This window comes from Numenius arquata, chromosome Z (genome assembly GCF_964106895.1).
Source record: "Numenius arquata chromosome Z, bNumArq3.hap1.1, whole genome shotgun sequence".
NCBI classification, from domain to species: domain Eukaryota; kingdom Metazoa; phylum Chordata; class Aves; order Charadriiformes; family Scolopacidae; genus Numenius; species Numenius arquata.
Window position 1 is genome coordinate 10,858,515 of NC_133616.1, and position 68,486 is coordinate 10,927,000.

The 68,486-nt window shown below is 56.7% G+C and overlaps 3 protein-coding genes across 3 annotated transcripts; 1 reads left to right on the top strand and 2 right to left on the bottom strand.

Annotated features, from left to right (window-relative positions):
• Positions 1–320: 320 nt before the first annotated feature.
• IL11RA (interleukin 11 receptor subunit alpha) lies at positions 321–24,588 on the top strand. The gene is made up of 13 exons (XM_074166593.1): positions 321–531; positions 18,904–19,003; positions 19,727–19,787; positions 19,906–20,072; positions 20,253–20,367; positions 21,211–21,243; positions 21,651–21,814; positions 21,928–22,091; positions 22,202–22,343; positions 22,807–22,902; positions 23,107–23,206; positions 23,885–23,967; positions 24,073–24,588. Exons 2-13 carry the CDS (start codon positions 18,904–18,906, stop codon positions 24,087–24,089), a joined length of 1,242 nt encoding a protein of 413 aa, XP_074022694.1. The 5' UTR covers positions 321–531; the 3' UTR covers positions 24,090–24,588.
• A 23,190-nt stretch (positions 24,589–47,778) lies between these two features.
• CCL19 (C-C motif chemokine ligand 19) lies at positions 47,779–50,632 on the bottom strand. Its single transcript, XM_074166734.1, has 4 exons — positions 50,493–50,632; positions 49,369–49,492; positions 48,912–49,008; positions 47,779–48,638 (listed from the first exon to the last, which is right to left on the bottom strand). The coding sequence occupies exons 1-4, from the start codon at positions 50,548–50,550 to the stop codon at positions 48,618–48,620; spliced, it is 300 nt and encodes a 99-aa protein (XP_074022835.1). The 5' UTR covers positions 50,551–50,632; the 3' UTR covers positions 47,779–48,617.
• Positions 50,633–58,585: 7,953 nt separating this feature from the next.
• Positions 58,586–59,570, bottom strand: CCL21 (C-C motif chemokine ligand 21). Its single transcript, XM_074166755.1, has 3 exons — positions 59,504–59,570; positions 58,878–58,998; positions 58,586–58,757 (listed from the first exon to the last, which is right to left on the bottom strand). The coding sequence occupies exons 1-3, from the start codon at positions 59,568–59,570 to the stop codon at positions 58,586–58,588; spliced, it is 360 nt and encodes a 119-aa protein (XP_074022856.1).
• Between the last annotated feature and the right edge of the window lie 8,916 nt (positions 59,571–68,486).

A 68,486-nucleotide genomic window follows, 5' to 3' on the forward strand; every position in this document is an offset into this window, starting at 1 on the left:
ACCATTACCCCTCTTCCTATTGCTACACTCCCTGATAAAGAGACCTTCCCCACCTCTCCTTAGACTCCTATGCGGGAGGTGATGCCCCGTGAGGACACCGGGGACAGCTGTCACCCCCGGGGTGTGGTGTGGGGGGTGTCCATACGCCCCCGGGGGGTCACCGTGCACCGGGGAGACCCCCGGGGAGAAAAGGGATGGCAAGACCCGGGGTGGGGAGGGGGTGGGTGGGACACGGACCGGGGCACACTCTGCACCTAGGAGGGGATGTCGCAGCCCGGGGATCCGTAGCGGGTTCCCGAGGGGGGAGCGGCTGGCAGACAGGAAGCGTCCCGGGGCGGCGGCGGTAAGATTGGCAGCACCCTGCTCCAATGGAGCCCCGACGGCTCCGCACCGCCCGCCCTTACCGGCCCCAGCCAGCCCGGAGCGGGCGCCCCGCCGCCGGCCCCGCTCCCCATCCCGGCTCCGCTCCCCCGGCTCCGGCCCCGCTCCGCCGAGCGACATGGACACATAGCCCTGTCGCCACGCAGGAAGGTAGGAAATCCCTCTGTGTGTGTGTGTGTCCCATGTTCCCCCCCCCACACCCCGCTCCGCCATCGTCCCCAGCCCGAGGGGAACGGCTTCGCCGCCGCCCCGACGCCGCGGTGAGGGGCGCAGGGCTGCGGGCTCGCTGTTTTGCTGCTCGTACGGGGAAAGTTGTGTAGTGTCGTGTGTGTGTCTGTACCCTCAGGGACTTGCCCTCCCCAGCTTCCCCCCCGCCCAGCACCCCGTCCCCCGGGAACTCCGAGCATCTCCGGGCAAGGCAGCAGAGGGGGAACAGCACCGGGGGTACCGATGTTGGGTTCCCGGGATGGGATCTGCCTCCCACCCGGAATTTTGAGCCTCCCCCCGGCATCCCCCTGTCTTTGGGGAGAGTTTTCTGGAGACAGGCTTGGAACAACACCAAGCAAAGCGCTTCCCTGGCAGGGCCCCCTCTTTCTCCTGGGGGGTCCAGGGAGGGAAAAGCTGCTCCCAATTATGAGAGGCGCTTTCCCATGCGCAGGCACTGGCAGGGCTCGCTGCCTGCCTTGTCCCTCCCTGCCCTGGGATGCTGTCTCAATCACGACTTCTCCATCCTCTGCCAGCTCCTATGGGTGCCCAGCCCTGGGCTGTGCCTGCTGCCACCCCCTCAGGCTGGCTGTCACCCCCCCAAGTCCCCACCTCCCAGCTCTGGGCTGGTGAAGGGTGTCAAAGGGGCCATGGGACTGAGCTTGGCTCAGACATTGCTGTCAGCAAACCAAGACCCCACTGTGATGGGCCCTGGGGGTGCCTTGGAAATCCTGTTTTCATTTTGCCTGGTCTCCATGGGGAGAAACCCAGAGCTGCAGCAACTCACGGATGTGTTGCTGTGCCCAAACTGGTGTTGGACCGACTGGCATTGGTAGCATAGCCAGTACCAAGTTGCCCAGGGCTGGCTGAACGCCTCGGGTTCTGGGAGGTGACCGCTCCTTGCAGGCTACAGCCACGTCTGGCTGCGTTTGCAGGAGGAGGTGGGGTGTTTGCTCTCTGCCTGTTTATAGGAGGGCAGGTCACAGAGTGGTTACACACAGGGCTGCACAGAGCCCACGGCATCCCAGCCTGGCACGAGGTAGAGGAACTTCACGGGGTGCTGGGAGCTGGCAGAGGACCTTCCTGGGGCAGGGGCAGGGACAGGATGTGGCCACAATGTCCTCCCAGCACTCACACGCCCCCTGCTTCACAAATCTCGCCTCTTTTGGGGAGTGAAAGGGGCCATACCTCCTCTCCAGAGAGCTGTGAAATGACCTTGGCAGCCAAAGTGGGACTGGAGTTGGGGGATGGGGGCTGAGTGGTGACAGTGGGGTTGTGCACTGGGCTGGGCATCACCAGCGGTGGGTGAACAGGGGATGTGGGGTGCAGTAAGGTGGTGGGGAGGGGTTCATTGGGGTTGCAGCTGAAGGCAAAGGCTGCCTGCAGGAAGCCGGGAGAAGAGCAGCTCCAGTTTTGTCCTGCCTCCTGCTTCATGAACTTCACTTTTTTGGGAACCTCATAGGGAGGGGAAAACTTGACTTGATTATATCTGATAAGCCACTTTTTCCCCGTACCAGAGAGCTGTCCCGGCGGCGGGGTTGGACGGGGAGGGGGGAGGAGGATGCTTGGCTGAGTGCGGGCCCTGTTTGTGAAGGATGAATGAATGACTCACGGCGCGCCGAGTCTCCCCGCTGTCTTCATCGTGGCAGCAGCGGCGGTTCCCTTTTGCAGCTGCTGGGTTTATCAGAAGCTGTCATGCTGGGTGGGCTCCCCGGGCAGCCCACGTCTGCATCCCCCAGACTGCAGGTACCCTTCTCCCCCAGCTTGCCTGGAGCATCCTGAGTAGGGAAACCCCCACGGATGGTGACGGTGACGCAGCACCCTCACCTGCCATGAACGAGCAGAGCACTCAGTTCAGATCCTCTCTTTCCGCTCCGCTCCTGTTCAAAGGCAACTCCAGACTCTTCCTGCTCACGCAGGGCTCAACCTCCCTCCAGTTTCCTGCCGAGTGCGTTCCTGGAGAGCTTATTCCCCCGTGGGTTCGTGCCAACATTGTGCTTTTAGTTCAAGACCTCTTCTCTCTCTCCGGTGTTTACCCTGCTGTATTTATAGCTTCCTCATTAGGTTAAACAAGCTGAAGGATTCTTGCCTCCTCTTCTCCCGCGGGTTTGGCTCTGGAGAAAAACCCCTTGCGAGATGCTTCCTGCAGGAGGGGGCAGGTGCTGGCTTGCGGCTCTGCTTTTCTCCCTTCATAAAATTTCAGCATCTCTCCCAACTCATTTCCCCTCTTCGTGTTCAGGCATGGGAGAGGGTGGCTGTGCCCCTCCTGAAGGTGTAGCCAAGGATGGAGTTTGGATGGGACAGGAGCTCTTCCCTACAGGCAATGTGCCAGAGCCTTGCTGGCATTTGGGATACCAATACAAAGCCAGCATCAGGAATTAGCCCTGGGATGTCTAGGGTGACTCGCTGGGATGTTTAGAGAGCTTTTGGTTTTTCTAAGTGTTCCTGTGGTTACAACAGCATCGCATGTGTGAAAATCACCAGATCTCTCCAGCCGGGCTTGTAGTGACCTTGCGACCTGCGTTCCTACCAGCAAATCTCTCTGCACTTACCGGTGATGAGTTTTCTCCTCCCATTTAGGCTGGGAAGGTGGGGAAGGGTGTAGATGCCTTGCAGTTGTGGTTGAGTCGTCTTCTCCAGCAGCCAGATTCCCATGGACCATTTCCATGGAAAAAGGAAAATTCCTCTGGAAATTAGAAGCAGGTTTGCGGTGTCAGGGATCAGTGTGTTAATAGGAATTATCTCTTGAGTCTGGCTGCTTCCCAGGTCTCTGAGTCACTCTGGCACAGGGGTGGGACAGGGGGGGCTTTGGGCTCTTTTGGATGATCACAGCACCCGCAGCCCCTGGAGCGTGTGCCGGGATCTCTGGTACAGGCAGAAGGCTGGGCTGGAAGGTGCAACTCATCCTTCTCTCCAGTGGCATGAGTCTGGGACATGGGAAAAAAAAATGGCAAACATCTCCTCCACCTATGGTGTTTGGGATGGGGGAGGTCCAGGGGAAAGGAAACAAGAAGCCCAAGTGATTGTCAAGACCTGACTCACCTCCATCCTAGCGGGATCATGCACTGTGGTTGCATCTGACCAGCAGAGCCTGGGCTTGCTCCAGCAGGGATCGGTCCTTGCTGCAAAAGCTCACGAGGGATTTTGGAAGAGTCTGGCTTGCCGAGGTGACATCCGCCACTGCCCTGCTTGTACACGTTTCCTGAATATGTTTTTGGAAGCAATGGATGGGCTGAAGGGAGCTCTGATGAGACCTGGTGTTGGATGTGGTGCTCGCTCATGCAGGTGGTGATGGCCTGGGGACCTGACCTGGGGATCACAAGTAGGACCCTGCATCCACCAGGAAAGGGGAGAATGCTGAAAGCATTTTGGAAATCAACCCTGGGCAGCCCAGAGGCCGTTCAGCTTTGGTCCCCTCCTCTGAATACAGAGACAGCCGAAATAGAAACAGCCTAATAAAAATGACTACAGACCCACAGAGATTGCCTTATAGGGAGAGGTGGAAAAGTTTAGGGCTCCTTCATCTAATGAAATCCTGATGGTGGAAAGGAGGTAATTTGGGCATCTTCTGGTTTATCCCACCTCCTAAAGTGAAAACAAGAGACACCAAGCCTTGTTGAAAAGACAATGCTGGAGATGCATGGAGAGGAAGAGGGGATGGGAGAAGCTGCCAGGTTTGGGGGAGCATCATCTCTGTAGGAACTTGGGGAGGGTCTTCTGCAGAAAGGGTCTGCCCCCGAGTCCCGTTGCACCTTGGGGAGCTCTGAACAGGCCTCGGGGCTGCCTCCTGCCATCCTGCTGCCAGCCCTAAGGGGTGTGGATGTCCCCGCAGAAGAGCATGTGGGAAGCAATGGGGTGGGCACAGCGTCCCCGGAGCACGTTCCCGTGGGCTCATGCCCATCCAGCTGTTTCCTTCGCTTTCCTGTGCTTTCACCAGCCCCTTCCTTTGGGACCGAAAACCCCATGTGGCTTCATCCTGGCCAGACCGATAGCCGCAGCTGGAGCCAGGGAATTTGGCGGCCCCTCTTTGATGAAGGTCAGCATGGGCATCAGTGCCTCTTGAATTCAATAGCACCGTGAAAGGCGCGATTCAGCCCTCGCCTTCCTGCAAAAGCAGCTAGGAAAAAACAATGCAGGGTGTCCATCATGGGCCGGCCCAGCGCCGTGCCAGTGTTGTGACAGAGCTCCCAACAGCTGTGCTGCAACAGCCCCGCAAAGGTCCCCGGGGATGGCTCGGCTACGGTGGCCCAGCTTGGCTTTGCGAAAGCCGCAGTCACGCAGGGTGCCTGGGCCAGCCAGCTGGCATCTCCCCAGCCTTTCTTGCAGGGCCAGGGCCAGCCCCTGGGGAGGTCTGCAGGAGCCTTTCCTTTGCTTTCCACGAGTTTTGCCCGAGGCCTCAGGGCTTAGGAGGAGCTGGTGGACCCAACCAGCTATTGCTCCATCCATGTCTTGCAAGGGCCAACACGCAACCCCGGGGGGTTCCTTGGTTCTTCAGCTGCTTTTAATTTTTTTAGCTCCTGCAAGACTCCCAGGGGGCTGTTTTGTAGCCCCCCTGGGGCTGCTCCACCCCATCCTGGCTTTGAGTTTTGCAGCTTTACACCTGGAGCAGGCTGTGCCCAGGGAAGCATCCCTTTTCCCTGGCCTCCCCAATCCCATGCCCAGCTCTGTTTCCCCTTTCCAGCCGGGGCTCTGCCCACAGTCCTTGCACTACAGCACCCAGAAAAACGGCTCAGTGCCGTGGGGTCTTTGACTGCTATGTTCCCCCTTCCCACACTGCCAGGGGTAAGTGGTGCACACAGGGAGCAGGATGCAGCCCCCCCCCCAGTGCCTGTGACTCCAGAGGGGCCGGTCTCTTGGAGCATCCTGTTGACACAGACCTTGGTCTGCTGCACATTCCCATCCCTCTTCCCTGAGAGCCAGGTGGTTTGCCCCGGAGATGCCTTGGAGGACTCTGCTCGGCTGACAAGGTGTTGAGGTTTGGACTCATGGTGGTCCAGGAGGAGGATGCTGAGATGCCCAGGCTCAGATGGAGGGAGCAGCAGCGGTGCTTGTGCTGTGCCTGGGATGGGTGAAGGACATAAGTGAAGCAAGGTTCATGGGGAAGGTCATCTTGGTTGTCACCCCCAGGGTACAGCGGGAAGAGTGAGATGAGTGCTGGGGCTGCGTGTCCTGCTGTGTCCCCAGGCAATGTCCCCATGAGATATGTCCCCAGCAGGGTGATTAATGGTGAGCAGGTCTGGCCATGCATGGAGGATTTTCTTCCTGCAATGCCTGGAAAAGTCCCCGAGAGCTTTTATTCACTTATTTTCCCCATCTACCAAGGATGGAGGGACCTTGCAGCAGCATTTGACCCTCCTGGGGCACACAGGGGACCTCAGCGGTGCTGCCAGCAACGTGGCTGCTGCATCTCCATCAGCAGCGGCATTTCAGGGATGGCAGCAAACGCCTCTCCACCATCCCTCACCGCAACCAGAGGAGGGTGGAGCAGAGCTGGACGCAGCATTTGTGGCCAGTTCTGTGAATTTCCAATTACCAGCTCGCCTTGCCACTGCACGAGAGGTTCCTGCACCTAATTTTTGGTGAAACGATCCATTTTTCTCAGTAATTTAATAGCGTGGGCAGGCTGCTTGCTGATGGAGAGCCAGCAGCCGGCACCGAGGAGCCTGTGTGCTGGGCTGCCGGCCGTAACCACCTTCCCTGGGCGACGCAGGAATGCTGACCTAATAGAAAAGACATTTAAAGAGGAGTTTTGGAGAGTGGCTCAGCTCGGATTGGGCTCACACGCACGGCTGACTGCTGCAGCGCGGTCCCTCCGTGCCCCAGCGGGTCCCAGGGACCAGCGCGGGCAGAGGGAACACAGTGGGAGCTGGGCACCAGGGCACGAGCCCTCCTGGCTGTCAGTCGGCACGGCAAATGCTTTATTTTCTAGAAAAATAGCTGCTTCGGAGAGGCTGTCGCAAGTTGTGAGCCGAGGCTGGGTTCAGCGCCCGGCTGTGGCTCTTCCCAAGGCTGGAAAAGCCACGGCTTTTCACTCTGACATTTTCCAAATGAGATGTTTTGATTTTATTTTTTTTTTTTTTAATTTTATTTTATTCCCCACCCCAAGGTAACGTTTGGGAGCCAAATTTAGCTCGATTTAACTCCAACAATTTTAAAAAAGTAAAACCACTGAAAACTAAACAAGGCCTATCATTTAGAACAAAATGTTTTGGTTTTCATTTTCCTTTTGGCACGAAAAACACAAACTTTTTTTTTTTTTTTTTTCCATTTTCCTCTTGACCCACAAACAAATTGATTATATTTTTTTTTTTATTCCTCCTGGTTATATTCCAAGACTCTGTTGTGTGCCGAGGCCAGGGGACAGACGAGCCCTGATGCTGTTCCCGGTGGGACGGGGGTCCTGGGCGCGGGTGCTTCTCTGTGAAGGCTGGAGGGATTTTGCAAAGGCGAGTGGGAGCCACTCTCCCCGCTGCCAGCACTGACTCAGACGGGAGCTTCTTGTGGAAAAGGGAGGCCCCCAGGCATGGGATTAGGGATTTGGGTCTGTCCCGGCTCTCCTAGGGCAATGTGAGCCCCGGGGCTGAGCCCCGGGCTGGGCATGACTGTGCCATGGGTGCTGTGCCCTGCTGCCGGGTATCCCCTCTGGGAAGGGAGAGCTCTGGCATTGCCTTCTCCCCTTGTTTATTCAGGTTTAAAATTAATCTGACCTTCCCCAGCTCAGGCTTGTGCAAATATGGCGTGTCCCTGAGAGGGGAGCTGCCGCCAGCCCCTGTCTGTCCCTGGCTTGTGCCATGCTGTCCCCACTGGATAAGGTTCCCACCAGGACTGGGATGCCGGGCAATGGTGGGGCGCCTGCTCTCACTGTTGGTGTGCCAGCTCCCTCCCAGCAAAGGCACCTCTGGCCGTAAATCGGGGCACAGTTAATCCTCCAGAGCAAGCTGCCAGGAGGCTGGGTGCCCAGATCCGGCATCTCTGGGCAGGAGCCCACGTGCCGGAGCCAGCCATCATTCCCCCAGCGTAGACCCCCTCCGTTGCCTTCCCTCCCAGCCCTGCCTCCTCCATCCATTGCCAAATCTCAGCTCCCCACTCTGCCCCAGCCTCACCGGGCTGCCGGGAGGGAATGATGGGGAGCAGCGCTTGGGGCCAGCCCTGGTTGCAGAAGCGAGCACCCGAACTCATCCGCACCACCTGATTTTGTTTAATTCCCCTCTCAGTGCCTCGCTGCGTGCCGCAGCCGTGCTTTTTATAGCCCCCAGCTGCAGCCTCGGCGTGCTCCCGGCCAGCTCCCCGCCGTGGCCCCGCTCGCTCGGTGCCAGCAGCCCTGGCCGGGGCGGGGGACGGACGCCGTCCCCCGGGGTCCCCACAGTGGTTCAGGCAAGAGGAGAGGGCGGGCTGCGGAGGAAGGCAGATAATTAAACCCTAACCCAGAGCCACGCTCCCGTGCCGGTGGAGGCGTTTAAAGAGCTGCATTAGTCACCCGTCCGTCGCAGCCGGCGCGTGCCGCCTGCCAGGTTGGAGCCAAGACGTGGTGGCCTGTCCCTCAGCGTCCCCTCCGGTGCTGTCCAGGGGGTTTTCCAGCCTGCCAGAGCCACCAGCACCTTCTGTGAGCCGGTTTGCTCTGCCATGGAGGGGTGTCAGCAGTCCCCCCCCAGGCTCTGGCAGGGTTGCAGTGCTATGAGAGGGGTTAGAGGGAGGTTAGAGGTTCCTGCCCGCTCCCCGGCAGCGTTTTTACGAGTGCCTGGGGCTTGCTGCCACGTTTCCATGTCCCGCAGCCGTTTCCACGGCTGGGATGCTGCTGCTACAGGGTCTGGAGTGAGGAGGAGGAGGAGGAGAAGGGATGTGCGGCTCTGTCGCAGGCTGCGTGCCTGGAGCATCCCTCTGTCAGGATGCGGGGTTTGTAGGATGGGGGCGGCTGGGCAGCGGGCAGGGAGCGAGAATCTTCGCTGGGAAGCAGCCCTGGCTGGGGAGGGGGGGACGGGACAGACACGCCGGGGGGAACACGACCCATGCTTTCTCCAGACGTGATTTCACCACCGTGGGGAGGGAGCACAGCCAAGGGACAGGCGCTGCTCACCCCAGCGGCACCCGGCTCACTTGCCGGGGTGTTAGTCATTTGGGCTGTGGCTGGGGATGGCGTGTGCCAGGGGTCCCCACACGCCAAGGGGACCGGGGACTCGGTGAGCCTACGCTTTTGGGATGCTGCCAGGGAAAAAGGCAGAGGGGTGGAGGGAGGGATGGATGGGGGGGCTTCAGGGCTCACAGCCCACCGTCCACCTCCTCACTGCTCTGGGGAGGGGACAGAGGGCAGCGGTGAAGCCAGATGTGCACTGGCCATCTGCGGCCAAGCAACTGGGGCCAGGTCAGAGCCACCTTTGCTGGGCTGATGCCTGCGGCTTCTCCCCAACCTGCTGGTGTGACTTTTTGGAGCTGGGCATGGCAGCACAGAGGCAGAGGAGATGCTGCAGGGAGGCAAAATCCAGCGTTGGGGATGGATTTGAGGAGTGGGCTTCTGCAGAGGTTTGCGGGTCCCTGGGGATGGGGGAGGACCCTGAGGTGCCAGGGAGACACCTGGAAACTCACCACATCCCCTTGCTCTGCACAAGCGCTGGGGGTTTGGGTGCCAGGGGCTAATTTTAAACCCCAGCCGAAACATTGTCCGGCTTGTTCTGACTCCGTGGGGGAGGCAGGGAGAGGCCAGGCGGTGAAATACCGGTGGTGCTGCCCTGTGGCTGCCACCAAGCAGCTGGGGCCGGGCAGCCTTCCCTGGGGAAGGCAGGGAGCTGCGGGGGCGTGGAGGAAGGGATGTGCAGGGGAGAGTTTTCCAGAAGCGCCAGCTGTAATTTTAACCCAGTGCAGGGGGCTGCAGGGGAAGGGGGTTGGCTTCCCAAATCTGCTCCCCCCCAAGGGTGTTGGGCTTCACCCCCTGAGGGTTGGGGTCTCGCTGGCAGCACCCCAGTCCTTGGGTGAGCCAGGGGTGGCCAGGGGGGCTGCGGGAAGGGGGAGCTGCTCGTGCTGCCGGCCAGGTGCCGAGCATGCCGGGAGAGGGGAAAGCCTCGGAGACTCGTTCCGAAACAAGGCTGCCCTTTTATTCTCCTTTACGACTGCATTTTAATATCCACAAACACCCCTCCCTCCCCAGGATGCTGCCAGCAGAGCCTGTATCGCCTGCGCTTGGCCTGCCGAGAAACCCCGGCCAAACCCTGGGCCCCAGCGCCGGGGAGAGGATTATTTTTCCCCCCTCGTTTTTTTTTAATATGTTTTCTATAGCTGTAATTAGACGGGCTTGAGCCCAGGCCAAGGCAAACACACCTGGGGGAGCCTCGCCTTACAGACCCCATCTGCTGTGTCGGGGGCTCTGCTCCCCACACAGCCGCTGCCTGGCCTCTTTATAGGGGAGGGGGCTGCTGGATGGTCGTGGGGGGGGTAGGACCGCTCCCACGCCAAGCCACCAAGCAGCCTCCGTGGAGGAGGAGAGCCCAGCGAGGCGGCGCGGGGAAATGGTGCAGAAGCAGCGGGGACACCCGGCGGAGTCCCGTCCCACGGCAAGACCCCCATCCAGCGTGGAGCTGAGGTATCTCCCCCCCGACACCACCAGTGCTGCTGTGGTGGCACGGGACTCTGCGCCCACCAGGTCAGGATGCTGCAAGGAGGGGGGATGCAGTGGGTACCACTAAGGTTTTGCCCTCCTGGGGTGACAGCATGGGTGCATCAAGGGGTCGCAGCCCCCAAAATCTCTTTGTACCTGGAGAGGGAGGACATGGGGGCTCCTCAGGGAGGCCAGGTGTGTGTCGGGCTGCGGGACCACCTACCCGGTGACACCCATCCAGGGACTATTCTAGAAAGCGAGCAGGGGACATTAACATGCCAGGCCAGTACAATGGTCTGCATTGACAGCCAAGTCCACACTGGGCTGAGCTTCGTGTGCTTCTTCCCGCGATTGCTGGCTTTCTTGTGGGGCTTTTCGGCTGGGCTTTTATCCCTCTGGTTGTTTCAGAAACCACCCTGCAGCCCCCATTGTCAGTGGTGTGAGCAGTGCCAACATCCCCACACTGGGGTCTGGTGGGTCCCACATCACATCTGTGCCTAAAATGGAGCCAAGGGAGCTCTTGAGGGTCTCTGCTTGCCCATGTTGGAGTCCCACCTCTTCTGGGACTGGGGTGCACAACCTGACTGTGTGATGTGGGCCAGGGAGGAGAAGCACTTTTGGGTGGCACACATTGTCATCTCCTATCCTGGAGGATATTTCCTCCTCCCCCCTCCCAGGGATATGCAGGGGACAGCACTGTGCCCCCTGCTCCATCCCCAGGAATGGATGGAGCACACCATCCCCTCCTGCCCAGTCTGCCCAAGCAGGGAATGGGTATCACTGCTGAAAACTGCCCTCCTGGTGCCCAGGGTGCCACTGACTGCTCAGAGGAGGTGCTCCAGCAGCTGCTTCACCTCCACACCCCTGGATGGTGGAGCAGAGATGCCTCCAAAGGCAAATACCAGCTGCTTTGGGATGCACCCCCCACCCATGCACCCAAGCCTTTTGCATCAGCATCGCCATCTCAGAGCAATAATCACTATGGCAGCAGCTTAAAATATGAAAGCAGGATCTGGCCTCAGCAGGACCTTCTGGCTCCCTTCAGGTGATGGGCTTGGCTGGGGGGGTTGCACAGGCTGGGACGTGCCTCTGTCTCCCTCCGGCACATGCGCCAGGCTGGAGGATTTCCCTATGCATGGGGGTGGATTTTGGGGCACGGCAGCTGCTGGTCCTCGGTGCCTCCGGCCAGAGCCAGGGCTACGCAGAGGGCAGCTCGAGCGTTTCGTGAAGGATTTCAGAGCTGCCTTGGCCTCCAGTCAGAGCAGGCTGCAACGGGAACATTTCGAAATTCTTTTGGACGAGGAAAATTCCACGGGCAGCCCCCCTCCGGAGAAAGTTTGGGATGGCTGAAATGTTTGGAGTGAGAGGTTGCTTGCTTTTGTTTACTCTGAACTATAACACTGGTAGGGATTGGGGTGGGGGCGGGGGGAAGCCAAAAGGAAAAAAAGAGACAATAGGAGCCTGTAAACAAAGTTGGCCCCAAGCGGGGCCGGGGCATCTCTCCAGCATCGTGGAAGGAGATGTGTCAGCACACTCACCGCGTTGCCCTGCTTTCCCCCAACCCCGACTCGGATACGATCGCACTTAATCTTTCCAGAGAACTTGGGTGTTTTTTTACCCCCAGCAGAAAATGAGACAGTGGGTGTTTTTCCAGCCTTCTCAACTCGGGCAGGGCACAGCTTCCGTCCCCTGGCCCAGTGCTACAGCCCCCAGACCCAGCAGGGCGGTGGGCTTCTGCCCCAGCTTTTCCCCACTTCTTGCCATTTCTCCACCTCTCCTTTTGGCACAAGGCAGGGGACACAGGTACTGCTGCAGCGAGGTGTATCCCCAGCCTCTATCCCTGCCACGTGCCTCGCAGCCTGCTGCATCCCCTGGACTGTCTCCCCATAGCAAAGGAGGCAGGGTTTCCTCCAAGCTCGGAGAAGACAAGCCATGGGTATCCCCCCAGTTTCCAAAGCCTGGCACCACCATCCCCACATCACACATTGCCGGGGGTCTACAACTGCCATCACCCCCCCCGCCACGCAAGGATGCTGCCGGTGGGGTGCAGAGGGTTAACGGGCCAACCTTTGGTGGTGGCTTTTTTTGGCTGCCCAGGTGGCTCTTAAGGATACCTAAAACCCCTCTCCGGCCTAAAAGGGATTTTGTTTTGCAAAAGGAGCGACAGCAAATTGGTAGCTGGAGGAACGTTGGTGCTGCAGTACGGTGAGCTGTTTGTTTTGGCTCTGCTGCCCCGCAGCGTTTTGGCTGACCCGGGCGCCTTCGTGCCTCGGGATGGAGCCGAGCCCAATGGCTCCCAGGCACAGGAGCACGGAGAGGGATGGGGGGAGCACCGGGCAGGGGGATGCTGTGGGGCCCCTCTCCTGCCTGGGGTTCATCGGGAGCATCAGGAGGAGCTGGGCGTGTGTGAGGCACTCACTTATATGTATGTGCCCTACATATATGGATGCATGTGCATTTCTGTCAGCTCCAGGGTCAGCTTATGGAGGGCTGAGGGGTATAGATGGATGCTGCTGGGGGGATGACATGCTGGAGTGCAGGCTGGTACCTGGCTGCCCCCATCATTCTGGGAGCTGCAGGTTCACCAAAACCTCTGTTGGTCTGGGTTGAGCCCGGGAGCAGAAAAATGTCCCAAATCCGAAAATGTTCCCGGGACAGGAAAAGCCTTTCCCACCCTGCTCTAATCACAGGGTGGCCCAGCTGCCTGCCAGCGTGTCCCACCCGTGTCCTCAGATCCAGCACCATGCCTGTCCCTGTCCCACGGCCCTGTGCAGAGGACAGTGGACAGAGGACAGCCCCCTCACAACCCCATCCCTCCATCCTAAAAATAATATCCCAGCTATAAAGAAACCCACCGGTGCTGTAGCACCGGTGGGTTTCTTTACAGACAGGGGGTTATTTTTAGGAATTTCTCCAGCACGTGACTTAGCGGGGGAGAGCATGGGGATGGGGAAGGAGAGGGGGGGACCCCTTCTCTCCCCTCTCCAAATGCAACACTGCCAGCTGGCATGACGCTGGGACTGCTGGCTGCTAACAGAGCCCTCGCTGTTTTGGCCCTTGCCGAAGCCTCCGGTTACAGCTGGGAGCCAGAGACTTCTCCTTCCCGCAGGATGGAGCAGGGGAGGGTGGAAATCGGGGCACTGGGGTGGGAGTTTCCCAGCTGGGGTAAGAGAAGAGCCTGACCTCCACGAAGCCGCCAGCATGCTGAGGTGTGTGGTGACCCCCCAGCCTCCCAGCACTGGGTCCTGCTAGCAGCTGCCAGCCCCACGGAGGAGAGAGGTGACCCTCAGGTTATGGGGAGGATTTGGGCTGGACTTTGGACAGCGGTGGGGCTGTGGTCAGCTGGGCATCATCAGTGGGTGTCATGGGGGTTGGATGGATAGCATGGTACCCAGCTATGAACGGGTTCCCAGGGCAGCACGCGGGTTAACCCTGTGTTTGGGCTGAGCTGGGTTTAACCCCGCTTCAGGGCTGCGTTGGGTTTATCCCCACATTTGGACTGTGTAGCCCCATGTTTGGGCTGTGCTGGGTCTAACACCGCATTTCGGCTGAGCTGGGTTTAACCCCGCTCCTGGGCTGAGCTGGATTTAACCGCACATTTGGACTCCACTGGATTTAACCCCACGTTTGGACTGCGCTGTATTAAATCCCACCCCTGGGCTAAATAGGGTTTAATACCACCCTTGGTCAGAGCAGGATTTAATCCTGCTCCTGTGCTGTGTGGGGTAAAATCCCATGTTTGGGCTGCCCTGGGTTAAGCCCCACGCTGGGACCGTACTGGGTTTAGCCCCACGTTCAGGCTATGAACGGGGCTTATTGGATTGCACTGGCCTCGCAGGGAAAAGCTGCAACTGGTTTTACTGGTTTAACTGGAGTAATTCCAGTGTGCTGGGGTTATACTGGGTGCAGTTGTGCATGTGTCCGTGCTAGCTAAGCTCAGCTTGGTGTGATGCCCCCCCCCCAGCAGGCATGGGGGCCTGTGGGGTCTCAGCACCCCACTAAAGCAGTGCAGAGGAAAGCAGCCCTTTTTGAGGTCCCCAGGGCACCCGAGGGGCTGGGGACAGCAAGCAGACCTTTCCCCTTGGCCTTGGGGACCACCACCACGGCAGTGCCCAGGGTGGGTGAGGAGTTGCCCCCAGGTGTCGCCAGTGATGCTGGGGGCTGTGCATGGTCCCGGTGGTCCTGGAGGTGGTGGGGGACAGGATTCTTTCCCTGCCAGCACCCATTATTGGGCTTTCTCCAGTCACCCAGTGGCTGGGAGGGTGCCAGTGGTATTTAGGGGACAGGCGTGACTGGTTACAGGGGACCATCCCAGCAGCAGGGTCGAGGCTCCCCCCCCACCCCAAAGGTGCATGTTGATGCAGTGATGGTGGAGGTCACCGTTGCTGCCGGGGTAGGATGCTGCTGGGTTTCTGGGCAGATCAGCAGGCATGTGGATGGGCTCAGACCATGCCGCAGCTGCTTGGAGCAGGGCACGGCACTTCTGCAGGGCTGCCGGGAGGAGGGGGGGTCAGCAGGGGGCTGCCCTCCCAGCCCCACAGGACAGCAAGAAGAGGGAAATTCCTGCTGCTTTGAAACATCGCCACCCTTGGCCACGGGCTGGGTTTCCCACGGTGGGCATTGGCAGAGAGGAGGGTCTGGGTGTGGGGCCAGGGATGCTCCCCAAGCTGAGGGGCAGGAGCGCAGCGTGATACCACCTCCAGGGTGTTAGAGCCGGCCAGCATCGGGCATCACCCATTGCAGAGCAACTTTTTGCAGGTGGGTGTCTCTGGCAGGGCCGAGTGTATGTGGGCAGAGCTGCCAAGTGCCCTTGGGTAATTTGCCACATCTCCGTTGCAGTGATGCTGCCCTGAACCACCCCAGGGAGATGTTAGGAGGCACCCCAGCTTTCTGTGCTCAGTGGGGAGCATCCCATGTCTCCCCGCTGCCATCTTCAGCCCTGTGGCACGGCATTGTCTGCTTGTGTCCCCACCACCACCCCCCTGGATCTGCGTGTGGCTCATTCTCTTTGAAGAGCAACTTCAAATGAAGTAAAGCAAAAAAAAAAAAAAAGAAAAAAAAAAAAAAAAAAAAACCCCAACCCGCTGTCTTTCAAAGCGACGAACACAATGGAAAGTTGTCCTCCCCTAGGAATCTGCGTCGGGCTTTGCCAGGCCACGACGGGGCATGGCACAGAGCGGCTATGCTGGGGGACTGTCGCACCCTGTGTGGGCATCAGTGCCGGTGCACATGACTCTGAGTTTGGGGGATGTTATTGGCTCGCGGCATTTTGCTTTGGATGCAGGATGGGGCTCAAGGCAGGATTTCTCCCCGCAGCTCCCCAGAAATTTTTGGATGAGCTCAAATGATACCCAGTGGGTCGGTGCAGGATGGAGAGGGGCACCTTGCGTTTCTGGCTCATATCCACGGGTGTCATGCACAGTCCGGTCACCCTGTCTGTGCCGGTGACGAGAGCATCCTGTGCTGAGGGAGCAGAGCCTGGCACCGCTGCCCTCCCTGCCGGGGCCAAGCCACGGCCCCAGGCTGGGCTGGGTCCCTCTGCCCCGGCCGTGGCCACAGGAGGTCACCCAGCCCTGGGCGGGTGGCAGACGCCTCTCGGGCCGGGATTAACATGCCGGGAGGAAGAAAAGCTCTGATTGTTCCCTCTGTCCCGGCTCGGGTCCAGGACCACTGTCCCGGGACTCTCTGTCCCCGGGATGTGTCACCGCCGGTGCCAGCATAGAGGGATGCTTTCTCCACATGTGTGCCCATCCATGGGGGCACTGAGGAAGGTGGCCTGGCAGCACACGTGTGTGTGCATTCATTTGCATGCCTCTTTTCCCCTCGGCGAGGGAATTTGGTTGCCAAAAGTAAGGGGATCCTTTCTGGGCAGGCTGTTTTGCAGCTCTGCCTGGCTCGGAGCTCCTGGCTCACTGCCACCCCACTGCACCCAGGGCGGGTGAGGGCTCCGGGTCTTCCCCTGCTCTGCGGCTCCTTCCCCTTTTGTTTGTGGCCTTCGGGCAGGCAAGGAAGGGCTTGCCCTGCTTCTTCTCTCTGCGGTGATGCTCGGTTGTGGCTAGGTTTTGGCAATGCTCAGGAGGGTCATTTACTAAGGCATTGTGTGTTGCCTGGGGGGAGCTCGGTGCTGCCTTCTCCCATGCTGTGCTGGCAGGGTTGGGCAGCTGCCCAAAAGAGCTCGTCTGAGGATGGGGAGCTCATGGGGTGATGGGGTGAACATGGGGAGTGCTGGTGAGGCCCTGGAACAAAGGATGCAGGGTGATCCTTAGGGTGAGCGGTGGGGGACCACTAGGGGGGTCACCATGGAGGTAAGGTGTTGAGATGCAGCTGGGGACAGGGTCTGCAGAGATGGCCTCTGCCACCATGTACGGGTCTGGGGTGCCTCTGGCTCTGTTGGCAATGCCACCCACAGCCAGGCTGGCCAGTCAGGTCTGGCGTGGTTCCCTGGGGATGTTAGCATGCTGTGCCCCCACCTCTTCCCTTGTACATGCAGGGAAAGATGCCTTTCAGCATTGGGGCTGTAGGGTCATTTTTCCAGGCAGGTCTTGAAGCAGTCAGTGGCCCTGAGACCTGGCAAACTCATGTCAGCAGTGAGCCAGTACCCAGAGCATATCCCCCTACCACAGAGGGGCATGGTGGGCGATGGGTGCAGCCACTCTGCCTTCACCCTCCGCAGAGTTTGCAAAAAAACCCAGGGTGGTCAGGAGAAGAAATGATTTTATTTTAAAACTATTTCTCTCTCCACACTAACACACACTCTCCCTTCTCTCTGTGCCCCCCCCCCCCCCAACCCTAGCACCACCCCTTAACTCTGGCCCACGTGGTGTTTGGAGCTATTTTTGATTGCTGCTTTTAAGTGTATTTTAAGTCTGTCTTTTTTTTTTTTTTTTTTTTTTTTCCATCACCAAAATATTTCACTTTCAAGCCAAATGTTCCCAGTTAGTTACCAGCATAGTTTTGGCAGAGACCTTTTAACTGATCTTGGGAATGTTTCTACGGGTGGTTTGGTAGGAAAAGCTTATGACAGTCTCATGAAATTATTTACATTCAGGGCTTGCATTTGAGGCTGCCTGGCGTGTTCAGGACAGGGCTGATGTGGGGTACCACACGCCTTTCCCATGCACTTGCTGGGTTGCAGCACATCACCTTGTAGCTCTTGTTTCCTTCGCCACACGGTTTGGTCAGTGGCCATGGGCACCTGCCCGCAGGAGAAGAACTGGCAGCTGCTCCAGGGTACCTTTCCAGGGCTGGAGCATCCCTCCCCTGAGCATCCTCCTTCGACTCTCGAACCCAGGAGACTCAGGGGGATGTGGATTTTTGCCCATAAGCTGCAGCCTGGGCTTGGGGCTGGCAGGGAGCTCACTACCTCCCGTGCCCTCAGCCCCTGCGTGCCTGCAGCTGGGAACAGAGCCCAACAACATGGGTGTGAATAAACAGGCCTGCCCATTTGTGAGGGGTGGGCATGGGGGGATCTTCCAAGGAGAAATGATTCAGCCGTCTGCGCCTGCTGGGGGCAGGCAGGGCTGGCTGATAAGGACAGTGTGAGACTGCTGATACGTATGGCATAATGCTGGCCAGGAGGGATGCCCTGGGGTGATGCTGGATGGCACAGACAGGGTGATGCTGGCTGGGATGGACAGGGTGGCGCTGGCTGGGATGGACAGGGTGACACTGGCCGATATGTGCAGGATGATGCAGGCTGGAATGGATGCTTTAGGGTGATGCTGGATGGCACAGACAGGGTGATGCTGGCTGGGATAGACAGAGTGACACTGGCTGATACATTCAGAACAATGTGGACTGGGGTGGACGCCTCAGGGCAATGCTGGCTGGGATGGATAGGGTGATGCTGGCTGGGATGGATAGGGTGATGCTGGCTGGTACAGACAGGGTGATGTTGGCTGAGATGGACAGGGCAATGCTGGCTGGCACAGACAGGGTGGTGCTGGCTGAGATGTACAGGGAGATGCTAACTGGCACAGACAGGGGTGAAGAGACCTGGGTCTATGGCTGGAGTTGCCCCATGGAGAGCTGGGTGCACATCCCTTCCTCAGCATTCCCCTCACTGGTGGTCTCTGAGTGGGAAGAAGGGATTTCAGTGTCATTCTCCTTGGCCCCAGAGACCCCAAACGGCCCAGAAATGCACAGACCAGCCTGCAGTGGGTGCAGAGTTGGGCATCCAACTCTGGGTGAGATGTGGGACCCCCAGCCAGCCCCACTCTTGGTGCAGTCTGAGCTCTCACAGACCTGCTGCCCTCTCTGTGTGAGCCTGTTCAGATATAATTGCGGTCTCTTGCCACATAAAAGCAGGCCAGGATTTCTCCTCAGTCCCTTCCTGCTCCAGCTGCACCAGTGCAGGTCTCTGGACCACCCCAGGGCTGGGAACCAGCCAGGGCTCCCGGCAGAGGACTTAATGGCAAAGAGCCCTTCATCCGACCAACCCACGCAGCCCCATGCTTCTGGTCACTGTTTGTCCTTTATGTCTCCTTTCCAAGGGAGCATGGGGACTCCCTCAGCAGCTGGGGACTGGCTGTGACAGTGGCACAGACCCTGCCAGCTGTCCCCACTGGGGTCCCAAGCCGTACAGCCCCCATGCTGTTCCTGGCAAGATGGGGCGAGACGAGACGGAGATGCAGGGTGTGTGGTCTTGTGGGGATGCTCTGGGCTGTGGGTCACACCGGCTGCCCCATTGCAGGGGATTAACACCCTCTCCCTCCCTGCTCTCCCTTCTCCAGATGCGCAGTCCCATCCCAGGTCTGGGCAGGGTGATGGTGTTCCTCGCAGCAGCCCTGGCGTCAGCCTCCCTGGCCATCCCCAAGGGCTGGGGAGATGAAGGTGAGCCCCCCTGCCGCTCCCCACCGAGTCCCTTGCACAGCCCCCGCATCCCAGGCACGGGGACCCTGTGGGCACCACTGCACTCCCCCCCAGGCAGGCACAGACCTACCAGAATCAGGGCGTACACAAAACGCAGCCCCACAGGGATGGGTGTTGGTGTTCTGATTTTTCGGCAGCTTAACACGTTAATGATATAACTGCCACTATTTTTCCATAAATAATGTTGTTGTCCCTGCCAGTGTATGTTGCTGTGTGATCAGAGATGCAAGGGGAAGGGATTCATGTGATTGTCCATGAATCACATTAAGACTGGCTTTCCATGGTCTGTTTAAATCTGGGCCATGTTACAGAAGGCTGAGCACCATTAACATAATACATATTCTGTAACTGTAATAGGCAACTCAGACTCTTTTCCATAAGTCTATATGTTAAAATCATGCAATATTTTCTTACCTTTTTAATGTAACATGAAACAGACCAGTTGGAGAAAAAAAAAATACTGAGTCTTTTGGAAGCAGCCCACCCCTGCAGCTGCCCAGCCCCAACTGGAACCACTCCTTCCCAGTCTGTTGTGGTGGTACCTGCATGAAGCAAGACCCCACAGCCACCGCCCAGCTCCCCGGTGAGGGGGTACAGCCCCAGGCTGCCCACCTTGACCCCCAGCCCTGGCCTGGGGTGGTGTGGGATGCTAACACCCGTCTGGGGATGTGTGTCTCCCTCCAGGTATGGAGTACGGACAGGTGGGGACAGACGTGACCCTGTCATGCTCCGGTGCTCGCCCTGGGTAAGTTTTTTCTGTGCACACCGGGGGATTTGTCTGAGGGGATGATTTGCAGGGTAGACCTGGGGTGACACCGCAGTCCCTGTCCCCTAACGCAGCCTGCCGGGTCTCTCCTCCCCAGCTCCATGGTGCAATGGAAGCGGGTGGGTGCTGCGGAGCTGCCAGAGGGCTCGGCCATCCGTCAGGGAGCTCTGGTGCTGCCACATGCCAGCTTGGCCGCCACGGGGACCTACAGCTGCCACGGCGAGGACGGTGGCCTCCTGCACACCATGTCCCTACGGATGGGATGTGAGTAGTGTGTCCATGGGCTGGGGTACGAGTGTGTGCAGCACCACTGGGATGGACCAGCAGTGCCCTGGCACTGAGTTGCCAAGAGGAGACTTTGCGGTCATGCAGGGGTCCCTGCCTGCCAGCTGGGCTGCGGGATGGGGGACCCCTCACTGACTGTCACTTGCCCTCGGACCCCAGACCTGCCAGGGGTCCCCTTTGTGTCCTGCAGAGCATCTGACTACGAGAACTTCTCCTGCTCTTGGACCTCCAGCGTGGAGACCTTCCTCCCCACTAGATACATCACCACCTACAGGTGATGTACCCCTACAGGGCACGGGCTGGGGAGTTTACAGGGTGAACCCTGGGTCCTGGCTAAGGAAAACTACCAAATCCTGCTGGCCATCTCACCAATGGCCTGGGTTCACCTACTACCCCAAGGACCAGGCTGCACCCCAAATCAGGTCATGTTTTGGGGTGAGCAGTGCACCAAGCATTAGCTTGCTCAGAGGGTGGCCCCCAGCAGCGTTGGGGGACCAGCACAGGCAGACTCCCTCCCTGGCAACGGCTCTGCCAGCACCAGAGGGGCTATAAAAGAGAAGCAGGTCATCTGCAAGCCGCTGAGCGCTTTGGCGTGCTTCAGGATGAAAGGAGCCCCGGCAGCATCGCTGCTTTTAATTATCACGGCAGGCCAAATTAGCAGGCTGCTTTGAAGTCAGCTGGAGCTCATAAAGCACAGCCCTGCTGAAAGCTGCAGGAGCAGGGGGCTTGGTGGGGAGGGGGCTGGGGGAAGCAGGGAGCTTTGTGGGCTGTAGGGTAAGCATGAAGCCTGCTGCTGGGGAGCTTTTATCCATGTCCCTGCACCTTTGCTGCTGCTGCACAGTGTACAAGGGGGTCTTCTGGTGGAGACCCACCTGGGGAGCCCCCTGTCTTGTTCCCCTGAGACCCCCATCTTCTGCTGCCATGCTGCTCACCAGTGGGGCTGAGAATGGCATTAGGTCCATCCTCTGTGCCATGTCACCCCTCTGCATCAATGTGGGAGTGGGGGGATGCTCTGAAGTGCAGAGACCCCTGTCCCTCCTCTGGGTCATGGTGAGGTTGGCTTCATGCTGTGCCCCTTCATTCTTACCTCCTGCTTTTCTGTCTCTCTCCATGGCAGGAAGAAATCACTGACGGGTGAAGAGAAGCGGAGGTAGGACTGGCTCCCACCCCGGTCCTGCTCCCTGGGCTCTGGCCACCATCCCAAATGCTCTGCCACTGTCCTCAGCGCGGTGCCCAAAGTGAAGGCTGGGTGTTGCCATAGGGGAACCAGCTCCCTAAGCCTGGGGCCCTGGGAGAAGGGATTGCCCCAGGAGAGGGACCTTCCCAGGAGGAATGTGAGGATGGGATGTGGGTCACTTCAGGCATTCTCAGAGGGACATGCTGGGCTCTGGAGGGGTGAGGGCAGCTGCCAGACCCTGTCTGAGTGATAATAGGTGCTGCCCCCTCCACCAGACTTTTGGCACAGGGGTCTCCCCGCATGCCAGCACCTCAGTAGCACCGGGAAACTGTGCATGGTGGGTTGGGGGATATGTCACCACCCTGCCTCCTTGTCTGCAGGAACAAGAACGGGCACGTGGGGCTGTGCCTGCAGGATCCATCCCACCCCGGCACCTGCACCGTCCACGGGTCAGAGTTCTGGAGCTCCTACCGCCTGAACATCACCGAGGTAAACCCCCTGGGCTCCAGCTTCCGCCTCCTCGACGTCACCATGCAGGCCATCAGTGAGTCCCCATCTGTCCGTCTGTCCATCCATCCCCTGGGCATCCGGCCCTGGGTGGCAGTGGGGAGCCCAATACCCTGGTGTGACAAGGGCTCCCTGTCCTCTCCCACACAGTTAAGCCAGACCCTCCAGAGGGCTTGGTGGTGGAGCCCGTCCCCTTGGCCCCACGGCGGCTCCATGTGAGCTGGAAGTACCCGTCCTCCTGGCCCAAGGAACCCCACTTCCAGCTCAGGTTTCGGCTTCAGTATCGGCCCATCATCCACCGCTCCTGGTCCGTGGTAAGTGGTGGGCAAGCGAAGGCAAAGCCCAGAGTGGGGTGGGCACAGGGCCAGGGAGGGCAGTGAGGGGTGCCCCTGCCTGCCCCACAGCTCCCCTCTGCCCGGTGCAGGTGGAGACGGTGAACCTGTCCGAGGTAATCACAGATGCCTTTGCCGGGCTGGAGCATGTGGTCCAAGTCAGCGCCAAGGATTTCCTGGATGCAGGGAACTGGAGCGAGTGGAGTGCCGAGGCCCGGGCGACACCAGTCAGAGGTGGGATGGGGACAGGCTGCAGCCCCCAGCAGCCCTACTGGGTTGCACCATCCCTCCCCAAAGCCCCTGCAGCACCCTGGGCTGCCCCTCTGCAGCCCTTTCCCCACAGTGCCCGTTCCCCTAAATGTCAACCAGAGTCAGTCCCAGCTCTTGGGATCCCTTAAAGCTGACCCGAAAAGCTGGTCCTGTGCACCATCCAAAAACTGGCCCCACGGTGGGAGGCAGAGCTGCAAGGGGGCAGGGCATCTCCCAGCCCTACGGCAGGCTGCAGCCCTGCTGCTGCCTTTTGGGCATTGCCCCCCATAGCCTTGGGGCAGAGCGGGGCTCTCAGAGCACCACTGGCACCCCAGAGTCATCCACGGGCTCATGGGACACTTTGAGCAGAAGAGGTTCCTCTCTGTGGGTCCTTGAGGTGCTGCCCATGCTTTTGGGTGACTGTTTCCTATCCGCACTGTCCTTCCAGACCTGGCCACCACAACGAGTGAAGAAACCACTACCGATGCCAGCCTGGAGAGCCTGGCTGAGGAGCCCTCCCAGGCTTCCAACCCTGAGCCCATCAGTGAGTAGAGCTGGGGGTGACGGACAGGAGTGGGGACTGCCTGCAGGCAGCTGCCAGCCTGGGCACATGTGTGGCCGAGAGTAATGGGAATGGGTATCTTCCTCCATGCCCCTGTGTGGCTGGGGAATCCAGGAGCTTGCAATAGGGTCCCCCGGGTGCCAGAGCCTGTGGCATCCCTCGGCCATGACAGTCTCTCTGTCCCAGACCGCAGTGACCCCCTGGAGAAGATGGCTGTCCTGGTGTCCCTCGGGATCTTTGCCTTCTTCGTCCTGGCTGCTGTTCTCATTATCACCATCCTCATCTGGTAGGTTGGGTTTTGAGAGGGAGGGGTCTATGTGATTGCTGTCCCCATCCTACTCTGGCCCCCGAACCCTCAGCATGGAGTGCCCTGTCCCCGCAGCCCTGCCCTGGGGTCCCTGCCCAAACAGACTTGATGCTGGACCCATAAGGTGGTTTATGCTGCCCTTTCCCCCCTGCCACATCAGTGCCTTTTCCCAGCACATCCCACCAGCTGAGATACTGCCCAGCCTGCCTGGGGTCTTCCTGATGAGCCCACATCCTTGGGACCTTTCTCTGTATCCCCCAAAGATGCTGCTGCTACTAACATCCCCCCAGAGGCTCCTGCCTTGCTGGGGTCTCTTATGCTCCAGAGTCAGTGTGGACACCCCTCCATATGCCTTTGGCCCCTGGGCGTCCTGCCGCTGGCACTGCCTGCTGGTCCTGTCCCCAGGCCCCCTCTCATCCTGCCAGGGCTGGGCTCTCCCTGCCATGCTGTGGCTCTGCTGTCGGTCCCTGTCCCCATCCCAGCCCTGTTCTATCTCAGCCGGTTCCTGCTGTATCCCTGGAGCTGACCCGCTGGAGTGGCTGGGCTCAGCCAGCCACAGCTGGATGAGGATGCAGAGTGGGATCACCTGGGATGAGGGCAGTCCTGCTGCCCAGGGGGGCTGCTGGGGGTCCTCAGCCACTGCTGCTCTGTTGCCAGGCTCCGGGTGAGGAAACACGGCAAGGAGAAGACCAAACCCCACAACTTCTTGGTTGCTGCCACCCACTTGAAGGCACTGCCAAGTGAGTCAGGGTACAGGGGGGCTATTGGGGGGAATGGAGGGGAGGGACTGAGGTGGCAGGGGGCAGGTCAGTGCCCCCCCCTGACCCCCATCACTCTTTTGGCAGAGGCCCAGATCCTGTAGTGGCCGATCCCAGCTCCCTGCACCTGCTTGTCCACGCGTGGGACTTGATGTCACTGTTTGAGACCCAAGGACCCCACACCTCCCACGTCACCCCACAGCCGTGGACATTGCCGGAGCTCCCAGCACTCTGGGGGTGCAGGATGGACCCTAAGAAGAGAGACTCTGCTCCCAGGAGCTTTGGGATGCCCGTGCCTGCCAGGAGCCAACTGGAGGCACCTCCGACTCGGCGACGGGCCAGCCCCACCGCCGAGAGCTGCTGAACACATTTGGGGATAAGACACTGAGCCAGCCCCACTTCACTGCCTAGTGTTGAGGGGGACCATGGGTGCAGGCTCCCAGGGGTGCCGGGCATCAATGAGCAGAGGATGCTGAGCCCTGCCCGTCACCCCTCACCAGCAGGCAGAAGGGACACCCCCCGTCCCTCTGCCCCTCTCCACCGTGCTGTGGCTGGATGGAGCAGTGATGCCAATAAAGGGGGTAGCGTTGGCACTGCCCAGGCAAAACACCCCCCTTGCAGATGGTGCTGGGCCAGGGAAGAGGTGAGTGGCACTGGGTGAGGTGCCAGCTTGGAGATGGTCCTCTCAGGAGGTGGACGGGCAGCAGGGCTAGACCCCAAACAGGTCAGCCCCCTCCCCAGGCACCTGGAGGGGCTGAGAGAGACCCTCACCTGGGCCAGCCCTTGCTGAGTGCCAGAAGAGGATGCAGGCAGCTGCCTGGGACATCTCCTCTGCCCTCACCAGCCCAGCAGCAGGAACAGGACCCTCTGCACAGCCCCCCTCGCTCAGCATGTGGCCCCCCTCCCCGCGCCTCAACCTGGCCCCTCTAATGGCTTCCATCTGTTGGCACCTCCCGACCCTGGTGTTCAGCGCCAGAGCCCGATGAGATCCAGATGGGGCTGGGTGGAAAGTCAGGCAGCAGTGGCGCAGGGAGCAGAGCCAGCACGGGGTAGGCCCCTGCACCCACCCCCACTGGGGAGATGTGTCACTCCTGGCTGGGCACCAGGGCTGCCCTTGAACCCGGGATGCAGAGGGAGGCTGGAGGATGCGGACATCCTGAAAGGGTCCTTGTGGGGACTGGGTTGGAGAGGACCAGAGCATGGGTGTGCCTTTTCCAGTGGCTTGTGTGCCCATGGAGCCCTGTGCCCTTGCTGGGTGCCCCTGCAAGCCCACCCTGGGGGCTTGCCCATGCCAGTGCTTGGCTTTGTGGGGTGTCCCAGCCCCTCACTGCCCCTGGTGAGCACACTCACCCTGGATGGGGGACATGGGGCTCAGCCCTCCATCTGCAGTGTGCTACTGGGTTTGCACCCTCCTTGGGCAGGAGCAGGGCTCTCCAATGGAACAAGTAAAGCAGCTCACCAAGCTGGGGAGGTGTAAGGGGCCAGATCCTGCCTGGGCTTCTGGACCAAACAGCCACATCCCCTCTCCCAGGTCCATCCCAGAACTTGCCAGCTACAGCTGTGCCACACTGCCATCGCCTGCTGGACTCTAGTCCCTAGCATCTGACCCAGCCAGCACCCTTTCTGATGTGTCACGGTCACCCTTGTCTCCCCTCGGTCCCCAGGATGGCACGGGTAGTGCTTTCCGCTTGGAAACCCACTCTTACCACCACCAGATCCCACTCCCCTGCCAACATGGAGGGGATCAGGGCTGTGGTTGTCCATAGAATGCTGTTGAACACGGGTGATGGCCACCCCATAGCTGTAGCTCTGGCATTTGCAAACTGAGCTCAGTGGTTTCCCGGCACCTGGTGCTGGTTAGAGGCTGACGCCGGCTCGAGACACAGGAGCACAAAGGCCAAAAAATGGGAGAGAGTGTGAGACAGCAGCTCTGGCCCCCATATCCTGCCTGCTTATAAACTCCAGAAAGTCCAGGCATGCTCCAAATTAGAAGGGGATTGCTGCTGGCTGGAGGGTGCAGGGACCACTGGAGCCTTGTACATCCAGAAGAGAATGTGTGCCTGTGTTGTGGGGGCTAGCTTAGGTGGATAAATGAGAAACGGCAGGCAGAGGGGACCCATAGCTGTGCTGTCCCCATGTGCCAAGCCCTGTGTCCCCTTCCTTAACTAGGACCTGCCTGACCAGGGGTGGGGACACCCAGTTCTGGTGACCAGGGCAGCTTGAGGGCAGGTCCTCATCTGGTACCTCATCACCGCATCCTGCTGCCCTTGGCTCTGGAGGGTGACTCCTTTCCTCTCTGATGGAATCTTTAGAGACAGGATCTGCCACCCATTTGGCAGCTGGAGGTACCAAAAGCAGGCGAGACGGATGCACGCCACCACAAAGTCCTGCCTACCGGCACTGCCGCCCCATGGCTCAGCTCCCTGCCCCAGCAGCCTGTAAACGTGACAAAAGGACACCCCAAGGAAGCAGTGCTTGGGGAGGTAAAGATGATTGGTGCTGGGTGATGCACTCCCAGCTGCCCGGGGGGAGGATGCCTTGGTGCTGGAAATGGGCAAACAGGGCTTTCCACTGGACCGGTGGAGATGCAAGGGGAGGGCTGGGGTGAGCAGCAATCTGGGATAAAGGACAGGGCTCCAGATGCCAAAGTCAACTTTGCCTTCAAGCCGTGAAGAAGAAAAACAGGAAGGGACCATGAGAGCAGTCCCAGTGCCGGCACCTCCCTGTCCCACTGCGGGGCCAGGGCACTTCCTCCAAGGGCTCGGGCTCTTCTCGGGTTCTTTGGTGGCTGGCGCAGCCGCTGAGCAAGCAGGAGGCTGCCTGCTGCAGGCTGGAGCCCTGCCTGGACCCACCCTGCCCGGATAGGCAGAAGCATTTCCAAACTTGCCTCGCTGTTGTATCCCACCCTCCCCAGGGCGGATGCTGTGCCAAGATGGCTGCGGAGCTGGTACAGGCCAGGCCTGGGGATGCTGAGGCTGTGCCAGGTCGAAGAAGCCTGTGGGCTGCATCCACGAGGAGCAGGGATGGGTCCAGCTCCCTGGCGTGAGAAAGGGACCAGCCCAAGCCCAGCAGGAGGAAAGTGCAAGAGAGCATGGCCTGGGTCCTGCTGGAGGCCCAAAAATTTCCAGCAGGCAACACTACACGCCTGGGGAGGTTCCCAGCACAGAGGTGCAGAAAGGTCCATGTCTGTCTCCATCCAATGCAGGGTGACCCCATCCAGACCATCTCTTGGGCAGGGGCTGGGGTCCGCCAGCCATCTGGCAGGGTGCTTTCTCCTTTGGGAAAGCAATAGCCTGGCCAAAAGCCTCTGCAGCAGGGCCCTGGCTGTGGATGGTTGCGCAGTGGTGGCTGGGCTGCTTGGTTGCCACCATCCCTGCCAAAGATCTGGGCTGGCCCTCAGGCCAGCTAGCCTCCTCCTCTCCCTGCCTCTCTGCCAGGATCAGCCTGCGTTCCACAGGGGAGGAGGCGGGTTGCACAGGACTCTGAAGCAAAACAGTCTCAACTTACCTCTCATGGCTGCTCCTGCTTCCTTCTCCACCTTGTCGTGAGCCAAGAAAAGAAGTAAAAGCAGCTCCAGCAGATCATGGAAGCCACAGGGGCATGAAACATATATACGTCATGAGGTGAGAGAGAAAGGGAGGGGTATATGCACAGTCAGTGGTTCAGCAGGGAGAGAAGGATGGATGGATTGAAGGAAGGAGCTGTGCAGACATATAGATGGGTGGCTGGATCAGTTGGCAGAGGGAGGAAGGGATGGATATATGGGTAGATGCATGGATGGGTGGATGGATAGGCAGCTTGGACACCCAAATACAGGAGTTGTATTCAGGGGCTGACTTGTGAAGATGTCTGGGAGGCCAAGTGTGTAAGGCTGGTAAAGGGAGACCCAGGGGCAGAGCAAGGGCAGTGTTTGGGAAGGTCCCAGGTGTGACCCATGCACACAGCTGACATGAGGAGACAGAGCCCCAACTGTTACCAGTGCAGGTCCCGAGAGCGTCAGGGGAGCATGTGGGACACCTACAGAGGAATTGCATCGTCCTCAGTAGCCGCTTCTGTCTCATGCTGTATGGGTACTGGGAATGGAGGAGCAGCACAGCCCCAGGGACACAGTGAATCCAAACACAAATAGTTTAAAAACTCAGTGCCGACCATTCACTTGGGCCATAACTTTCATCTCACCTGCACGTGGGATACCTCTGCCTGGGGTTTTGCTAGAGGGTCCAAGTGCACAGCCTGCTGGAGACCCTGAGATCATCTATACCCCCTCTTCTTCATCTGCCTCCCTTTCTAGCTGCAAGCTCATTGCTGATCATCCATTCTCTCCTGAAAAACAGAAAGGGCAACATAACCTGCCAAGACAGATGTGCTGGCACCCAAACAGATGTGGACAGGGTAGAGGCCTGAGACATCTGTTCTTGCTGCCCCACTGTAGGCTTCTCCCTGCAGGAATGGGTTGTTTCTGTCTTTTCTTGCTGGGGCTGGCCCCTTCCCTGCCTCCAGGAAGCTGTTGGTCTTTCACGGCCAGGAAACACCAAGCACCTGGCCACAGAGGTGCTGGGAGGCTCAAGCCAGCAGCTTCGCTGTACCAAAACACTGCTGCTCATGATGCTCTCAGGACATGGCTGCTCCCTTCTCAGAGCAGCAGCAGCTCTCTGAATGAGCTCGCCAAGCCCAGGACTCTCCTGCCAGCTTCTTTTGCACTGAAAACAGTCCTGTTGTCCAAGCAAGATCTCCCAATGTTTTGTTGCCTGCCATGAAGTGTGGTGGCGCTGGGGGACACATGCAGCCTGCCTATTCCATGTGCACACACCTCCTCTGCTGTGCAGCGTGAGGACCATATCTTCTCGAAGCTGCCGTGTCACTTGCTCCGAGGAGATGGTGGCAGAAACTCCATCTTTCTCCAGCTGCCTCCAGAGCTGCAGGGCCTGAAACAGAGCAGGACACACTTTGGGAGCTGCCCTGTGGAGGGATAGGGACCCTCCATGACTTCTCCTCCCACTGGCTGCACCTTGTGGTCCCCTGCCTCCACCGCCATATCAGCTGGTTTGTCTGCAGGGGCAGACCAAACAAGAAGAGGCTGTGAACAGCATGGCCCAGCCTTTTGCAGGAGCTCCTCAACCAGCTGGGGGACTCCAGTGCTCCCTGGGTTGTCAGGGCTGCACAGAGCAGGCGCTGGGCAGACAGACATCCCTGTACAGCTGGATCTTTCTCTGCATCCTGAAAGCGATGGGCCAGAGTTAAATGTGACTCTGGGAGTCTCGTGTGGCTTTGCAGGGTTACAACACATGGGGCCCTCCCAGCACACAAACAACCCTCAGCCTTTGCTCCACACTGGGAGATCTGCCAGATGTGGCAGCAGCTGAGCTCCACGTACATACTGAGCGCTGGCATAGTCACCTCTGTGCTGATGGATCTGGAGGTGGTGAGGTGCTGAAAGTGCCAGGTCTGTGTCTACATCCGAGATTTCTTGGAGGATGCTGACTGATCCCCAGGAGGATCTTCTGACCTGGAAGGCATCGATCCCCAGGGGAATGCTGACCTGGAAAGCACCAATCACCAGAGGCATGCTGACCTGGAAGGCACCAACACTCAGGAAGAGGCTGACCTGGAAGGCACTGATACTGGGGAGGATGCTGACCTGGAGGCACTGATGTTGGGGAGGATTCAGACCTGGAAGGGTGCTGATTGCCAGGAGAATGCTGGGGATGCCAATCTAGAAGGCACTGATCCCCAAGAGGATGGTGATCTGGAATATAGGAATTCCCAGGAGGATGCCAGCCTGAGGGGCACCAGTCCCCAGGGGCATGCTGACCCAGAAGGCACTATTTACTCAGAGCATCGTGCTTTCTCTCCTACTCTAGAGCACTTCTTTCAGCTCCCCACATATGCTGGGCACCAGCTCAGCCAGGGACCACTCCAAGGGCTTGCGCTGGGGATCCACACTCAGACAGGCATCCATGGCTGGCTGCAAAGAGCCCAGTGAGCTGCCTGCAGGAAGATGAGCCAGCACCACCTCTCCCAGTTTCCCTCCTCCTCAGAGCTCCCTGCTGGGGCCGGGAGCTACTGCCCAGCTATGGGCTAGGAAGAACATGGCCCCCAGCTCCTGCCTAAACAACCTCAAGCCCCATCCTTCTGCAGGGAAGAGCGATGTCCAGACCCTGTTTTCCCACTAGATGGCAAACATTGCCTTCAAAACAGCCTTTTGGGGAATTACTTTGTCTTCCCTGTGAGAGGAGGCTAAGAAAACCCTCAGGGCAAAACCCCGGAGGCAAAGGCCTGATGCTGCTCAGGAATGGGGCTGGGGGAGGCAGGGACCCCTGGTTACTCCTCATCTTATTTTCTCTGACATTTTTTAAATTGTCTTCCTTTCTCACCTGCCTGGTTTCTCCCTGGTCCTTGAAGACCCGTCCCTTACCCTGTGCTGGTTGGGTTGAGTGCCCCGGACATGCAGGAGAGGGATCTACTTGCCATGGGTATCACCTTGAACTTCCACAGCCACAAAGTGAAACCTGGAAGCTTTTGCTGGGAATTAATTAACACTGTGTTTTGCAAGCCAAATGTGTGCTCATTCCTCCTTGCAAGTCCCCAGGTCCACAGGCAAGCCATTATTATGCTGGGTATAAATAAAGGAGGCAGGGATGAAGGCTTGTGCAGGTGGATGTGCACACTTGTCTAAGATCTTCTGACAGCTCAGATGCATTTCCAGGCTTGTGTACATTTGTTTGAATCCAGCCGCAGATTTTTTCATGGTCTCTGCGTTAACCTTGTGCAGAATTTTTCTGAGCACTTGCTGCTGGCCCTGGCACTGCTGCAATATCGCTGTGTGATTAAACACGATGTGTCATAGCTGATGAAGGAGCTAACTGTGGATGGTAAATGTTTAATACGGACAAATCAAGCCAATGAGCCAATGTCAAGAGAAAAGTGTGTCATCTCAGCTGTGTCTGTCCTGTGTGGAGGAGAGGGTCTGTGGAAGGGCACAGCCCCAGCTGCTACAGGATCAGTGGATCCCAGCACCAGCCAAGGGTAAGGACACTGAATGCAGATCTTCCTGCAGACCACCCAGACCACCATGTAGGTACCTTTACCAGAGGGAAGAAGACAGCCTCTTAAAAGGCAGGTTTTGTTTCTAAAGCAAAGACTTCTGGGTGGATAGAGGGGATGGTGCAGAGCTGCAGAATGAGAAGTAGTAAATCATCCCGCTCAAAGCGCTCCTTGGAGTCCCTGAACAGGAATCATGGCCATTCGACAGCATGCCACCTGCTTTTGTGGCACACCTGGGGCTCCAGAGCTCAGCAGTGCTTGGACAGGAGCACTAGGGAACCACAATGGCCAGGTTCCCAATGGCAGCCCCCCTAAGCTAGCAGCAGCAGCAGCTCTATTTCCTCCCCAAAGTGCTTGGGAGCTCTGTTCCTGGCAGCTTCCTCTGCCCTTGCTGCCTCCTTCGTTTCCTGCCCGGGGACTTTGTTTAGTTTCATTTACTCTTGGGTGAGAAGGGTCCTTCAGGCATCCTGGCCACTTCCTTCAGGAAGAGATTATTGCCTCTTCCTCCCTGAGGGCTGGGAAGTCCCTCTCAGGACTATTTGTAATCAAAGAGAAAGATGTGAAAAATGAAAGGAAGAGGGTGACCAGGGAACAGAAACTGAAGGAGCTGTTGGTTGGAGCTGGTCTGCAGCATGTGGCTCAGGGCAGCAAGCCACTGACCCATCATGACAACCACTGAACCACGAGAGCAGGTATAAAGCCCTTCTGGCTCTCTCCAGCATAGCTGGGCTCCCTGCCAGCCCTGGTGTTGGCATGTGCTGATGATGCCTGGGGATGTGGGGTCAGGGCAGAAGCAGTGACAACATGGGTGGTGTGGGCTCTGGTGCGTCCCTGTGGCTTGAGGCTTCCCCATCCCTTTGCCAAACTCACAGCCTCTGAAAGCAGCAGAGCAGCAGTTCAGCACAGACATGGCTGCATCGCTCTTGAAGGTGGGATTTACAGATCCAGAAGGGTTTGACTCTCACTCCTGACCTGAGGACACCAAGGAATGGACAAATCCCCTTGTCTGGTGTCACAGGGGATGTCACATCTTTGCCTTGATGTGTGCCTGATGCCAGCTTTCCGGTCCAGGTCCTGGGAGCACTTCTGGCCCTTCCCTGTAGGCTCAAGGTTCTGGGTTTTTCATCCTGGGTGGTTTTCACAAGCAAATGTTTCCCGCCTCTGCATGGCATCTCTAAAAGGTGACAGGCTGCCATGGCAGGCACACCCTCATTCCCCATCCTTGCTTTTCCCCTATCTCAGATCCCTGGAGGCTGGAACCTCCTTTCATGTCGGTGCCATGTGGTCCCAAGCTAACCAGCAAGCCAGGGGCTCTGGAGTAAACTGGGAGCCATGTCCCCTCCTGCTTGCAGCATCCACGTCCCTCACCTGGTGCTGCCAGGTGAGAATGTCCTTTAAATACGAAGCAGCCAATGCTTCAGAAATGCTGGTGGAGCTACAAGGAGCTACTCTGGGTAATGACCTGCACCTGTCTCTCTGTGGCCTTTCAGAGCGTCTTGGCCATGTGGGTGGTGTGGGGCAGTGGTGGCAGAGGCAAAGGGGCTGTTCTGGGGTCTGTGGGGCTATGCATTCCCTTTGTGCTGGTTCAGATCCCTCAGCAGGTGATGGGAAAAAGTCATTAGCCAATGTGCTAGCAAGGTGGCTGAGGAGGCTGAGAAAATGCTTTTTCTGTGTGCAGAGCTGAGGGATGAGCCTCCCCAGATTCAGCTGACCTTGCTCTCCAGAGGGTTAAAGGCAATAACCCACCATGACACACAAAGAGCCCCAGCAGAAGCATCATGCAGAAACCAACACTACACAGAGAAGAGCAGGGGCCCTCCAGCTACATCTGGGCTAGGAAATCAGCTCCACCGCGGACTGCTTTCCAGCTATGGGCCAACAAGCAGGTGACAGCCAGCCTCCATCCTATTAAACTCTCTTCACCCTCCTTTGCTGATCCCAAATAGCGTGTTGGGAATGATGCCCATCCTTGGGGTCAACTGTCCAGGCTAGTTGACCTGGGACAAAAGCTGCCAGGAGTGATGCCAAGGGTGTTTCAGCACAAGGGGACATCTGCTTCAGTTGCTGTCATCCACGCAGCCCTGATGCCCTGCAGTGTGCACCACTATGTCTTCAGGGGGCACTGGGACAGTCAAGAAGTTCAGATTCCTGCCTGTAGAGTGGCTAAAGGTAACTGCTGAGTTAAGGGAGCCATTTGGAGGGTAAATGGAAGACAACACAGTACAATCTGTGTGCCACCATCGCTGGGGTGGCAGCTTGCTGCGACCCGACAGGAGGGGAAGAAGCCGAAGCCTCATAATGGAGGAAAGACGAAGAAGCCGGCATTGTTGGTGGCTCAGACCCTGCAGTGGGTTAGCAGCCTCCGCTTCCTGCGGGATTTTAGCTGTCTGCTTATTCTTCTTGCATAAGTACATTGGCTCCGCTCCAGGGCCAAGTTCTGCAGTCAGTAACCTCTTTCTCTAGCCTTTCGCATCATGATCCCTTAAATGCAGTGGTTCCTCAGCTGTGGCCTGAGGCTCCATGGTGAGGACCTGGCAGGTGAGTTGCAGACGTGCTTCACCTCTGTAGTGCTCCCTGCTCTGCAGGGCTGCAAACCCATATAAGACTTAAGAGCTGGTCAGGGTTCTGGAGCCCAGAGGAAGAGTACCGGTGCCTGAAGGGTCATGCTTTCATTTCCTCCTGAAGACAGCCACTTTGAAGACAAAAAAAAAAACAAAAAACCACAAACCAGAAAGGATCTGTGGCCTTTGCTGGGCACCGGCTGCAAAGGGAAGTGCAAGTTCCCTTTGTACAGGCACCAACACAGCCCACAGTGACCACTACTGTGATTCCCCCTGGTATAATAATCCCCATACTCTTCCTCAAAGCACAGCTGGAATCTAGAAAGTAAGAAAAGCCAAGTGAGACAGCTGCACACAAGGAGGATGGGGATGGGGATGATGGGCAGCAGCAGAAACCCCACAAGGTGCAAGGCGGGGTTGCTGCTCAGCCAGCCGTCAGGTTTCACTCCTGTCACACCAAGGGAAGTTGGGCCTCTTGGTGTTTCTAGGATCTGGACTTTCGATGTCACACATCTCTCCTAAGAAGATGCAACCCTCATTGCCCCTCTGCTGGTTGCTCCTGGATGCAGAGTGACAAAGAACCTCTTCGGCCACACAACCCACCAGTAGCACAGGACAAATTAACATGGGCAGAGCAAGAAGAGAGAAGGCAAGAATAAGACATGGGGGTTGCAAGTGTCCCTTCAAGGATATGAACCCGCATCGTGTCACTGTGAATATTTATGCAAGTGTGCCCAGGGCTGTGTAATCTGCAAACCTGAGAGGATTGTAAAAAGGGGGGTAAAAAGCTGAGCTCTCCCTTAGTCATTTAGATTTACCTTCACTTTTTTTTTTTTCCTTGAAGACAGTTACCAGGCTGAGTCTGTGTATCTTGTACCCAATAAAGATATTAAAAGCCCTTTAATCTGCTGCTGCATAATCAGCAGCTTATCTTGCTGCAGAGGTAAACGGCGCTGGTGTGAGGCATTAGCTTTACATGGCTCGGAGCTCTCTGGAAAACATCCTTGATTAGTTGGGAAGTATTCACTGGCATGCACTTGCCGCAGGCTGGGCAGGCTAGCCTTGCCCAATCCCTGGCTGTAAACCAGGTGGCTTTCAGTGTCCTCACATGGGTACAATGGGCCATGCACCACCTGGTAACAACCAGCCAGGAACGCGAGGAGGGTGAGGTGTGTTTTCAGGATGTCAACAGGGATGAACCCAGGGAATGGCACTAGGGAACGTGTCTGGAGCACTGATGTGATGTTAGCTCTAGACTGATGCAGGATTACATGTACCAGCATGGGCAATTAAAAAAAAAAGAGTAGCAGAAACCCACCAGGATGGAGACTTTGGCTTTTTCCCATGCTTGCTGCGTGCTGAGCAAGCTCTTTTATCACGAGCAGCAAGGCACATGTGGAGGTCTCCCATTCTCGGTTCCCCCTGTCTCCCTGCAACCACTGCTGGCACTGGTGGATGTTTGGGAGATGATTTCTCCTTGCTCTGTGTTTGTGAGAGAAGGGAGCTGTGGGGAGCAGGACTTGTGGACCCATCCCAGCACATCACAGCATCTTTGAGATAATGTCTCCAGCAAAGACAAGCGCTGCGTGGCCAAAGCAGGGATCCTCTGGCCTGGAGGAATATGGCAGTCTTTTACTGGGATTTCAGGACAGTAGAGGGGGAAAGAGAGCGCTGAAGCATTTGCCATGGCCAGTGCCAGCACTCGGTAACATGGTTTGGGTTCCCTGCACCCTGCAAGGAGCACTCAGACCACAGGGATGTGTCAGCCACATGTGCCTGTTCAAGCCACGTAGGAACCATGACTCTCATGGGAGGTGTCCCGAGACTCAGACCTACATTAGACCCTGAAGACCTTAAAATCTCATCTAAACAGACCAGTCAGGCAATGAGTGGAAGAGTTGACCTCACTCCGTTACACAGGAAAGGAGGAGAGGGACAGCAAGTGACACATACAGACCATGACAGGGCCACAGCAGCAGGATGATTCCAATGTCTCTGAGAAGCAGAGCTCTGAAAGGTCATTCCCCCTCAGCTGAGGTGCTCCCAGAGTTCAGAGCTGCAACCATGTCTGCCTGATCACAGAATCAGAGAATTGTAGGGCTTAGAAGGGACCTTTGGAGACTGTCTAGTCCAACCCCCATGCCAAAACAGGGTCACCCAGAGCAGGCTGGACAGGAAGACATCCAGGAGGGTTTTGAACATCTCCAGAGAAGAAGACTCCCCACCCTCTCTGGGCAGCCTGTTCCAGTGCTCTGGCACCCTCAAAGTAAAGAAGTTTTTCCTCATGCTGAGATGGAATTTCCTGTGTTCCAGCTTGTGCCTGTCGACCCTTGTCCTGTCGCTGGGCACCACTGAAAAGAGTCTGGCCCCATCCTCTTGACACCTGCCCTTTAGATATTCATAAGCGTTGATGAGATCCCCTCTCAATCTTCTTTTCTCCAGGCTAAACAGACCCAGACCCAACACAGGTCGGTGGCAATCCACTCTCCTGGGGCTGCTCCTCCACTGTGGGACAAGCTGGTGGCACGGATACCTTTCCACAAGATGACCATGAATCCTCTTGCCCCAGAAATGGTGTTTGGGGTAGAGCAACAGCAGCCACAAGAGATTTAGATGGAGGGTCCATTACTTTGTGCCCTTCTCTGAAGCTTGCCAAGTTCACCCCAAGCATCCCTGTCCCCAGAAATCACTCTCTTTTTAAATGAAAAAAAAAGGAAAACAACAACCCACAAGCAACAACCAAACCACAAAATACTTAAAAGAGGTTGGAGTGACCCTATCAGCAGTTTTTCACTCCACAGTCAGCACCAGATGTGGTCTGGGATGCTCACAAACACCATATGAGACCTGCTCCCACCAACCTCCCCAGGCAGCCAGGACCTCGCTGGTTCTCTGCTGTAAGGACCCGGAGGGCCCCATCGTGGTGAGCAGAGGCACAGGGAGCACCCAAAGACTGCCCAACCTCATCCATCATGTCCTGAGCCCTGGACTCCCCTGGATACCCTCAGGCAAAGTCCTCTCCAGCTTGTTTTTTTCTCTGCTGCTAGTTCCTGTGGGTCTCCGGGATGTGCTGGCTCACACCCATGGACGGGAATGTCTCCGTGTGTCAGCTAGCCTTGGACTTTGCCTGCCCAAACAAAGGCAAAGAGGAGGCTCGGTGGTGCCTTCCTTCTGCTTCCCGGTGGGTGGCTGCCTTTTTCTGCTGGCTGGGATTTTTCGGGAGGCAGGGACATTCGGTTAAGCATTGCTAGGACAGGGCAGGGAGCCAGGGGAGCTCTTGTTCCCGCAGGACGGGAGGTCAAAGGACCAGCACGCTCCCTCCCGGACAGCCATCACGGCTCCTCCATCTGCAGCTGCTTCCTCAGGATGCAAGAAACACTGGGTAGGTGAAGACCTCCTGGGGATGAAGGACAGGGAAGAACCTCTGCTAGTACCCCTTGTCCCAGGCTTGCTGAGGGGTGAGAGATGGCTAAGCAATCAGGGTGAAAGAAAGGGAAGCAACTATGGGGCTCAGTCCACTGGTGAGCTGCCCCAGGACCCCATGGGGTTGGTCACAGGTCATCAACACAAAAGGTGGGAGCAGGTTAATGACACTCTCTGATGATTCAGAGCAGCGGCAATATGTTATACACAATAAGTGGATGTTATAGATACTGGGTGAAATTTAGCAGTGCAAAGGGCAGAGGAGACAGTCCAAGAACAGCAGCACTGGGCCAGGTCTCTCCAGCTGAGGCAACTACTAGATACATAAGAAAAAGCCCAAGAAACAGAGCAAATCAGAGTTGCCCTTCCCTGCTAAGCCTTCCCAGCACCGAGGAGTCACTAGCACAGGAGTTTCCCTAGGTGGAGCTTGCATGGTACCCATGTGTACCCACCTGTGATGGATTTATCCAGCCCCTGGCTGAGCCCCCCCAGCACCCTGTGCTGCACGTTTCCATGGCTTATCTACAGAGGGTGTGAAAAGGGCAGTCCCCTTCACTTTAAACTTGCAACGTGATCATTTTGGGGATGGACACATCTCTTGTCAGGCCTGGGGACACCATTAGCACAGGGGCAGTTGGGTTGGTCCTGGCAGTGCTGTAATGGGCTGTGAGGAGTGTGTTTCTAACCAAAATTGAGGAGGGTTCCTGGGTCAGCCTGCCTGAAGCAGGAGGAGGCTTTAAAAGACTTTCAAGGTTTCCAGTGGTGGGGAGCAGTGCACTTCTGAGGGGACCATGGTAGCTTTAGGAGAGGGGAGGGGATCTCAGGGGCTTAGCAGGCTTCACTGTTTTACTCCCAGACTGCAGATGAGAAGTCCTGGACCTGTTGCCCAGGACATCCCAACAGTTTAGGTGCCCAGCTAACACGGTGGCTGTGCATGGAACAGCATGAAGGAAGGATCTGGCTGCCTTGCCTTTTCCCATCTCTCTGACTGCTATCCTTCTGACTCTCCCCTCTGTTTCCCATAAAAAAGGATCCACAAGCAAGTCCTTCCTTGGCAGGGCATGGAGCCAGTCTGCCTTATCAGGCACAGAAGAGGCAGCCAGGGACTTTCCACTCTTGCTGCTGTGCCCTGGTAGGAATACCAACCTGGTATATCTTATTGGCTCCAGAGACTTCCCCAGCTCCCCTGCCCTATGCTGCCTTTGCACTCTTGGTGGCTCTGCCCCCTGCAGACTCCAGATTTAGTCTCTTTGATGGCTTTTTCCTGGCCGTGGTCATCCTCTGCCTGGAAATCCTTGGACAGAGGCATCCCACAGGAAGGCTGGGAAGGAAGATGCTGTCCCTGGGGCAGCATAGACCTGCCCATGGGGAAGCCCCCAAAGACCCAGACACTGTGGCCTCCTCCAGCTCCCTTTGCAAGCAGCTGAGAAAAGGGCTCACTTGGGAATTTCTGCATTTGACTCTACCTGTGCTGTCCCTGATGGCCCACACAAGTGTGGCATGGAGCTGCAGACTCTCTTCACACCAGAGCTGTACACACACTCGATCTCCTGGCTTTCAGAGAAAGCCCTTAGTAGCAGGTCCATATCAAATCATTGCAGAACTACCTGCCCTCCATCTTCACACACACTGTCCAGAACAGGAGAGCAGCTTCTGGAAAAAAAGAAGCAATGCTGGGCGGATTGAGACTGTTCAGACTGGAAAGAACTGACCCAGAAGGCTTGTGTGAGTGCAACCAAAAAAAACCTACAAGGGGTGAGATCTGGACCAGGAGGAATTCCTTCCCGGATTGAGCTGAAGCGGTTCTGGGAGAAGAGAGAGCAATGACCCTCCTGAAGCCCAGCCAGAGCCCTTGTAGAAAAGCACCTCAGGGTCACATTTGCAGGGGTTAATGCCCTGCTGAAAGAAGTTGTTCTCTCCCTGCATTTGCCTGCATGCGGTATGGGAAAGGTTGCAGCCTCAAAACTGATGATACAAACGAGGCAGAGCCCCTCTGGATAGCTGAAAGCTTCTGCTCATCACAGACTTGTCCCAACTGCCAGCACAGCCCATGATGAATGGCCCTGGCGTGTTCTGGCACACCACAACCCCCCAGCATTTACTTTAGACAGTTGCAGCACAAGGAAAACAAATGAGATTCAGAGAAACCCAACCTGCTGTTGGCTCCCTCCGTCTCCATTTACATGTCTGTTTTCTCCTCCAAGGCCATGTATCTCCTTTGTTTAGGAGCGTGTCTGCCTTCTGATCTTGTTCCAGATGTTTTCTGCTTGAGCCCTTCCTCCTTCTGTTAAAGCACTGAGCACAGACACTTTAGGGCCTGCTTTGGTTAAAATTCCATTGACTCAGATGCTTCAGACCTCGCACTGACCCAAACTCACAGCCTTCAGTTGGTACTACCCAGGGGGCCAGGTAGCGCACATCTCCTGCAGGCCAAACTCTCACGGCTGCCTCCCACTCAAAAATCCTCAAAACCCTCACAAGGATGAGGATAAACCACCAGGTGGAAAGGTCTCCGGCTCTCTGAGCTCTCCAGAGAGAGAAAGGACTCCTCAAGATCATCCTGAGGCCTGCCCCTTCTCCAAGCCTGGGCTGAGCATCAGGATCCTGGCAACAAACCCAGCCGCTCCGCCAGAGCGTGGGGCACCAGGGCAGCTCCCAGCAGCTCTGCGGGGAACCCAGCCCTGCAAGGACAGGTGGTCCGGGAAGCATTTGGCAAGATGGGAACAGTGTGTCCTGCCAGCTAGCTTTCCAGCTTCAAACCAGCCTTTATTTGTCTCGGAGCAAGGCTCCACAGCTGCTTTCGAAAGGCATTTGATGCTAAACTCTTTGGCTTCACGTTCACCCGGAAGAGCTCTTTTCTTTTCTCTCTTTGGGTTGCTTTCTTTTTTTCTCAAACCCAAACTCAAAAAATATGCTGGTGAAACAGAGCCAAGGCTGCCAAGGCCGTTGCCAGGAGCACGCTAGCATGTGGCCCAGATGGTGACAGCAAGGATGGTTTTTTTCACCGCTGATGGTTCGCACTCTACTATTAGCGACTGCACAGCCTGCTCGGCTTCAAAGAGGGCTCATGAATGCAACACAAGATCTGCTTCCTTCAGCCCAGCTTGTCAATCTCTCCCCATGCTCCCAAGACACCTTCATTGCATGGGCAGCAGGTCAGTTCCTGGATTTGCACCCAGGGACAAGGGGTTTTTGTAGCCATGGGCAGCCTCACGTCAAGCACCCAACAAATGAGTGGGGAAAAGAGAGTGTGACTCCATCCTCCTGCTTCCACCTTCTCAAGAGGTTCCAAGGTCATGGTCACTGTGACTTCATCCAGCCCTCAGAGGAACAGCATAAGGCAGAGGAAGTCTACCTCACCCGCTAGAAACCTGGTAGACCAGAATAATAGGGGGAAAAAAGAATTTGGAAGGACTGTCCCAGATCATCTAATCCATCCTGTGCTAAACCAGGCTCACTACTACTTACAGCTTTCTGACAAACACTGGTCTAACTGTATAAGTTTCCAGCAGTGGAGATGCAGCGTTTCTTCAGCTGCTTCTTCCTGCTAAATGGAATTTCCCCCTTAAGTCTGACCCCAAGGAACCTTGTGGTTTCTTGACCTATGAGAAGTAAACTCAGCGAGTACTTTTTTCACTTTCCCTTTGCAGCATCCTTCCATGCACTAGGGGACCATCCCATCCATTCCTGGAATCAGGGTAAACCCAAGTTCCTTCAGCCTGTGCTTGAAGGCCAGGTCATCCAGACCTCTGATTAAACTCACTGTTGTCATCCACAACCCTCCCAAGTAGGTGTACACCTTTCCAGAGCCCACTTGTCCCATCTGGGACCACCTTTCCCACCAAGACTGACTTAATTAACTCCTACATTACAAGATCACTCATGAGTGATGCCCAAAATCGTCACTGAACACAGCTCAGAGATAAACTCGGGCCACAATGATAATCATAGGGCTGGAGCACCTCTCCTACAAAGACAGGTCAAGAGAGTTCAGGTTGTTCAGCCTGGAGAAGAGAGGGATCTGTGGAGACCTTATAGCAGCCTTCCAGTATCTGAAGGGGGCCTACAGAAGAAATGGGGAGGGACTTTTTACAAGGGCATGTAGTGACAGGATGAGGGGTAATGGCTTCAAACTGGAAAAGGGTAGATTTAGATTAGATACCAGGAAGAAATTTTTCTCTATGAGGTTGGTGAGACACTGGAACAGGTTGTCCAGGGAAGTTGCGGATGCCACATCCCTGGAAATGTTGAAGGCCAGGTTGGATGGGACTTCAAGCCCCTGGTCTAGTTGGAGGTGTCCCTGCTCATGGCAGGGGGTTTGGAACTTGATGACCTTTAAGGCCTTTTCCAATCTAAACCATTCTATGATTCTATAAATTAAAAGTTGTCCCTGCCAGGAGAGAAGGGGTCAGAGCCTGGATGCAGTGGCAGCAAACCCCCTTGTCCTCATCCCAACAGCCAGAACACAGCCCCTGTTTCTCCCATTCATTACCACTGCACCAGCTGCCAAGTTGGGCTGGAGATCTGAGCACCTCTTGCTATGAGGCTGGCTCACAAATGGCTTCTTTGTGTTGATTTTTTGCTTTAGTCTGCACCAACACAGTTTTAAACACCGGTTCTACAGCACACGAACATGCCAAGAGGTGCTAATTTTTGCAACAAGCCACCTGCATTCTATTTGCTAGCAGCAGGGCTAGCGAGCGGTTCAGCTTGAAACTGGGCCAAGGCGGAGGGAGAGCTTTCTTCCTACCATCCCCTGTCACGCTGCAAAATATCTGCTGCTCCTCGTGCCTGTGCTGAGACACGGGGTGATGCAACGCACACGGGGCAGAGCCTCCCTGCCCCAAGTGAGAAGTGCAGAGCTGAGGGACAGCATCTCCAGGACCTACCGCCCTTGCCCAGGCCCACCAAATCCCAAAGGTTCATCAAAAAGCCATTTCACAGCAGGGACACAGCCTTCAGAAACAGCAGGGATCAGCCCAGCGGACTTCAGCCCTGCTTTCGCTCCAGGCAGGCAATGAAACCCACGGCCCTGCAGGCTCTGACACCGGGAATTCCCTGGGGTAACTGGCCTTGGCAGGGGCAGAGGAGGATGCTGGAGCATTGCGCAGTAGCTGGGAAATGAAACTAAGCACTGTGAGAAGAGGACAAATCTGTATCTGTAGCGTATCCGGGACACTTCTGCTTTTGTTCTTTGCAATGCAGTGGCTGTCATCCATCACTGTAAATGCTGACTGGTGCCTTTCCAAAAGCCATGTCAACTAAATAAAAGGTGGGAAACTACAAATTGCAGGGTCTTTCAAGGGAAGTACTTGATTTCTTCACCAAAGACCACCTCAGCAGCTCACAAGACTCCTGATAATAAGTGCTGCTTTTCAGCTTTTCTCTCCTCCCAGAAAAAGTCATGGCTTAATAATTTAAACAAAATTAAGGAACATGCATGTAAACACAGTTGTGTCCTTGCAGTCTGGGGACAGTCAGTGCACAGCCCAGCAGAGAAGGGGTTTTCCCAGACAAAACATCTGCAAGAAAGAAAATCTTGCTTTCTGTGGGAAAGTAGAGGAGTGCGATGTGTTTGTGGAGGAGGCAGACCAAAGGCTGGAGAGGGTGATTCTCCCAGCCGAGCAGCCGTACCACACCTGGCCCATCTGTGGTGACACAACACAGCTGCCAAATCCTTCTGGATAGGCACAGAATAGCCACCACTCAGGTAAAGCCTGGGGCAGAAGGGTCCAAAGAAAACGGGTAGAAAACTGGGGAGCATGGAGTCAAGCAGACAGAGGGGCGGGGAGATCCCGAGATTAGAGGTATGCACATGATAGAGCTAGACAAGGATCACAGGAAGAGCCTCTGAGTCTGCCTTATGGCTAGAAGTAGTCTTTCTCTCCCTTTCCACCCCAGACAAGGAAAGGTTTTCATGCCTATGGGTTTAATGCAACCCAGCCAGCATTTTCCTAAATTCATGAGGTGCTCCAAAATCTTCTCTTCTTTGCTGCTGTCCTTGCCTAGTCCTTGTCCCATGGTTATCCCTCCTATCTGCTCCCAAGCAGAGCTCAGGGAGCTCTCAGGTCTTCATTAGTCCCCTCCAAGACCCATCCCTGCAGTCTGAACCAGGTGGTGCCATGTCACCTCAGTCTCCAGCAGACCCAGCTGTGTTTTGCCATGCAGCCATGGCATTTTGCTGTGGTTGCAGAGCAACTGTGAAAAGGAGGGAGACCCCTCCAGACTCCTGCTCAGGGATCACATCACAAGGAGCAGAGAAAACCTTACCTTAAGGCACAGCTAAGCAGGAAATCAGGAGGGAAAGGTGGGGAGTGCCACATAAATGGCATTAAGCCTCCCATCACTGCCTACCGGTTCACTGGGAGGGATGGGTGATGGGGAAGGTACTTTCCAGAGACTTCTGGCTGCAGGACAAGTCTCGTATTTGCTTGTCCTCCTGGTTTTCTCTTTAATCTCCAGTTTTTACTGCTACTGTGCATAAAGAGAAGATGAGTGCATCTGAGGTCAGAGAGTATGGGTGCCCCCTCCCTTTCCAAAGGGTGCTCTGACCCCTGGGATCTGGGCAAGGGTGCACCTGGCTGGTGGTTGAGCTGACACTGCAATGAGCTGTAGTCCCTGCAGCTTACAAAAGCACAGAGCAGAGCCTGTGTGGGCACAATAGTCCCCATATCAGACAGCTCCTGGGCTCAGTTTGACGCCAGGACCCAGGCCAGGAAAAGCACCCTGGTCCCCTGCTCCAGTCATAGAATCATAGAATGGTTAGAGTTGGAAGGACCTTAAAGATTACATAGTTCCAACCCCCCTGCCATGGGTAAGGACACCTCCACTAGAGCAGGTTGCTCAAAGCCCCATCCAGCCTGGCCTTAAACACTTCCAGGGATGGGGCATCCACAACTTCCCTAGACAACCTGTTCCACTGTCTCACCACCCTCACAGTAAAGAGTTTCTTTCTGGTATCTAATCTAAATCTCCCCTCTTTCAATTTAAAACCATGACCCCTCGTCCTATCGCTACACTTCCTGACAAAGAGTCCGTCTCCATCTCTCCTGTAGGCTCCTTTCAGATACACGAAGGCTGCTATAGGGTCTTCCTGGAGCTTTCTCTTCTCCAGACTGAACAACCCCAGCTCCCTCAGCCAGTCTTCATAGGAGAGGTGCTCCAGCCCTCTGATCATTTTAATGGCCCGCTGCAGGACCTCTTCCAACAGGTCCATGGCCTGGGGATGAGACCCAAGAAGCGAGACCACAGAGGTACAGGCTGGGCAATACCACCAGAGAGAATCCAGTTGCAGGACGAGGGTGGCAGGGATGGCACCAGCTCATGCTCAGAGCCCCACAGTCTGGTCAAGGCTGCTGGCATCTTCCCCCAGGACAAATCCCATCAGAAAGTGTCCGGACAAGCAGCACTGGTGATGACATGCTGGGAATGAAAGGGAAGCAAGCAGAGACTTGGGGAGGAGAGATGCCAGGCCTGGATCCTCTCCCTCACCCACACATGTTATTGTTTAGGCAAGAGCAAACAGTGCAAGGGGAGGAGACTGAAGGGGCTTTTCCTCACCTGGGTTCCCACCCTTCCCAATCGTCCACGTGTCCCATCTCCTCACAAAAATCCAGGCAGGACCCTGAGCCCCTGCCAGCCAGGTCCAGAGCTGGTGCCAGGGGAGCTGTGCCCATGGAGAGCAACCCCAACCCCTTGCCTTGGCACCAAGCAGAGGAGACCACCAGGGTGAAGGACAGATCATCCTTGCACTGGTAAACACGCCTATGACATACTCACAGCTCATGTGGACTCCTCTGCACCAGAGAGCAATGTGAAGAGGCCGTGTGAGGGCTGCAGGAGGGGGAATAGCTTTTTGCCCCCACGGAGATGCTCATCTTGCCTGTGGGTGGAGGTGCAACCCTCCCTGGTCCCTTCAGGAGCAACATGTGCAACACATGGAGGGTGCTGGTGACAGAAAAAGCCCCCATACACAATCTCTTTGGAGGCAAGGGACAGAATCAGTTCCAGTAAAGCCCCTGAAAGGGGTATTACAGCACCAAATGAGACCAGCGTAGCATTTTCCTCTTGCTATAGAGAAGCAGACGAGTGTTTTTGTTATGGACCTTCAATCCTACCTCCTGGCTGAAAATGCCCATGCCAGGTCAGACCCTGAGACTGCAGCAGATTGTGCCTACTGTGTCTTCTGCCCCTTGAGCACAGCCTGGGAAGCCTCTCAGACAGCTTTCACCATGCCTGGGAGAGACAGGAATGCTCTCATGATCCCGGCTATGAGACCTGACAGCTAGAGAACAACCCAAAGCATGTTGAGCTTCCTTGCACAGATGGAGCCTTGCCTTTCTCTCCTGTTCCTGTGTACAGTCGTGAGGAGAGGGGCTGTTTTCTTAGCCCTCTAGGAAAGCCCTTCAGTTATAACACCTTGTTATTCCACGACGTGTGAAGCAGGTGTCCCAGATGTGAGTAAAGGACTGCAGGTTATTCAACCGATGCTCCAGAACCCCTCACACCAAAGAGATCCCTGCACTTAGCCCCCGGTCTACTGAGGGCATGTCTGCACCGTCCATTAGCAGAGCCCCATCCTGCCCTGCCAGTCCCTGCGAGTGCAGTGACGGTAAACAAAGAGCAGGAAGGGGACAGCTGGGGACAGAGAAACGGGAGGACTTGCAACATTTTTCACTGAATCCAGCTCTTTGCCGGGACCTGAGGTTTTTGGCATGGCAGCGATGAGCTGCTTTCTCCAAGAAAAGTGGCTGCTTCCCTCTAAAGAGATTGTTGACATTTTGTATCAGAAGAACTCCGTAGTTTACCAAGCACTGAGCCCTCCTGGTTTTTGACAGATTTCCAAGAGTTAGACTCTGGAGTAAGGACAGCTGCCGCAGGGCTGGTGGAAGGACAGCCAGCCAGGACCACGTACCTGGCCCAGGACACCATCTCCTCCTGTCCTTCACTGGGGGGTAAGGGCAGCCTGCTGCCAGAGCTGGGACCTGGCTCACCACATCCTTGAGACCCATAGAAGACGAGGACCTGGCAGGGATCTGTGATGAACAGCAGCATCTGCACTTTTACAAGCACTCCCTCAATGGGAGGGACTGTTTATCTGTTTCCCTCAATGGGAACAGATAAACCTGCTTCCAACATCCAAGAGATCACTGCAAGCCCCTTCTCCCCTGGCTTTCCAAGGAACTGGGCCAGAACACCATGGAGGCTCCTTGTCAGTGTCACCTGCAGCCAAGAATGAACCTGACCCACCCCAGGCTAAGCCTCTTCTAGAGCCCCTGTCCCGCTCAGGGGCCCGCACCAGCTGCAGCAGCTCAGTCCAGGTGCAGATCCACGCCGAGCATCCTCCTCCTCCCCAGCCGCGGCCCCCGGCGGGTCACCAAGAGAGCAGCAGGAAGGCTTCTGCCCAAGCAAGCACCGTTTATCCTCCTTTCCCACTCACACTGTTTGTCTTGGCCTCTCTTCCCATACCACCCTTCCTCCTCTGCCTCCTCCTCCTCGGGATTGTATTGCTGGGGCTGTCACTACAGTTAATGAGCTGGGACATGAGCTGGCGCTCTGGGGAAGTCACACAAAAAAACAGCCAAGCCCAGGGCACTGTCAGTGCACAGGTACCAGGGACAAGAGGACCCCCAGAGGGGGGAACACCTGAAAAAGAAACCCCAGCTGCCAACCAAGGGAGCCAGCACACTAGGGGAACAAAAAAGCCGAGGTTAAGCTTGTGTTCAACAGGTCTCAGCAAAAACCATTAGGTGCCTGCACATCCCTTGGCTTCCACAGATGGCACAGGGTGCCATCTCCTGCCTTCAGGAACAGTCCTTGAGCCATCTCACTCCCAGCCTGTGCCCAGGCTTGCTGGCTGGCACCAAAACCTGGCCAGGGACAGTGCTGATAATTTAACCATGTGGACAGTCATATTTAAGACAGTGGTCTTTAGAAGGAGAGCATGACACCTGGCTGTTGACCATGCAAACCCCACCTGTGTATGTTCAACCCGTGTTTCACCCAGATGGAACAGTTTTGTATAAATATTGCATGGCGTGGTCAAAAGAGTAGTTCCCAAGGGAACCCATCAAGCCACTTTGGGGCAGCAAGACCAGTGCACAGTCCCAGGAGACCCAAGGCTTGGCAGGAAACTGGCCAGAGACTCCCAGCTCATTGGTGATGACGGGCAGGAGATGGTGGGCTGCCCACAGACATGTCCAGGAGCAGGTGTCTTCACCTGCCTCCATTTCCCAAAAACCTCTTTCTCCTCCCCCGCAGCCCAGCTGTGAGCAAGCACCCAGGTGCCAACCACCAGTCCTGACTGCCCACGCTGTGCCTCAGTTTCCCTTCACTGCAAGGACAAAACTCCTGTTACCACAGCTCTTCACCTATGTCCTACGCTCCTGTGGGAGCTGAGAGCTGTGAACCTCCAACCTGGTGGCCTCACCAGTGGGGCTGAAGTGGTTTGGGCTGGGTGGTGCAACATTGACATGGTCCCTCCCACCCCATCTCCACCATACAACCCCCTGTGGACCCGCTCTGGCAGCCTGGCCAAGCAGCGCAGAGCAGGGTGTCCACCTCACCACGGTGCTGAGACCTCCCAGGAGAGACCTGCAGCCCAGTTGCTGTAGAATGTGTCCTTCACCCCCATGAAAAAACAATTTATGCCCCCCTTGCCACTGCAGCATCGCAGGCAGCACTGGCTGCACGTCCCATGCTCCGCGCTGGCCATCGGGCTCAAACACAAGACAGGTCAACCACCCGCTGATTTTTCTTTTTATTTAACAAAATCACAGCATGATAAAAAAAAAGAAAGAAAAGAAGCAACTTACACAGGTAATTTTTTCATTGAACAGATCTAGCAGCAAATACCTGAGAGTGGAACAAACTCTGCTCGTGCATCCCAAAGCCCAGGCTGTGAGCACAGTGGCAGTCTGGGGCGACCAAGAACAGGGGCAATGTCCCTGAGGAGTGCAACATCACTGCCCACTCTGCCACCGCCACATTACTGGCTCTGTTTCTACCCAGGCAAGGAAAGGCAGGAGAGGAAACAGTGTAGGGAAGTCAGGGCAAGAGAGAGGAACCACACTGGCCATGCTCTGCCTGGGGACATCTATGTTGGGCTCAGTGAGGGAGCAGCACAATGCGTGGCCAGCAAGGAACATCCCCATTATCCCCATTTCTCCCCTCCATCCCCACACTGTTCTGTCCTGGCAGCCAAGGATGCAGAAGGACTGCAGAGGTTTCGGGGCTGCTGATGGAAACCAAAGGGATCAGACTGGTGCTGGAGATCACAGCTGCTGCAAGGGAAGGCTAAGACTCCCCCCCCAAAATTGTCTCCCAGAACAGTCCATGAAATGGCTTCCAGGCTGCAAAGGCGGTAGAGGTTCTGGTCCAGCAGCCCTGGCTCAGCCTGATGCAGGTTGCTGGGTCACACCAAAGAGAGAGGCAAGAAGAGAGAGCAGGCAGGACTTTGCCCAGCCCCGCGCACTGGCACGAGTCCCAAGGAGGGTTGGCCTTGTGGCTGAAGGTGGAAGCAGGTCAGCTCCATTTGGTTCAGATTCACAGCTGGGTGCCAGCCCCACTCCCGGTGCTGGGGCTGGCTATGGGCTTCTTTGGAGACTACTTGCCTTGGGCTTTGGCCTGGGGAAGTGAAAAACCAAGCTGTGGTGAGTGTGATCCTTGGAGCAGGAGCCTCCCCAGAGCCTCTTCCACATGGTCGAGGTGGTCACCAAGGGGTCACCTCCCTTGGCCAAGCCATGATGGTGAAGTGGGGACCTTGCTGGGCTTGCAAAGCACCCACCAAGCCCTCCCCATGAAGATGTGCAAGTTGCAAACTCCAAGCTTGCAGGGCAGAAGTGGGGCGGAGAGGGTCTGCTGCCCCCATTCCCGGCTGAGAACAGGAATGGCCCTTACCTTCCTGGCAGAGCTGACATCCAGCTTCTCTTGGAGGCGAATCACCCATGGGGCTTGGAGTGGGGCACAGAGACGTTTGCCCTTTGTGGTGATGAACCTGCCAGGCCCATGGGGAAAAAAAAAAACAGATGAGCAGGACACTCCAGGGATGCTCAAGCACAGCTCAGCTCTCAACCACTGCCTCCCTCGCTGCCCTCCTCCATCTCTACCTTGGGATGACTTTCTTCCCTGACTTTTGTCCCAGGTTTTCCCCTCCTAGCAAGTCCTGCTCTGATTGATCCTCTGATCTCCAGGGTCTCCTCCACAACCCTCTCTATTGCCTCTGCCTCAAACCCGGCTCAACATCCCCCCTCCACCCTGCTCTGCCTCCGCCCATGCCTCCCCGTGTGGTCCACCCCTTGGCCATCACCAGCCAGGGGCTCTTGTCCCTCAGCCATCACCACCCTGGGGCTCTTACACAGTAGCCGGGATGTTGCAGCCATCCTGCACCAGCTGGAGCCGGTAATCCTGCACTATCCGTCGCGGGATGGGCGTCTCGCTCGTCCGCAGGCAGCAGTCAAGGACGTTGTTCCCACCGTGCACTGGAGAAGGAACACACCACGTAGGCTGAGGATGCTCTCCATGGGTCAGCTGTGCCTCACCCAGCCTCCCCTGAGGGAGAAGGGGCTGCATGGCCACCCCGGAGGAGCAGGGCAGGATGGTGCCACCAGCGATGCCCTCGCACACTGCCCTGGCTGTACATGCAGCCAGCAGCATTATTGCTTCCACACCCTGGTGCCAGGAGCCCTTTGCCTCCTTCTGACAGAAAGCAAAGGAGATGAGAAACAGCAGATTGGCAGAGGGCAACCCTTCTGCATGCCTGGGTCCCTCCTGCACCCCCAGGGCCAGCGCCAGCAGCAAACAAAGCAGGACAGGGTCTTTACCCAGCTTCAGGATGCTGCAATAGGATAGGGGACCTCAGTCACCCTCCAGGCAGATGCTGTATTCACTGTTAATGCCCACCAAGGCTGGCAGTGCCCAGAGGTGCCTGTAACCCCAGGTAGCAAGGTGTGGTACAACACCTCAAGGTGTCTGCGACCCCCCAGCTCCCTGCAGAGGGCCTGGTGTCACTCACCCAGACATCTGTAACCTGTGCAAAACCCGTGTCCAACACCTGCAGCCCCTCAAACACAAACTCTTCCCTAATATACACCTTCCATCCCGCTCCCAGCTCTGCCACTTTCCCCCCAGGCTGCCCCACACCAAAGGGTGCCAGTGGTGCTCCCTCTGGTGTGCTGGGGCGAATGGGACCAAGGTGATCCCAGCCCAGTGTGCACAGGCTGGGCTAGGGCACTGGGAGGCAGGATTGCTCCACGGCCTTTCCCAAGCGCAGCTTTCCAGCCCCAGTGCCCTGCAGGCTCCTGCCTGGACTTTGGGCAGGTCAGAGTCCCTCTGGGACAGGTTACAAGCAGAGGACACAGGAGGGCTGTGACGGAGCCTCAGCCTGAATCCCTCTAAACGTCTGCTGGAAATGCAAAAGAGAGCAAGAAACTGGATCCTCTCCCTTCCACAAGAAAGGCAGCCTGAGGGGTTCCCTCTTACCATTCAGGATACATCCCAGGACCAGGAGACTGAAGCAGAGGAGGTGCAGCTGCTGCATTTTGCTTCTGAGTCTGGCAGAGGATGGGGCTGGAGGTGACGTTGCTCCAGGCAGGAGAGGTGAGCTCTGCACAGCTTCCCTACGCTCTGCTGCTGGTGCTCCACGCTGCCTATTTATCCTTCCAGCCCGTGGCTTTCACTTTCTTTTGGAGAAGAGGGTGGGAAGTTGCAACAAGTCTTGCCACAGGCTGGATTTTAATCTTTGAGCAGTTCCCGAATGTCCGGGCAGTTTTCCCTGCAGCCAGCTGCTCCACGGTCCCAGAGCCAAACACCCTCCTGCCCTCTCCGGCACCCAGGCCACCAGGGCTGCTGCTCAGGGGCAGAGCAGCTCCAGGGTCCTTTTACCCTGCCACATTACCTGGGCAAGCACGTGGGGAGTCCCACTCCATACATTTCCCAGTCCCTTCTCCGAGACACCTCTGGGATGTTCCCATTAGATATCACATAGCCTCAACCCACTGATATGGGGGGGTAGAACTTGCCTTAACCCCATCTTTTGGGTATTTATCAGTACTGGGGTGATTCCTGGCTCACCCTGAGCCCCCCTGTCTGGTCACAGGAGCCTGGCTGGCTCCCCATGCCCTCCCCACTGCCTGCACGGGGGGCATATCCAAAGCTGGTGGATGGAGGAGAGCCCAGCCAGCATGCTCCACTCCAGGGGCTGCGATCTCACATGCCGAAAGACAACCTGGTTTCCAGGTGTCCCAGAAAATGGGCTCACAGCCAAAGGCAGCTATAGAGCTTCCTGGAAACAGGTTTTCTCGTCACAAGAGCAGAAATCCCCCACAGAGGCTGTGTGCATAGCACAGGGTGCCAGCAGCTCACCGGCTGTGTGGGCGCTGCAAGGAGTGAAGACCAGTGTTTCCCTTGCAAACCTTTACAGGGGCACAGGGATTGGGGCTGTTTCTCTTTGGGATGGTGACTCACCACCGTGCCAGTGCCACCTGGGATGATGCCCCTTAACCAGGGGCTTCAGCCCTGATAGGTACCATGTGGGATGCTGAGAGCAGCCAGGCTGTGCAGCAGACGCCTTGTAGGGGCTTGAAGAGATACCAGAGCCAGGATCTTCTTGGATGGTCTCAGGGACAGGATGAGAGTCAATGGCATTAGTTGGACTCAGGGAAATTCCCATAGATAATGGGAAAAATATTTCCCCAGAGAGGTGAACAAATCCTGGAGGGCGACCTCCATCCCTCCACCCTCTCCCTTGCCCCAGCTTTGACCTATTCTGGCACCTCTCCACCTCTCCTGGTGAAGAGCACTGCACAGCCCTTCCACAGGGATAAATATCTACCTGGGGACTAGGCACAGGGCTGGGACCCTGAGGACCTCAGCGCATCCCTCTGCTCCTCTCAGCAGGAGATAGTGAGCTCTGTCCTCTCCCTACCCCCTGGTAAGAAGCAAGAGAAGACTCCAGCCACTGGCCAAGGTGCTCCATCCCTGGACTGGCACCAGCCTCGTGCATCAGGTGATATCCTCCATCAGGAGAGCATTGCCTCTGGCCACTGCTGTGCCCCGGCAAGCCGGTGCCTTGCTGAAGGGATTAGGCAGGGGCTGGTGGGCAGGATGAGCAGCACAAATAGGAAGTGTCAGCTTAACTTCAGTCAGCACCTGCGTTCTTCTAGCACTCACAAGCTACCGGAGAGATATCTTGGCTAGCAGAAGGGGAATTTAGGTGGCGGAGGATTAGCACCAGTCATCAGCCCCAGCCTCCCTGCAGGTCTGCTGATGCAGGCTGGCTCTGGGACCTGATCTCTACTTGATCTCCCCCAGAACGCTGCCAAAGAGATGCCACAGCAGGGAGGATGACAGCTCCTGGATGTTGGTGACCAGACCTCTAGGAGCAACAGCTCCTAATCCAGAGCCAGCTCCCCCCTGGGGGCTGGCCTGATGGGACAGAGCCCCCTGCAAAGGGAGGACCCCAAGAGCAGAGCCCTGACCCACTGGCAAAGGGTGCTGGGGGTGCTGCCTGACATCAAACCCTTTCCTCCTTGCATCTTGGGTGGGTTTGGCAGCTACCAGAGCATGCCTGAGGGCTGGCAAGGGGTGCTGGGTGTCCCATCTTATGAGACTCCCCTCGCAGTCCTGGTCCCCACAGCAAGTGAGGGGGGTCCACAGCCACTTTCCTGGCACAAGGAGCTCCCACCAGCTTCTGGCTCCACACCGAAAGGAGCATGTCCAATGTTGGGAATACATCCTTCTGAGGGTACCTTAACCACCTCTGGCTGCAGGGTACCCCCTGCTCTTGAGCTGCCCACAGTCCCTGCCAACACATGGGCAGGAAAAAGAGGCCCTGCCCCCCCCCCCCCCCCCCCGGCAGCTGTCTGGGTGCCAAGTGGGTGAAAGCACAGCTGCTCCAGTCACCTCTGCTCCCCAGGAGGGGCTTGGGAGAGTGAGGAAAGGGGCTTTCCACTCGTGTTGTGAAAGGGGAATGTGACCGGTTTTCCCCCCTCCACCAGGGTCAGTGGGATTTCTAAGAAGAGTGGTCATCTCTAGAGTGCATCCCTGTGGCATGCAGGGAGGTCACCCCATCCCCCTTGCAGAGCCTTGAGGACCAGTAGGGACAGCACAGATGAGAAAGAGGGGATGCTTTGGGGGTCCAGGCTCTTCACAGGCAGGGAGCAGGCAGGGGATTTGGTGTGAATTGAGAAGAGAGGAGAGCATTGTGTGTGCTGACCCATTTAAGCCTCAATCAGAGCAATTTAGGAGTGCTGGTGCTCCAGCCCTGAGGACACCACAAGCAATGCAAAGCATCCCTGAACACTCATCCCTGCAGAAGACTCAATAATGCAATTGTTAATTAAAGTCAAAACTGTGCATGGGGGAGGATCCCCAGGGGAAATTCAACCCGGCAAAATGTAAATGGACCATGTGAGTATCACCTCCGTCCCCAGGCTCTCCTCGTGGAGCACCAGCCATGCTGCCACCCTCCTGAAGGCTGCAGGAGCCCGCGGGGTGACTGGTCCCCGCCAGGCTCGTGGGCTCCAGCATGCTCCCTGGGGTGCCTTGTGGTGCTCTGCTTCCCACCTCCAAGCCACGGAGCTGGAAAGGGCAAAGGGGGAATTTCAGCAAATTCCAGGCACAGTCAGTCCCTGGGGCAGGATCTGGCCTGGCTGCATTTACCTCATTGGGAAATACTGGGCAGACATTGCAGCTATTTCAATTTCCCTTGCATCTCCCGGCATGGGAGAGCCTCCCGCACGGTTCCCATTGCTGTCCCTGTCCTGGACTGCAGCAACCACCAGCCCCTGGGGCTCAGGGACTCACTGGATCTCCTCTAGCTGAGGGAACCTGGTCAATCTGATTTAAATGGAGTTAAGGCCAAAAAAAAAAGATCAAGCCACGACCTTGCCCAGGGGGAGCAAAGATGATCCTGAGGATCTGGCTAAGAGGGATGCAGAAGGTGCCAATTTATGCTGTGTTACAGCCCATCTGTCCCTAACACTCGTTGCCTTCAGCGACATTGATGTTGAGGTCACTGTAGGTGACGGGCAGCAGAGCCAAGACCCTTCAGCTGGGTCCCGCTCAACCTCCTCAGGTGAGTACCCATCTCCCGGGGTACCTGGAACACTCGTGTCCCTCAGCATCATCTTCATGCTGTGCAGTTTCCCAGCCAGGTGCTCCCTGCAAATGTCCTCAGACATGCCGTGATGGCACCAAGATGGCAGTGGCCAGGTGGGAGGCCCCCAGTTCTGGCTCCCTGTCATCAGGCCACTTGTCCTCCTTGCTGCAACATCTTCAGGGGCTTCAGGAGAAGATGGCTGGGGAACAGCAAGGAGACCTGTGCAAAAAGCAGCCTGACAGCAATCACCTTGTCATCTCCCATGTGGCTTGGCAGGAAGGATGCCTGATAAGGCTGCATCCCAACCTCACCTGTGGACAGATCTAAAAGCGCATAGGATGGAACAAAAGCCCTGAAGGCTGCTCCTTTTCACTGCTCTCTTGGCTCTTAGGCTGACACCGGGCAGAGGAGGCCGTGGGGTTCTCGGTCTGGTGCAGCTCACATTGGCCCTGCTGCAGGACATCATCAGAGGAATGCACATGCTCCTCCATCACCCCTTGGAGAGCTGCAACCCAGGAGCTGGTCTGCAATCCCCAGCAGGATGGGAGGCAAGCAGAGTGATGTGGGGGTCTGGCAAGTGGAAGGAGGACACACCAAAGCTGAGGGGCTCCAGCCAGCAAAAGAGAGGACGGGGGAAGGAGGGCACTTGGGAGCTACATGTAGGTGAAGAAAGAGTTGAGAAGAGGCTCTGAGCTGTGGACCTCTAGGACAGGATAGGTGCCAAGGGATGGCTGGGATTGGAAATACCTAGGAGTGGGAAAGGTGGAGTCTCTATTGCCCACCAGCTGCTTCTCCACCTCCTCTCGTCTCTCAACACCATGGGCAGAGCCCAGGAGAGCAGTGTTGGTGGAGAAAGCACCAAAAAATGCCTTGAAGCTTCAGCTGGAAACCACAGGCTCCTTCAGCAGCCACGTGGCCCCAGAAACAGCTCTTGGCACGCAGGGAGCTGCTGCAGGGTAGCCAGCTCCTGCTCCTCGGGATGGCATGGGGCAGAGGGACGGACCCAGCGCCCGTGTCTCCAGGTGAGCCATGCTGGACCTCAGCCCAGCACGCTCTGCCACTGGCACAAGCCTGGACCGTTGTCTGTGCTGGCTAATGACTTAAGCTAATCGTTTGGCCTGGGTTCAAGACTTCCCTTTTCTTGGCTGCACTCTGTGGTTTCTGTCTTGCCTGGCTACTTTCTGCTGTCGCTGGAGCCTCTCTGCTCCAGGGTGGCCCAGCTCTCCCAACTTTTTGCTCTGCTTGACAGGGTTGCTTTCTTGCCTTGCCTGCAGAATGTCTAGGGGGATATTTACCCATCTCGCACACCCCAGCACACGCCGCATCGACGCTGCCTTGCCTTTGCACATGGGGAGAAGCAGCGGGTTTGCTCTGCTATGGGTACAACAGGGCGAACCCTCCTCTGCTGCATCATCTTGGAGCATCTTCTATACACGGCTTGTCTCAGCTGGGCTCTGCGGATTCAGCTCCTCCGTGGGGAAGGGGTTTTGGCCCCTGCTGTGCGCTCCAGATCCCAGCCTGCTGCTTTTCCTTTCAGCCCCCGACAGGGAATCTCCTCAGAGGTATTTTCCCCGCAGCCACCTGCCTCACCAACAAGAGGCTCCCACTAACCCTGACACCTTATTTTCCTTAAAAGCAGCATTCTGCAGGAAAGCTGGAAGCAGTGTGCAAATGCCGAGTGTGCGCAGGCACAGGCACACGTGGGGCTGCATTTGTGTGTCTGTGTCCCTGCTCACACGTGCACAGGTATCAGTGCCCAAGCGTGGGACAAACTCTGACGCTCTTCCACAAGCACTGCCTTTAGGGTAAATTAAGAGCATCCTGACACGCATGTTTTATACCTGTCTTAGCCTAAGACTCACCTAGCACCTTCACGGGGGGGAAAAACCCACCCATGTGGTGTTTACCTTTGCAGCCACAGAGACACCAGGATGCATTTCACGTGCCGGTCGCTCCAGCCTCTGCTCAGGCTTTGCTGTTTGTGGTTGCAGTCGTAGTCGGCTGGGCCTCATTTCCAGGGGGTTTTTGCAACCATTTCACAATCCCCCTGACGCTGTGACTGGCCCAACAAGGACTCCCGCCGAAGGCAGGGATTCAGCGTGTCTCCAGCAAAGGCAGGGCTGCCTCCAGCCCTCCCATGGCAGCTCCGGATGGTGTCAGTTCCCAGGCTCCCAGAAAAGCCCAGGCCAGAGCACTGCTTCATTAATAACTCGGTTTAATGCTGTTTTCCCAAAGCAGCCCAGAGCACAGAGCCTCTGCTTTGAGCAAGTGGTGCTTGTTCAGGGTCAGAGCCGGAGGGATGGGCTCAGCCGTGAGCAAAAAAACCCATGTACAAAACGGCTTTGTGCCCCCGAGTTTTCTGGCACCTTGGGACCTCCTGGGGCAGGTCCCAGCCCCCTCACCCCAGGGACACAGCACCCAGGGCGGGAGGCTGGAAAAACCAGGACCTGGGGGATGACAGTGTGTGGGGCAGGAGAGCAGCCCCCCCCGTGCAGACCTTCCCGTCCCACCACAGCCCATCACAGCAGCCAGAAGGAGTGAGTTTGGTTGTAAAGGATATATTTTATTGCCTCGCATCCCATCCAAAAGCCAGGCTGGCAGACGGCCGCGCGCTCCCACGTGGAGGGGAGGGCAGCACGGAGCCAGCTCAGCGCCAGTCCCCTACTCGGGGCCGGTATCTTGGACTTCACAGTTTCTTTACACAGCCTTAAAATAATAAACCTAAATGCCCGCCTAATAAAGCAATCAAGGCAGATAAATGTGCTTGATAGAAGCACTCCGCTGCAAGCTTTACTCCAGCTAACACACAGCCTTTGCTGATACTGTTAAGCCCCGCAAATCCTATTATTGCGATTATATGACTTAATAGACCTTTACTGACCAAAGTCCACGTCTGAAGTCTCTGCAAGCAGATAGCACTGCGGCTGCGGCACAGCCTTTCAACTTGCTCCTTCTCGGCAATATTGGAAGGGGTCTGCAAGCACAGGAAGATGCCATTTCCCTGCCAGCCCTTTCCTGGGGATCTGTGTCCCCCTCTACTTGCCGTCTCACCTTATGGTGTCCCCGGGTTAGTGACTTCTCATTTACTAAAGGTTTGGGATAGAGCTGCTCTCAAGCAGCTGTAGCATGTCTGCGGTGAATTTTGCAGTCTTCTGTTTCCCCACCTGCACAGCCTCACATGCAGTTTTCACTATGTGGGCTTTTCAGACTTGGGAAGAAAGTATATGAGTTTCTTTTTTCTTTTTTTTTTTTTTTAAGAAAATTAAGCATTTGGCTTAATAATGTCTGAATCTCTGACAACAGCAAAACCAAAGGAGATAAAGGGGTATAATTGCATTTAAATGAACAATTTGTTCTTTCATTGCATTTTTGTACCTAAAAAAAAAATTTAAAAATCAAAAGGACAAATCCTGGATGTCTTCCTCCAAAGTACACTGCAAGAGTGCACTATAGAAGCCAAAGGGAAAGCCTAGAAGAGCCCAGACATACAGCTACACTGTCCCCCCAGCTGTCCCGAAACTCTCCATCTCAGCCGCTGTTAATTGCCCAGCAAGGAAGAACCCAGCAAGCAGCCCGGGCAGGACCACGGGGACATGGGACCTGCCTGGCACCCCACAGCCCTGCAAGCCAAAAGGAGCAAACGGGTGAGCAAAGGGAAATGAAACGCAGCCATCCTTTATTTGGTAGAAAAATAAAAGCAATTTTCCAGAAAAGCCAGCCTGCAGCATAAAGGGTACTCTGTGAAGCACAAGGAGCCAGAATTAGAGCCCTCCAGGAAGACTGAATGAAAGCACAGTCTTTAAATATAAATACAAACGTATAAATCCCCTCCCACGCCCCCCCTAGGAAAAAAAAAAAAAAAAAAAAAGAAATTCACAGGAAAAGCTGCCATCCTGCCAGGCTACAGAAATCCCCTCTGGCAGGAAGGCTGCCCACTTTCCCCTCGGGGCCACAGCTCAGCTCCCACATGGGCCCAGGTCCCCGCTGGTGTGGCCATGGGGCAAGCGAGGACCTGGGGGTGCCCCCCGCTGCCGAGAGCACCCAGCCGGTGCGAGGGTCCCGGCTGGGGGGTTCTCTGCAGCGCACATGGCAGTGCAGAAGGGGCTGCAGAGCAGAGGGCAGCGTCCCCCGGCCAGCCCTGTCCTTGCCCCGGGGCTGGTGGGTGGGTGAGTGGGTGGGTGGTGTGTGGATGTCCATTGCCAGCGTTGGGTCGGTCGTCGGTGGGGAAGGCATCTGTCCTAGGGGAGAAGGTGGCAAGGAGGGGACAGTGAGGTGGGGAGAGTCTCAGCAGGAACACCCACCCCAGCCAAGTGGCCATTGCCTTGCATGATGGGCTTAGCCCATCCCCAAGCATTGCCTTGCCCCAGCAGCTCCAGCTTCCCATGGGAAAGGATCTGGCGTGGGGGGCAGCACCATCACCCCATCAGCCTGCTTCCCCCTGCTCCGCACCCCCCTGTACCTCTTCAGGCCTGACTTAGACCCGCTGCCGCTTCTGCCGCCTGGGTCTGCCCCCAGAACGTGGGGACGGTCCCCTCTTCTTGTCCTTCCTGTCGTTCTTCACCTTCTTGTCCAGGTTCTGCATCAGCTTCTGGACGGCAGGATCGGTGGGAGAAGCGCAGATTTTCTTATTCTTCTTGGTGATAAACCTGGGGGTGCAGGCAGAAAGGTTTAAACCTGGAGGATGGGCAAGCAGGGGGACACAGGGAGGAAGGGCTTGGCTGGAGCCAAACTGCTCCGAGTGGTCGCAACCACAGTGGGGTACTCACACAACAGAACGCAGCAAACATCCCGACTCAGGTCCCTGGAGGGTGTAGGACTTCACCAAGCTCCTGGGGATGGCAGTCTGGCTGTTCTTCAGACAACAGTCCGAAGCCGAGCTGCCAATGCCTAGGGGAATGGGGAAAAACGTGGGATTTCGGACCCTCACCGAGCCAGGGCACCTTCCCAGCCCCAGGGGAGCACAGCACAGCCGGTTGACCGCACAGGTCTTGCTTGGTGTCTTTCATGGGAGAGATGCTGGGGCAGCACGTGAGGGTGGGAGCTCTCAAGCCCAGTTGCAGGTCAGACCCTGCTCTGGGCATATTGCGACACCAATTTCACTGCCAGCAGAGGGGAAACAGAGGCAGAAACGGGCTCCTTGCAAAGGGACTGAACCTCATTTTCCTGCCTGTGCCATTCAGCTTGGAGTTCTGCTGCCCCACCACCCACGTGTGCACACACACATGCTCCCAAGCCAAGCAACCACGGGAAGCCAGTGCTGCACACCCACCAGGCGTGCACGTGCACGCGCACACACTCACACCCCCAGAACCCTACAGAGACCCCCACCGAGCACCCATCCCCTTCCCCCAGTCCCACCACGGGCGGGCAAGGAGGTCTTGATGCCCCTCACCTTGAGCCTGGGCGATGAGGAGGATAGCGGCCAGCAGCAGCAGGGGCAGGAGGAGGCGCAGAGCCATGGCGAGTGCTGAGCCGGGCAAAAGGCAGGGGAACAGGAGGCGCACTGCTGCCTGGTGCCGAGGCTGCTCCTATTTATCTCCGGACGTTTTGCTTTCATTTTCGGCCAGCCTGGCAGGCAGCCCACCAGCCGGTCGAGGGCTGGGTGATGGAGAAGTGGGAGGGTGGGGGATTCCTGTAAGCTGTGAGCCCCCCCCCCCCCTTTACGGATGCGTCCTGTCTTGTTCCCAGCTGCCCATCACGGCATGGGGTGCCAGGTGGGGGGCACACTGCGGAGACAGGGCCCCCACCATGGCTAGATGAGTTTGTAGGCTCCTGTTTCCTATCCGGTCCCACAACCTGCTGCTACCTGCTCACTGCTTGCCTGTTTGTTCCCCACACAGGGACCCTGGCAGGTGGCCAAGCCATTAGGGAAACCAAGGAGTCAATCTGTTCTGCTTCCCCACCTTGTGCTCTGCTCCCGAGCCAAGCAATCCACCCCACGCAGGTGAGAAGGAGCTCAGGGTGACCCCACATCCCCGTCCCCTGAGCCCCCATCCCTGTCCAGCTGCCTTGAGGGCCCTCCCCAAAGAGCTGAACACATCTGTAGGGCTGGGATGCGCATGGGCTGGACTTCAAATGGGGCTGGGGGTGGTAGCACAGCCCACCATGCATTTCTGCTAATGCTAAATTGTGGGGAGCTGAGGATGAGTGGCGACCTCAACCCACTGGAGGAACAGACTGATGGGAGCCTCCTGAGGTTCAACACAGACAAAAATGTGAAGTCCAGCAGGTGGGACAGTGTGACCCCATGCCGGGGTATGGCTGGCAAGATGGGGGCTAGGCAGAAGTGGACCCAGAGGGGCTGAATAGGAGCCCTCAGAGCACCCCAGTGGTGGCAAAGGCCACCGAAAGAGATTGTTACATGGCTGGATCAAGCCCTGAGCAACCTAGTGAAACACCAGTCCTGTTCTGAACAGGGCATGGCCAAAGACCTCCACGCTTCCATGTGATCGCCAGGACATGGTCTGAAAGAGATCAAGGATGGAGGTTTCACAACCACTTTGGGCAACCTGTTCCAGTGCTTGAAGTGTTCTCATGTTGAAAACATTTTCCCCACTACTTAATTGGAATTTCCCTCAATACATCCGTTGCTACTGTCTCTCTCCCTGCCCCAGCGCCCCTGTGAGAAGACCCAGGCACCAGTGTCTCTCCAGCTGCCCCGGGCAACCAGCAAGGACCCCCTTTGCCATCCTGTCCCCAGCTTCACCAACCCGCCACTCACAGCCCCTCTTTGCCTGCCCTGGCCTCCAGCTCTTTGGCCAGCCCTGCTCGCACTGCTTGGTCACCCATGTGCCAGGAACCCCAATGGGACACAGAGCTGTGATGGGGTTTCCTCAATACTGGTGGGGGCCGAGCCCCTCCCCCGGCCCCGCTGCCTGGAACCCTGGGGTGCAACCCCAGGACTTTTCACTGGATCCTGATAAGGACCCTCATAAACAGTTATCAAGGGCAATGAGTAACCCAGGGGGAGACCAAAGTCCCAACTGCTGTAGAAAGCAGAGACGCAATAAGATGCCCAGGCTCTTGCCCCCCTCAGCATGGAGGGGGCAATCAATGCTGACGTGATGGGGGGGGGGGGGGGCTCACCAACGTATGCCTTGCAGCCCTCTCTTGGGCAAAGAGACCAGCAAGCTGCGGTGGCTTGTTGCCTTCCTCAGGGACAAGTTGGGTGCCTGGGGCAGCGTGGGATCCAGGGCTGCAGTCCTGTGGCTTCCCCCATCACCTGTGCAGAAGAGAAAGGGAGATCCCTTTCTCTGGGGGTACCTGTGTGCCCAGCGCCTGGATGGGGGGAGGCAGCGCCCCATGCACCCATGCAGCACTGAGGTTGATGTGGTCACAGGCAACAGCCCTTGGGACATGGGGCAGGCACGGGCCATGGGCAGCAGTGGGTTGCACGTGGGGGCATCTCCCCAGGCTGCCTGGCAGCATGGAGAACTGGGGCCTGGAGGCACCCTGTGTGCTGTCACCCATGCCTCCAACTCCAAAGCACCAGTGACATCAGGACAGGGCAGGAAAAGGAGAGCCACACTGGCTCTTACTACCTTTCCAGCCTTTATTTGTGCGACATATCCAGGCAGCAATATCCACCTGAGCCCCTGGATGAACCCTTGCCCTTGGCACATCTGGCTCACTGTCCCATTACAGATCCATGCACTGGAGAAGCTTGGGAAGCACTGATCCCGTAGCCATGCACGCTGGTGAAGTTTCTCCTAAAGCCCATGTGGTATGAGGACAAGGGATGTGGAGGAAGGGAACACACATCACAGGTTGCCCCCAGCATGCACTGGTCCAGCACAAGGCTCCCTCCACTCCTGAAAGAGCCCAGGAGAGCTCTGCGGTTCCAGCATGGAGCCCACCTCCTTTCCTTGCCCAGTCCCAGCCCCAGCCGTAGTGCCTGGAAAGTCCCTGGCTCTCTGCATGTTTTCAAGACACTGCAGCAGCATCCTCTGGCCAGATGCCAGCCCCAAATATGGCCTGAGCTGCTGACGAGGGTCAGGGCACACGTTCCCTTCACAGGCATCAATCTTTGGCAAGTCTGTAGTTGCTGCAATTTGCACCCTGAAAAGGGTAGCTGGCTGAGCAGACCCTCACTCCCATCCTGCCCCCAGGGAAGGTGGATTGGAGAAGACACAGGAAGGAACAAATGACGGGCAGGGGTTCTTGGCCATTGCTCTGGCTGAGCAACACAGACGCAACTGCATGCCCGACCAGCAGGGCCCCATGGAAACTGGCATGGAGGTCCATGACCCATCGCCCCTCCTGTCTCCCTTCCCTCAGAGCCCCCCAGTTCACTCCTTCCTCCCCAAGTGCCTTCCTCTGTCACCTGCACCCCCAGCCCAGGGAGAAATTCGGGAGCCTCTGGCAATGAGAGAGGGGTGAGCATCCCTGTTTGCAGGGGGACTCGCAAGGCAGACTGAACTTTTGGGATAGAGAGGAGCTGCTGGGGGTGGGGGGTGTGGGCAAGGCTTTTTGGGGCTCTCCAACACCAGCAGCCTCCCTGACCAGGCACAGCTTCTTGCAGGCACCCACATAAACACATTTCTCACCAGCTCAGGCTCCTGCAGCCACCAGCTTTTTCCCAGAGCTCAGAGGAGCAGGATGGAGGCAGACACAGGGAGGGGTCATAAACAGGCAGGGTCCCCCTCTGTGGTGTCTCAGCTACAAAGAATCCCTTTCTGGCCCCAGGATCTGTGTCAGACACCGTACAGAGTCTTCGCAACAGGGCTTCATGCTTCTGGTTCCCCCAACACTTGGGCAGCCCAGTTCCAGCCCTCTGTGCATCCCTGTGGTGGAGGGACCTCCAGGCTGCAGGAAGAGGGGAAGGATGTTCCAGGCAGAGACTACGGTGTCCCGGCACACCGAGTGTGCAAAAACAGTGGGACCATAGCAAAAGTCACCAAACTGCCTTGCTTGTGAGCCTTTCCCAGGCAGTGAAACCACTGTGGCAGCTTGCAGGGACTCACTCAAGCCTCCATCCCGAGTGCTTCCCATGTTTGCACCCAGCACCAGACCCTGGAGTTTGCCTGTGAATTACTTCCCTGGCTTCCATCATCTCAGTTTCCTGGCATATCACCCCATAATGCCAGGAGAGCCTCTCTCTGCTGACCCCTCAGCCCTCTGCTCACCCAGTCCTGGGCTGCCCTGGGAAAAAGCCCCCAGCCCTGTCCTGCTTAACCCGACAGCAGGGTCTGCTCCCCGAGTACTGGGAGCAGAGGCTCCTTGGGTACACGCACGGACCAAAGGCATCGAGGGGAGCCAACCAGGGGGACTGGGAATTTCCAAATCCTTCTGGGTGCTGCCTCCAAGTTAAAGTCACTGCTAACAGGAACAGGGTCGCGCAGCTCAGCTCAACCCTCTGACCAGCAAATTCCTTCCTGCAGAGGCCCCAATTCCCTGGACCCAACACAGAGGTAGTTTGCAGAGCCCAGCGTGGAAAGCCCCCGTAGCTGGGAAGGGGGCAGTGGGCTGCCTTCCAGGCACACCGTATAGAAATGCCGTATAGCGAAACGGTCCTCGGGAAGCAGGGAAGAATTGCTGGAAGCTGGCGGCAGAGGAGTCCGGCACGCTCCCTCGCTGGCTGCCGTGACGTACCCCTGGCGTTCAGCGAGGCTGATGGGAAGAGCGGGGTTGAACACAAGATGCTGGGAAGGGCAGGGAAGCAGCTCCACGAGAGTCCCTTCCCCACACAGAGCTGCTGGAGCCATCTGGGCTTGGAGATGGTCTCCGACCAGGAGGACTTTGCCCCCTCTCCCCCCACCTCAACCCCGCACACCCCAGGTGTAAATTTGGTTTTCCAGCTGGTTGTGGGTGCAAGGAGTTAACCCTTTGTTTGCTGGCATGCCTGCAGAGCTGCTCAGCCGCTTTGGGGCAAGGCAGGCTTGCTGCTGGGAAATATTCAGGGAGGATGGGGAGGGGGCTGAGAGGGACCTGAGTGGGTCCTGTGCCATGGCAAGATGCCCCCTGCCTCCAGCATCCTCTGCGTGGTGTGCAGTGCTGCCCGTAGTGCTCCCTCAGACTGAAGTGCAAGGAGACGGGCAGAATCTGTGTTGTCTCCCTGTGGGAAGCACATGGTCAGGGTTGCTCTCACCCCTCCTGATCCAGGCATTACCCAACACACATGATCCTTTTGGGGCTCTTGTGAGTGTGCACATTTGTCACTGCATCACCAGGAAATACATTCAGTGCTGAAAGGGGTGATGGCGCAGAGCCTGTCCCTCTGTGGCACGGCAGAGACCTCCATGGGATGGCTGAGGTTCGTGGTGGAAAGGGGACATGGGGAGAGGCTCCTGCTTTTGGCAGGGATGCTAATCCAGAGAGCAGCAGATACTGCAGGGAAGAGGGGGTCAACGGGTGTTTGCATAACCCTCCAAAAACTGGGCCTCTCTCAAGCCCCATCACCAACCACAGGCTCAGCCCTCCCTCTTCCACCAAGAAGCACATCAATCCTCCATCCAAAAATCCCACGGTTCGTCGTTTCATGGCGTAAAACTTGGTGGAAACTGCTGGCGCCAACCCAGCCTTCGCTGAAAGTGGAGATGTAACAAGTCATAAATCCTCTCACGGCAAAGTGAGCAGCAGCCCACAAAGCAAGGCTTGGGGTTCGTGCCAGCCGAGCCAGGAGCTCCGTGCCGTTCGGAAAGGGTGGGCTGGCTGGGCTCTGCCCGGGCTAGGAATCAGCACACACGTATGCTTCGTGCAAAGGCATCGTCCCGGTGTGTGAATTCAGAGAGACTCGAGAAGCTGCCAGGGAGGGGAAAAAAAAAAAAAAAGAGCTGGCGAAGTGTTGTTGGAGAGGGAGCCGCTCCTTCTCCATCTCGCTGCAGAGAGATGTCAGGTTTCGTACTTGACATCAGGCAGAGCCGTGGTGCAGACGCCCGGCGTCCTCCCAGCAGCCCGCTCTGCCCCACGCTTCTGGCAGGAGCTCGGCTCCACGGGCTGGAGAGCCTGGATCCAGCCTCCAGAGCAAACAGGAGCTGGCACACGCGGCAAGTTCGTCAGGAGCAGGGAAATGGAGGCAGAGAAATTAAAGACGGCCGAAGGGAAATGAAGCAAAACATGGAGAAGGCTCTGGAGAGTTTGCAGAGGACATTAGAGCAACACGTAAACTAGGAACTCGACACTCTTCAGCCAAGACTGGAAAACACCAGGGAAGGGCTCTGCTCCTGGTGATGGCTCAGCTGCTCGAGCCAGGGACGCAGCCACCCAACACCCAGGCAGCGGTGGAAAATGCAAAAGGCTGAGAGAAAGCAAAGAGAAAGGAGATGAAGCCCCATGGGTCTGTGAGCTGCCGGGCACTGACACGAAGCAGAGACCTGCCACATTGCTTGCCAGCTTCATGGGCCATGAACACCTGGACTTGGCATCAGAGGGTGCACCGGTGGCCAGGAGGACACTCGAATAGCATCCAGCCGAGCCCTTCCCAGCAGTCTGCATGGAAAGGAAACAGCTGCTGGAAGGGAAGGGAAGGAAAGGGCCGGGGGATCTCCAGGAGCCCCACTCCACACTGGACAGGTCTCATCCTGCCCGGATATAATTAAAAGATAGGAAGAAGTTATATACTCCACACATAAACATAACTGGTCATAACAGTAATTCAGAGCAGCAGGCAGAGCTGTCAAAACCCTGCAGTTGCCAACTCCACCATAGGGGCAGCACTTGAAGACGTGAGGAGTGACCTGAGGGTCATTTTGGCACCCAGGCAGACAGGATTAATGAGAAGGGGATGTAGTGCACCACCAAGGAGACCCATACAATGCTGAGCCACCTCCTCCCAGGCACACACAGAGCAGGGACTAACCTGGGTGCACCAAAGACCTGGGGAGTCAAGACTGGCCATTCAACTTGGCCATCATAGAATCATAGAATCGTCTAGGTTGGAAGGGACCTTTAAGACCATCTAGTCCAACATCAATCTAACTCTGATTAAAAAAAAAAAAAAAAGAAGAAAACCATACAAAAAAAAAAATCCACATTACAAAACTATGTCTCTATGTGTCTTGAAAACTTCCAGGGATGGTGCCTCAACCACTTCCCTGGGCAGCCCATTCCAGTGTTTAATAACCCTTTCAGTGTAAAAATTTTTCCTAATATCCAATCTGAACCTTCCCTGGTGCAACTTGAGGCCATTTCCTCTGGTCCTATCACCTGTGACTTGGGAGAAGAGACCGACCCCCGCCTCTCTACACCCTCCTTTCAGGTAATTGTAGAGAATGATAAGGTCTCCCTTCAGCCTCCTTTTCTCCAGGCCAAACACCCCCAGTTCCCTCAGCTGCTCCTCATAAGACTTACTCTCCAGACCCCTCAGCAGCTTCGTTGCCCTTCTCTGGACCCGCTCCAGCACCTCAAAGTCTTTTTTGATGTAAGGAGCCCAAAACTGGACACAGCACTCAAGGTGGGGCCTCGCCAGTGCCAAGTACAGGGTGATGATCACCTCCCGAGTCCTACTCACCACGCCGTTCTTGTTCATCAAATTGGTGTCTCCAAGAGCAGGCAAAGGGCACACACCTGAACATGGAGAAAACCTGTGTTTGGAGCTGGCGTTCTGCTTGAGATGCCGCAGCCGGCTGGCCAGCGAGCGTCTGGGCTCGTTGGTTGGGTGGGTGGCCGCAGGCGGTGTGCGATGGGCTGGGAGCAGCGCAAGGGGCTGGAAATTCCCTTTGGGGCTGGGGATCAGGCGAGATGGCTGTTTACAGCAAGGGAAGAGCTGCAGGGCCAGAAGCTGGGAGACCTTATGGCAGCATCCTCCTGCCAAAGCCCTGCAGAACGTGCAATGGCAGCTCTGGGAAAGTCATCCAGACAGTTTGTAAGGCTCTTCTGGAGGGCCCCTGGCTCAGGCCTCAGGAGAAAGGGGAGACACACCACCGTACCCACCAATGGGTCCCATCCCAATGCCTGGATAGCAGAGCAGACCGTGCATGTTGCAGAGGTCTGGAGGAGCTCAGGGCTGCCAAGATGAGACTGGGCCCAGGCCCTGTCCCTTGTCCCCCAGAAGTGACTGACTGGTTGCAGTCACAAAGGGGAATTTACCCTCATCCCCAAGAATACCACGAATTCCCATCTGTACATGGCTCCATTTCGGGCCCAAAGTTGAGAGTCTCCAGCATTGCAAAACCCCCTATGGCTGCACCAAGGTAAGTCAAGAAAGAGGTTTATGAGACCAGTTGATGTGGTTGGCATCACTTGATAGGCAGGGGGAGCATCCTCAAGATCTGGTGCTGTCTCCATTGCCTACAACTACCTCCCACTGGACACCAGATCACTTAGACAAATACTATAGACCCTGAAGACCCTCAGGACATAGCTCTGGCAGATGTGGTCCATCCCATGACCCTTGGGTTTCTCTCTTCACTCAACAGGAAGATGAGGACAGATCCAAATCTCCCCACAGGTTTCCAGATACAAATAATTCTCTGCCTGTTCCCATCTCTTCCCACTCTCTTCAGAGCCTTATTAGACTGAGGCTTGATGCTGAGCTGGGCAGGACTTGTCCCACCAACAACTCACAGCAGTTTCACCCTCCCATCATATCCCAGGGGCAGCACAGCTTTAACCTAAAAATAGGCTGCTCTGCTGTTGTGGGTTCACCCCAGTAAGCAGTTAAACCTGTTGCTTGCTCACTCCCCTCACCAACTGGGATGGGGGAGAGAATCAGAAGGGTAAAAGTGAGAAAACTTGTAGGTTGAGGTAAAAGACAATTATAACAGGTAAAGCAAAAGCTGCATGCACAAGCAGAGCAAAATAAGGAATTAATACCCTACTTCCTATTGGCAGGCAGATGTTTAGCCACTTCCAGAGAAGCCTTCATCATGCTGATGAAGTAAATACCTTCATCACGCATCGTGGTTACTTGGGAAGACAAATGCTATAACTCCAAACTTGCCCCTTTCCTCCTTCTTTCCCCCAGCTTTTGCTGCTGAGCTCAACACCATATAGTAGAGGATATCCCTTTGGTCAGCTGGGGTCCGCTGTCCCACCTGGGTCCCCTTACAACTTCTCATGCATTCCCAGCTTGCAGAAAAGGCCCTGAGGCTGTGCAAACATTGTTCAGCAATAATTAAAACATCCTTGTGTTATCAACACTGTTTTGGTAACAAATCCAAAGCTCAGCACCATATGAGCTACCATGAAGAAAATTAACTCTCTCCCAGACAAAACCAGTACAATCGCCACCCCTTATTCGATGCCGTTGATGTCATGCTCAAGCTTCACACCATCCTCCTTCCCATCCTTTGATTTATTTTATATGCAGATATAGTTCCCTTAGTCCATGGGCCACCCCTGTAAAATGCCCATAAAATGTCCCTTGAGTTCATTCAGTCCACGACTTTGTGCTCCCTCTAGCAGGGTGGTCACTCAGAGCAGGAGAGGTGGTGTGT

What these genes read in the sequence shown, in the direction of transcription:
- IL11RA (XM_074166593.1), top strand. Translation starts at nt 18,904, where the DNA reads ATGCGCAGTCCCATCCCAGGTCTGGGCAGGGTGATGGTGTTCCTCGCA. An exon ending in CATGTCCCTACGGATGGGAT is followed by an intron (nt 20,073 to 20,252) that starts GTGAGTAGTGTG and finishes CTCGGACCCCAG; the next exon opens with ACCTGCCAGGGGTCCCCTTT. An exon ending in ATTATCACCATCCTCATCTG is followed by an intron (nt 23,207 to 23,884) that starts GTAGGTTGGGTT and finishes CTCTGTTGCCAG; the next exon opens with GCTCCGGGTGAGGAAACACG.
- CCL19 (XM_074166734.1), bottom strand. Translation starts at nt 50,550, where the DNA reads ATGCAGCAGCTGCACCTCCTCTGCTTCAGTCTCCTGGTCCTGGGATGT. An exon ending in TGCAACATCCCGGCTACTGT is followed by an intron (nt 49,009 to 49,368) that starts GTAAGAGCCCCA and finishes TGGGCCTGGCAG; the next exon opens with GTTCATCACCACAAAGGGCA. An exon ending in ATGTCAGCTCTGCCAGGAAG is followed by an intron (nt 48,639 to 48,911) that starts GTAAGGGCCATT and finishes TCACTTCCCCAG; the next exon opens with GCCAAAGCCCAAGGCAAGTA.
- CCL21 (XM_074166755.1), bottom strand. Translation starts at nt 59,570, where the DNA reads ATGGCTCTGCGCCTCCTCCTGCCCCTGCTGCTGCTGGCCGCTATCCTC. An exon ending in CCTCATCGCCCAGGCTCAAG is followed by an intron (nt 58,999 to 59,503) that starts GTGAGGGGCATC and finishes CCATTCCCCTAG; the next exon opens with GCATTGGCAGCTCGGCTTCG. An exon ending in TGTTTGCTGCGTTCTGTTGT is followed by an intron (nt 58,758 to 58,877) that starts GTGAGTACCCCA and finishes CTGCACCCCCAG; the next exon opens with GTTTATCACCAAGAAGAATA.